Raw genomic sequence first — 72,089 nt, 5'->3', positions numbered from 1 at the left:
TGCCAGTGGAAGCGACAACCGATATAACGACAGTTATAGAAAGGCGACGCATGCTGGCGACGCATGCTGGTGATGCATCCTGACGTCCATATCAAAATACATTAGAAATTCGGACCCGAGGATGGGTTGATGGTTCTTAGCGCTCCCGCTTTGCATCGTGGCTGTGCGCTATACCACAACGGGACATTTGCACTGCATTAGGAGCTTATTGTGGCTCCTTGGCAAAAGAATGACGGCTCGATCCGGACCCTTAAATGCCTATTCTTTCTGTTTTATCATAATATCTATTCTGAGACTTTTGAGCACGCACCAAATTTTGATGCGCTGATCGCACAGTCTGTTCGAGTCATTCTCTTCGATTGAGACTGTAAACATATGTCGTCTTCGTGACTTCCCTTGCTAGAGCTCTCTGAGGATGCGAGCGGTCCTCGCACGTGTCGTCCAAATGGTGAAAATCCCAGACTCGCCTGCGGCACCTCTCTGTATCCGAACAGAAGCGGAGCGATATAACGATCTAATGTCTTGGGCTGCTCCTGACTGAGCTTCCGCAAGGAGTCGTGCTCAGATGTTTCACTATCAAGAGATCATTGAGATTTCTCGTCATTTCGAAAGTGAAACAGGAACCCTGGTCACAAAGGATCTCTCTCGGAAAACCTATTCGTAAAAACATCTCCACGAAACCTTCTGCCACGGTTGCTGAATCTATCTTTGGCAGAGCCACGGTGACGGGATACCGCGTTGCAAAATTGACAAGCGATAGAATACCTCTATTCCGTCTGGCCGACGTGGGCGACAGCGGACAGACAACATCGACAGCGACCCAATCAAATGGTGTGTCGATAAAAGGAATGCGTCTCAACGGAGGCTTCCATACTTTGCCTTTCGGGCCCGTGCTTTGGAAGGTGTCGCACGACCTGACTTGCCTATTAATCTACTCCTGCACTCCTGGTCAGGAGAATTCTAACAAAAATTTTATCTGCGGTCTTCATAAATGCCCTGACGCCCCGCCAACGGGCTATCGCGGGCGACGCTTGAGACCTGCGATCTTTAAAATTTTGAAAGTAATACCTGTCGAACCTCTATGCGGCTGGCGAGATGATAGAGGCAGTTCAGCAAACCCTTTTCGACAGAATCCCAGTAAAAAGTGCTGTGCTTGACACGAAACATCTTTCCGACTTTCACCCGACAATCCTTCAATGACTCATCGTCTCTTTGCTCCACTTCTAGCATTTCCTTTATGAACATCCTGGGACAAACGTTTAAAGCAGTATTTTTCCTCCTTCGTCCAGAAATTTCCTTTCCAGCCAAAGTCACTTTTGGGCCCTCGCCATTTTCACTGGCGACCTCGTCATTGACTATGCCCAGACATAATTTAGCACCGCCCTCCAATTTCTTTCAATTAATGTCTGGATTTGACGGCTCACGGGCCTCCGGTATATTTCCACATATGACATCGTACAATGGTGTCTTCATGCATTTCACCAGGGAGGTACCAGTGAAATAGGGGGAAGCCATATAAACTTCAGCCTCGCGAACTTGTAGACTACTGCCATCAACAAGGAACAATGTGGATCTCATGCCTGTGAGAGCTGTTAGGAACTAGGGTCCTCCGCAGGTCCACAGTATTTCTCCTCGTGTCCCATAAAACACGTACGGGTAGGCGTCCGAGCTCTCCCTCTATAGTTCTTGTAGTAGTAGTGATTATTCAAAAATAAAAAAGCAGTATAAAAATAAAATGAAGGAAAAAATTGTTTTGAGCCCCGGTATCTGCCATCACTAGGGAGGTACCTTAGCGGGGGAGCGGGAATATAGGACACCAGGCAGAATGGAGAAAGGAAATAAAAGAGGTCGGGGGACAGTAAGAAATGATGAGGGTGGGGTAACATACAAAAATACATTATATACACAATAATACATATATACAGGTTCCACACGTGTTCAGTCCATAAAGGAAGAGAAAGCACACGCGCACAAAACTCAGTACACTGCAGCTGGAGTGGGGCTTCCAAGGTGGCACACACTAATCGTTCGGTCACTGCGCGGCACTTCTTGGTGGAGAACAGACGCTTCAAGCCCTTCTCTTCGAAGAATGCAAAGAGGCTCACGAAGGTTCGCTCAAGGGTGCGCGCACTGCCCTGCGGCAACAATAGCGTCTTGAGGGATTCTAGTAGTATGCCCAGCGCTCTGTAGGCCGCGAGCACATCACGATGAGCATCGGCGAACTCTGTACAGCGAAGGAGCAGGTGCTACAGTGTTTGGACTGCAGCGCGTCCATCACGCACATTACTCGTCGCTATTCCGTCACATACCCGTCGTTCCCCGGGCCACACACAGCCAGTGCGCGCGCGTAGGATCATGGCGCGTTGCAATCGCGTAAGTGCGCAGACGCCGGTGATTCTGTCGATGCGCTCACCTACTGCGATGCGTCGGTCGGGGTGCTGCCGTCGGAGATACTCCTGGATGACCGCACGCACGTCCTCCTGCGGAAGGGGTAGATCAGTGGAAGGTAGTTGATGTGCGCCCTTGCGAGGCCGTCAGCTTCCTCGTTGCCGGCGATGCCGCAGTGAACGGGCACCCACTGTGCACTCACGGCTTACCCGTTCGGCGCAAATCGCTCGAGGCGCGAACGAGTGTCGTGCACTAGAGGGATAGCGCGGCCTTTGGACTGCGTGTAGCTGAGTGCGGCGCAGGAGTCGCTCAGCAGAGCACTGCTGGTTGACAGAGGGACGAAAGTGATAGGCAGGTCCAGCCCTTGCCGGATCCCCATCAGCTCCGCAATGATGGAGGAGCCCAGGAAGGGTACGTGTTCCTAACTGTGCATTCGCAGGGAGAGGACGATAGCCGCCCCGTCAAGGGAGCAGCTGTCGCGGACCACTGAGGCGTCGGTGTACACGAGGAGATGGTCCTGGAGCTCCTCGTAAATGACGGCTCTGGCCAGCTGCTCCACAGCACAGAGTTGCGTGCTCCGCTTTCCCACAATGTCGACGATCTCTCGCTGTACCTCCGGGGCAGCAGGCCAGGTCGCGCGGGGGCCACAGGGAAGCGAGCCTTGAGTCAATTTTTCGTATTCGAGCAGCGACGCGCCCATTCGTGAGCGCGGGTGCGAGCGCATACGCTGTACCAGCGAGCCGCCATCCGGTGCGCGATGAAACCGGCCGATGTGGTGCAGTGCCCTGCGCGCTGCTTGGAGCTCAAGCGGCCACGCTCCTGCCTCGGGGAGCGTTGCGGCGCACTGTGAGTTCTTGGGCAGGCCGAGGCACACGAGCAGGGACCTACGGTGTTATAGCTCGAGCTTTTTCGAACACGGATTGCACACGGAGACAAGCGGCAGAGCATAGAAGGTTGCCCCCAAAGCTGCGGCGTTTGTATGGACGCAGCGCGGCTGGCTGGGAGTGCCCTGGACTCGAGCGGGGAGATTGCGCACGGTGGCGGTGATCCTCTTCAGCTGCAAAAGTCTTTGGACGCCCCGGAGCGGAAGGAAAGGTACCGGTAGATGTCCAGGCCAATGTGCCGCACCGATTTACGCCAAAGGATCGGGGTCCCGTCCAGTTACAGAGGCGCAAGGCGTGTCCGCGAGCGCGAAACGCAGGCCATGGCAGCCGATTTGTCCGCGCTCAAGGACAGACTAAGGCCGCCCAAGCTGGCATCGATTGCGGTCAGAGGTCCTTGAAAGCACCCTCGCACGCGGAGCGCCTCGCTCTGTGGTCCCCGGCACCAGGGCTGTGTCCTCTGCATATATGAGCATGTACATATGGCTAGGGCCGCCCGTGGGGAGGCAGGGCAACGCCACCGACATGGCCTCATTAAACAGAAAGGGTAATAGGACAGAGCCCTGCGGCACGCCCAAGTCCCCCGGACGAGGGTCGGAGAGCTTGCCCCCTATTCGTACGCTCTTGGTGCGCCCGCTCAGCAAGCCGCGAACATATCTCAAAACGCTCCCGCTCACACCGGCTTCCTCAAGCACCGCGAGAACTTGTGCGCGGTGAACGTTGCAAAAAGCGCCCGAGACGTAAAATAGGAGCAGCGGCGTAACCTGGCCTGTCACCCTGGCGCGCTGCAGCTCTGTGACAACGTCCGACATTAAATCAGCCGTGCACCGCATCCTACGGAAACCCGTCTGACGCTTGTCAAACAAACCAGCCTCCGCAGCCCGCTAGTTCAGTCGCTGCAATGCCATATGCTCCATGAGTTTACCTGTCGCCGATGTTAATGCCACCTCCCTCTAGGAGAGGCATGTTTTGTGCGTTTGCAGATTTTTTCAGACAAGTCCGACCGCTAATTTATCCTTAGCTAGTTCAAGCAAACCTGCTATTGTGGACGCCATTTTAGGCGCAACACTCTGGCTGAACACAACAGGACGACTGCTTCTGGTTTTCGCGTTTTCATGAGCAGGAACTTGCATCAAGGTCTGCCTTTCGACAATAAAAGCGATAGCTGTGCTTGGCTTATAGAGCGACAATCGGCAGCCTTATGTCCATGTCGCTTCCAAATGAGGCACTCTACTCACTGTCTATTTAATGCAATATATTTTACTCTCGGGATGCCCACCTATAACGATTCTTTGGGCGAAGAAAAGTTTCCTTGCCGCTGTGCCTCTGGGAAATTGTCTCCTGCCCCAGCCATTTTATCCAGCGTCTTGCATACTCTTTCTTGAAGGAAAATCGCCAGACGGCTATGACAGTTCCTCATGAACTGTTCGGCCACCACCAAGTCACATAAATCATTGTACGTTGTTACCGTTCCCGAAATTTCGGCCCATCGGTCAAAAAGGCTGACCAAGCTGGCCCCGTATTGCTTGCCCGTTTGTGATGCGTCTTACTTTCACGAAACGTTTCGCGATATCCCTATGCTATGAACTAAAAATGTTGCAGCAAGGCTAGTTTTGCCTTATCATAACTGAATCCTTTGGACACATTTGACCGAACACACGGAAAGCCTCCAGAGCCGCAGACATACGGAGTGCTGTCGCTCATTTTTCCTGGGACCATCTGTGCCCTTCTGCTATACGCTCAACGCGCTTGAGGTATGCCTGCAAGTCATCCCTGCGATCGCAGAAAGGCGACCTTGTGTGGGCTAACCGTTGCTCGGGGCCCCGGTGCGGATTCTCGATAACCCCCCCCCCCCCCCCCCCCCCCGGTAGAGCCAGTGAGATTAAGACCGCCACGTAGCAGCCGAAATATGTGTTCCCGCCAGCCTGCGAGCTGTTTGTCGACGCAGACAACATGGTCGCGCTGTCAAGTGCCCGCGCCGAGGAGCTGGCCGGGTACACGTTACTTGTACGTGTACGTTGCGTTACGTTTGTTAAAGCGCGCCGGCATGTCTTGTCTCGGCCTCGTTTTAGGATTCCTGCCTCGGGAAATTCTAAACGGTCCTGTCACCCGCACCGCTTTTCGGGGAAACGCTCCCTTTTCTTTTGTTTGTGTGTGTGTGTTCCGACTCCGCGTATTCACCGTGTGGGAAAGGGTGCCGCTTCTGGGTGACGCGCGGGATGCCGGCAACATAGATTGTGCCTGGTCAGTGTCAGTAGCGCGCTTTCTGGACGCCGGCCTTTAGGTTTCTTTTTCCTGAAGTCAACGTGCGGTTTCGGCGGCAGCATGCCATGGTTCCAGACAGGCGCGGAACGATATACACCTCCGCTACGCTCATTGCCTGAACTTGCAGTCATCGGTGGCGCCGAGACGGTTCTTCTTTTGGCCATGTGTTTTCGTTTCTGCTGGCTGACGCCGTTTCGAGGAAAAGAGGGCAAATGACGGTTCTGTTCGTGTGTGTGCGTGTATTCCTGTTTAGATTCGTCAGCGCAGTCCGACTTCCTGGGGAGAAGATGCTGTGTTACGATTGCGTTTCGCTTTTCTTGTTTTGTTCCTTATCTCAGTCACGTGGGTCTGGCTGGAAGCACTGTGGGCCCGCCTAAATACAGGGCCACAGGCGACTGTTACGTCACGAGGGGCCGGCCTAATCAACGATGAGCTGAGGGGTTAAGAAGAGATGTTGGTTGGGGGGTTCTCGCCAGGAGCTTTTGACCGGGAGAGCTCCGGCGGCTCCACTCTGTTGTTGCTCTCCTTTTGTTCTATTCTGTCTTGACTGTATCATCTATGCTAATCTCACATGTACGAAGTTTTTTTTTCCAATGAAAGTCGTTGTCATCATTCTTCGCGCTAATGCCAATTAGAAGACCGGGCCATAACGACAACGAGACGGCGTGATCTCACTACGCAAAAACAAGCGAGAAGGAGAGATCCTAAACTCACCCCCCCACCCCCCCCCCAGCTTCTGCGGGCCTGAATTGGAGCTCCAGTCTACACTCTTCAGCCCCTTCTAGCGACTTTGCATGCTCGTGTTTGGTTTCTGCTTTACGATCTTCAGCCTCTGCTTGTACCTTGGCGTGCTCGCGTTTGGCTGAACGTGCAACGCGTTCCTTCTCTTGTTCAGCGGCAACCCAATAACGCAACTCTTCAGCTCCACCTCTTTGCCTAATTCAATTAAATCCTTCAGCGTGCTCATAGTTTTCTTATTCTCTTAAAAAACCTCAATGCAACTTAAACGAATCCGTCCTGTCACGGACGCCAGTTGTCGCGAATTTGAAACGTTTGTCAAACTACAAGGGGTTGCGTGCAGGCTAGAACTAGACGACAGACAGATCAAACAAAGCAAACGAAGGGGTGCTTTAATTTATTTTATTTTATTTATTTAATACTGCGGAGTCGCTTGATTGATTCCAAGCAGGGGCGAGCACAGATACAAGTAAATACTAAACAAGATATAGACGAACGTCATGGAAAAGCGAACAGATGATGCGAAAAAAGAAGCAAAAAACAGGGCTTTCACATTGAAAAGGCTCTCAAGTTATCAACAAACATTTCTACATTCGGGCTATTCACAACACACTTCGGCAATTCATTCCACTCTGTAATAGATTTGTCAAAAAATGAGTGTTTAACTGTATTAGAGTATGTAAGAAATTCTTCTAGCATTTTTCCTTGTTTATAACGCGAGCCTGCTCGCGCAACTGGAGTAATATAATCATGAGTTTTTATTTTAACCAGATTATGATATATTAGGTAGAGAAATTTTACCTAGCTTCAGTGCGCCTTGTCTGGAGAGATTCTAGGCCAATAGAATTTATGATTGCTGTTACACTATCTGTTCGTTTGTATCTGTTGCAAATGAAACGGGCTGCGATCCTTTGCACTCGTTTCAATAAGGAGATATTTTTGGCTGTAAATGGGTCCCATAAACAACAGCCATATTCCAGACGAGGCCGCAGCAAAGCCATATAGGCTGCAGTTCTACGAGTTTTGTGGCCTTCTGCAGTTTACGCCTCAGACACTATAAAGTCTTCAGAGGTTTCTTGCAAGTAATATCGATGTGGGCATCGCAAATTAGGCGATTAGTTATCTGAACTGCAAGGTATTTTACAGAAGAGGATTCTGGAAGTGGTACGCCAGCTATAAAATATGTATGAGTCAGAACGGTTTTATTTTTACATATTCCGAGTACGAAACATTTATTATAGTTAAGAAACATACCCCATTGCTTGCACCTGTTTGAGATCTTCTGCAGGTTACTGTTAAGCTTAATGTGGTCAGCTGTGGAGATAACTAAAGAGTATAAAGCGCAGTCATCAGAAAATAGTTTACTTCGGAATCAACCACAATAATTATGTCATTTACATAGAATAAAAATAGGATAGGCCCCAGAACTAACCCTTGTGGAACGCCAGATGAAACCTAAAGTGCATCAAAGTACTCATTGCCATCATGAACATATTGAAATCTGTCTTCTAAGTAGGCTCTAATCAGGTCAATAATGTTAGTATTGATTCCGGCAGCGTAAATCTTTCCCATCAGTTTGGTGTGAGGTACCTTAACAAAGGCTTTAGCCAAGTCAAGAAAAACAATGTCGATTTGTTGTTTGTTCTTAACTGCAAAAAAATCATGGCAAGTGGTTATCAGTTGTGAGACGGTAGATAAGCCTCGCCTAAATCTATGTTGCTGATCACACAAGAAATGGCTAGTTTCCAAAAATTGCGTCAAAGCTCGGCAGATCACATGCTCGAACATTTTGCAGCTGGCCGAGACCAAAGATATTGGGCGGTAATTAGATACGCAAGATGGGTCATTGCCTTTAAAAACAGGTACGACACGTGCGGTTTTCCATTCTGATGGTACTGCGCACCGAGACAAACAGGCATTGAAAATAACTTCCAGGTAATGTGATAATCATTGTGTGTAACGCCGGAGAGAAGCTGAAGGGAAGTTATCAGGCCCGCTAGACTTTTTAACGTCAAGCTTCAAAAGAAGGTTCAAAATACCTTCGCGGGCGAAAGTAACATCTGGCATAAAAGAAGTGTAGCCGTCTGGCTCAGAAGGAAAAGTCGAGATTTTATCGGTGTACACTGATTGAAAATACTCTATAAACACACCAGCTATATCTTTTGACTTAAAGGTAAAGAGCCAGTAAGAAATGAAAACTACAAAAAATTGGCGGTGGTTGAACTCTGGTTGAACCCGGAGTGACGCGATAGCTACAGCTGGCCGAGTGGAACTTGTGCAGTTGCACTGGAAACTGTCTTTCGCCGCTCCGTTTCGCTGGGCGTTCCTTTTACATTTTCGTTCCACTTGACACGGCGCATGCGCACAGCTGTTGCAGCTCAGATTCGCCGGCACGCAGCGCCGCCGGCAGCAGCAGCTGATCCGCACTACGTGCTGGTCACGTGACCAACCACGCCGCCACACCGTGGCTCCGCCGCCAGCGTCACGTGCCAACGCCACGCTGAAGGCTGGAAATGCTACCGTAACGTTGCTATCACTACAAAGCGCACACCCAACACGCGCACAACACTGCAGGTATAAGGAAAGAGTTCATCTTATCTTGAGCGTTGTAGGTGAAGCGGGGATGCCTTGCGGACAGGGTGGACGCGGGTGGATAAGCTGTGACGCTGGCGTTACGTCGATAAAAGCGGGGGAAAGAAGCTAGGAGGTAGTAGGAGCGAGGAGCGACACAGAAAGACGCCGGCGCAATCCCGTCAACACCCTAATAACTTCGCAGCAGCCAGAGAAGCGTAGCCAGGAGCCTCCGGCGGCGTCTCGCAACGCCATAGGCATAAATGGCAGTAAAAAGGAATCTGATCTCGTCTTTTTACCGCCGGAACTCTAACTGCCAGTTCCAGGCATTCTTATAAACTTCGAAATATTATCCTCTGCAGCCGATTGCCCTAATCGGATTAAACGTCCCGGCTCCCGCCTTTTTTTGAACTCAATGCAGTAGGTAGCCGCCGTCAACCAACGCGAGGAGTGCCTTTCAGCCAGTCAAGTGGAGGCTTCGGTTTCGCTTGCATTTAGTTTTTAGGTTTCTGCGAATAAACGATTTCAATCAGAGACAATATAGCCGCAAATTAGGCCCATGGTAATAAAAATACACGTGGACTCTGATTTACATATCACTCCGCCGATGGCACAGCGGCAAGCCGCCGCGGTACTGGCTGACGCGTTGGTTGACTCCGCATACCTACAGCGTTCAGTTCAAAAAAAGGCAGAAATTGGACGTTTAATACGACTTAAATAGAGCAATCGGCCGCACAGGACAACAATTCGAAATTTATAAGAATGCGTGGGACGTGTAGATAGAGTTCCCGCGGTAAAAAGACGAGTTCAGATTCCTCTTTAGTGCACCTTTAATGAAGGCGATCCAAGGGGTCGTCTCGGCAGCACCGACCCACCGTCCGTCGGCTGCCACCGCTGCGCTTGAAGGGGATGCCGGAGGCTTGCGTTGGTGATCCATACGAGGTCCAAGGAAGCACGGACCCAACGTTAGACGGCTGCCACCTCCATGTTTGAATGGGAGGGACCCAGGAGGCTTGCTTTGATGATCAAAGGCAGGTCCCCAGCGGCACGGGCCCCACGTACGACCGCTGCCACCTCCACGCTTGCATGACACGACCGCCTCTGCGCTGTCTCCCTTCACACGTCGTTTTCCTCACACGTCAGCTCTCTGCTCCTCATGCTCGCCACGCGCTTCGTCCTCGTCGCCTTGCAAGAACAATTCGCACGTGCACACGCGCGGTGCTGGGCTGGCACGGGCAGCGCTCCGCTGCCGACATACCACTGTCGATGCACCTCACTCAAAAATCCACCGACGATTTCGTGTGCGCCTCACACCATGATATTTTCAAGCATACAGCAATGTTGAAATGACGTAAGGCATCACGTGACCTCTCCGTAAAAACAATAAAGTGCAAAGTTGATGCCTTATTTTTACTTCGGGACGAATGTAGCCATCCTGGCCAGAGCCTGTAAAAACGCATCTCTTCTACAACCAGACCAACATCGTTTCGATTCCCAGGTCTTCAAATAAGGAGCAATGCGGCAAATGTAAGACGTGACCAAACCTTTCCTTTTAAAGTGTGAAATGAACAGCCGATGCCTGTTGTAGGGGGCGTGAACAAGCCATCTCTGCCATAGCAACTGGAAAAGGAAACCTATTCTCGAAACCGGGCGTGATCGTTGCCTTTCTGGGAACTTTAAAGTGACCAGCAATGCTGGGCAGATACAAGGCATCCCGACCTCCACGTGGATAGTGAAATGAAGAGTTGATGCCTGCTGTAATGTCGGAGCAAGAGGTGCTTCTCGAAGCAAGCCACGGTCGTCGCCATTTTGAGAACTTTGGAGGAAGCAGCAATGCTTGCAGATTTAAGGCGTGTCCTGAGCTCTTAGTAGAATGCGATCGGTAGAGTTGACGTCTGTTTTATGTTGTGCATTGGCGATCGACGTAGCTATCCCCGCTGGCGCAAGTAGAAACGCAAGTCTAATCTCAAAGCAGGTGATGGCCGGCGCTTAGGGAAACTTCGTTGTAAGGTGAGAAGAGTAAAGTTGATGGCCGTTGTAGGTGGTTCATTTGTGACTGAAATAGCCATTCATGCTGCAGCTGGCGATAACGCGTCTCCTATCTAAGCTGGTAATGTTCGTCGCCTTTCGGAGACCTTCAAAGTAAGGGGCAACGGTGGACAAAGATAAGACGTGCCCGACCTATTTGTGTGAAGATTGAAAGGTTGCCGATTCCTGCTGAGGTAGCCTGTGGGCAATAGAGCTAGACATCGCTGCTAGAGAAAGTGTGAACGGAAGTCTATTTCGAAGGAGGACAGAATGGTCGCAGTTCTGCGATAAGAGTTAGCTGCAATGGTGGACAGACTAAAGGCGTGATCCGATATCTTCGTGTAAACATTGAGAAGTACATTAGAGGCCTGTTGTAGATGGCTCATTCTCGTTGGACAATAGCCATCTCTGGTGAATCAAGGGGCAGCGCAAGTCTTCTGAAACGAGGCAATGACGGTCGCCATGAGATTATCAAAGTATGCATCAGTGACGGACGGATGTAGATAAGGCGTCAGCCGACCACTTCGTGGGAACAGTGAAGGGATAATGGTTTAGCTGTTTATTGGCCACGGATGTAGCTATCCCTCTGGAGCATATGGAAACACGTCACTTCTCGAATCAGGCCTTCTCGAATCAGACATTCAAATAAGCAGCAATGCTGGAGACGCAAGATGTGCCCGACATCTTCGTGTAAACAGTCAAGCAGAGAAGTCAACGCCTTTGTAACCGGCGTGACGTAGCCATGTCTGACGTAGTACGTGGAAACGGAAGTATCTTCTAGAAAAATCACATGATCGTCGCCATTCTGGGAATTCAAAAGCGGCCAGAAATGCTGGTCAGGCATAAGACATCCCGAGCTCGACTGGTACAATGAAAAATAGAGTAGATCCCTGTTGTCGGTCCCGCATTGGCGTTGATCGTGACGAAGCCTGTCAGGGAAATGGAGAAAAGCATCTCTTCTCAAAGCAGGCCACGGTTTTTGCCATTCGGCGATCTTCAAAGTAACCAGTAATGGTGGACAAACCTAGGATATTGACCCTTTTGTTTGAATACTTAAATGTACAGTCATTTTCTGTTGTAGGTTAAGGGATGTAACCATGCCTTCTCGAGCAAGGAGAAACGCAAGTCCCCTCGCAAAAGCAGACTACGATCGTGGCCATTCTGGGAAGTTCTAAGCAAGCAGCAATCCTCGGCAGAAAACCGGCGTTTTCGAACGGCATTTGGAAAGTGAAGGCTGGCGTTGATAGCTGTTGTACTATGTCGTCCATTGGCGATGTAGCCTTCTCCAGTCGATCAAATTGAAACGCCAGTCTCTTTTCGAAAGAGTTGACGCTCGTAACAAACCATTTGGGTAACTTTATAGTAAGGCCGAGTGTTGTGCTTGTAAGGCGCTTCCCAAGTACCGCAGGTGAAGATTGGAATGTAAGGTCGATGCTTGTTGTAAGTGGTTCGTTGGTAACTGGCATAGCCACTCTTGCTTGAGCTGCTGGAAACACAAGTCTCTTATTGAAGCTAGTCACGATCGTCGCCATTCCGAGGACTCCAAACTAAGCAGCGGTGTTTTACAGAAGTAAGCCATGAGCCGAATTCTTCTGTTAAAGAGTGATATGTAGTCGATGCCCATTCTAGGTCGTGCATTAGCTATGCATGCAGCCATGTCTGCCAGAGCAAGCAGAAACGCGTCTCTGCTCGAAGCAGGCCATGCTCGTCGCCATTTGGGGAAATTTAGAAAAGACAGCAATGCGGCCAGTTGTAACGCGTGTCCTTATCTCTTCGAAGAATTCGAAAAGCAGAGTTGATGCCTGCAGTATGTTGTGCATTTGCTTAGCACGTAGCTATCTCCCCTGGTCAAGCGGAAACACGTCTCATTTCGAAGCAGGTCATGGTCATCGCCATTAGGTTACCTTCGTAGCAAGGAGGAATGTTGGGCTTTTAAGGCGTGTCCGGAGCTGGTCATGTAAACAATGAAGAATAAAGTCGATGCCTGTTGGAAGTGGTTCATTGGAAATGCACATAGACACTCCTGCTTTAGCTGATAGGAACGCAACTCTCTTATCGAAGCAGGTCACGATCATTGCCTTTTCGTGATCTTAAAATTAGGCAGGAAGGATACACAGAGTTCATACATGAGAAGACCTCTTCGTGTAAAAAGCGAAATGTAGTCAGTGCCTGTTAAATTTGTCCATTCTGCGAAAAGAGGTAGCAGCAATGCTGGACAGACGCAAGGTATTACCCGAATTTTTCGTGTCAACAAAGAGAAGTATATTCGACGCATGTTGTAGATGGTCCATTGTCCTTGAACATAGCTATTTCTTCTTGAGCAAATGGAAACGCGTCACTTCTCCGAGGAGACCATTACGGTGGCCATTAGATGAAGGGTACAGTAATGTATGCACGGTCGTAATGCATCACCGGGCCTCTTCGTGCAAACAGTGAAAGGCAAATTTGATGCTTTCATTGCTCACTGGTGACGAACGTAGCCTCCCAAATAGAGCAACTGAAAACGCGTCCCTTCTCAAATCAGGCCACTAACTTTGTGACAGCGGGTCTTGAAATAAGCTTTATGATGGACAGATGGAAGGCGAACCCTTCCTTTTCGTGTTAACAGTGAAAGATAGGAGTCCACGCCTGTTGTAGGCGGCGTGACGTAGCGATCACTGCCAAAACGTGTGGAAACTGAAGTCTCTTCTCGAAACATCACACGATTGTAGCCATTTTGGGAATCTTTAAAGTGACCCGCAATGCTCTGCAGACATAAGGGATCCCGAGCTTTAGTTGGACAGTGAAGAGTAGCCTTTATGATTGTTCTAGGTCGTGCATATGCGATGGTCGCAGCGTTGTCTGCCAGAGCAAGAGGAGACGCGTCTCTTCTAGATGCAGGCCACGACGGCCGCCATTCCGTGATCTTCAAAATAAGCAGTAATGATCGACACACCTAAGACATGACACAGATCTCTGCGTAAATGCTGAAAGGTACAGTCGGCGCCTGTTGTAGGTGGCGTTACGTAGCCATGTCTGCTGGAGCAAGTGGAAACACATCTCTCCTCGAAGCAGGGCGAGATCTCATATCTGGCAACTTTTAAACGTAAGGCGTGACCCAACAATTTTGTATAAACTGGGAAAGTTATAGTTCTTGTTTGTTGTTGGGGGCGTAACATAGCCTTCTCCGCCAGAGCAAGTGTAAATGCAAGTTCCATGGAAAGCAGGCCACGCTCGTGGCCATTCAGGAAGTTTTTAACAAGCAGAAAGGCTGGGCAGTGAGTGGGGATGTTCGAGCTGTTTTGGAAAAGTGAAAGCTAGAGTCTATGGCTGTTGTACATCGTCCATTGGCGATGTAGGCTTCTCTACTCGATCAATTGGAAACGCAAGTCTATGCTGGAAAGAGGCGGCGGACGCCTCTGTGGCAAGAAGCTGAGTTGGGCTTTTATTAAAGCCTTTTCAACATGCAAGCGAACCGCTTGCGAAGCTCGCCGCCGCGGCGCATACACCTTGTCTCCAGCGGCTGGAGCGGCAAGGTTCGGGCAACATGGAAATTTTCGCGGTGGCGATGCGGCAGCACCGCATCTCAAGCAATGACGGCCTGGCGTTGCCACGTGACCAGTAGAGGCGTCGTGCAAGAAAGCATGCGCATAGACCGGTGTTTGTGTTTGTATGCTTTTGTTTAAAAAGTAATTACATAAAGTGTTGTTGAATGCTTAAAACGCAAGTTTTATATTTATTTATATAAACTATGAAAATAAATGACCGTATAATGGTTATATATATATATATATATATATATATATATATATATATATATATATATGTGTATATATATATATATATATATATATATATATATATATATATATATATATATATATATATATATATATATATATATATATATATGCTTTTTGGTGTTTGCAGACGACAAAAACCGGTTGCAAGCGCATATCTTTTGCCAGCAACATTGGTTTTCGCAGCTTTGGGAAACGTGCAGTGGCGACGCATGTGGAACGAAAGCTTGCAAAACGCTGCACAGCGCCGCGCCTCTGTTCGCTCTATTCGCCGAATCGCTTGCATGTGAACCGTCCTTAATGCATGTCACGAAACACTCATTAAAGCAGTGGAGGGTAAAGTTGGTGCTTGTTGTAAGTGATTCTTTGGTAACTGAAGTAGCCACTCCTGTTCGAGCTGGTGGAAGCGGGTCTCATGTCGAAGCTAGTCATGATCATCGCCATTCTGTTCAATGTTGGCAGGAGTGGTGGACAGAGGTAAGGTATACGCCGACCGCTTCCTGCAAAGAATGAAATGTAGACGATGCCTAATAAAGTGGTGTTTTGGCAGTGGACTTAGCCATCTATGTTGGAGCTGGCGGGAGCGCAAATATTCGCGAAGGTTTCAACGAGGGTCGCCATTCTGCCATCAAAGTTAGGAGCCGTTGTGGGCAGACGCAGGGCATGACCCGATCTCTTCGTGTAAGCAATGAAATTAGCTATCGATGCCTATTGTAGGTGGTTCATTCTCCTTGCACATAGCGATCTATGCTGGGGCTAGTGGAAACACAATTATCTTCTCAGAGGAAGGCCACGAGGGTGGCTATGAGATTATTAAACCGTACAGCTATCCATGACCGACGTAAGGCTTCATCCGGCCTGTTCGTGAAAATAGTGAAGGGCAAATCTGTGATGCCTTCATTTTTCATTGGTTACGTACGTAGCCGCCTGGCTGTAAAAACTCCTCTCTTTTCGAATTACGCCACAATGGTTGCGATTCCGAGACCTTCAGATAAGGAGCAATTGTGGTTAGACGTAAGATGTAATCCGACCTTCTCATATAAACATTGAGAAGTAATATCAGCAACGAACGAAACGCGAACAAGGAAACTGAGGTTCCATCAAAAATACATCAGCCTATTAGCCCCTAGAGAAGAATTATAAGCGACGTTGGATAACACTTCTGGACAATAACCTTCGCACATTGGAGGCTAAAACAATATGAGCGAGGTTTTCTTTGCTAAGAGCTTCTTATTTTTTGCTTCCGTGTCAGTTGTCTTTTTGACGTTTCAATTTTTGCTGATAGTATAGTCGATACCTGTTGTAGGTGGTGTGACCTAGCCATTTCTGCCATCGAAAGTGGAAGCGCAAGTCTCTTGTCCAAGCTGGTCACGATCGTTGCCATTCCGAGATCCCCAACGTAAGCAGCAATGTTGGGCAGAGGTAAGGCATGAGCCCGCCTCTTCCTGTAAAACTTGAAATGTAGTCGATACCTGTTAAGGTGGTCTGTTCGCCGTTGGCTTAGCAATCTTTGCTGGAGCTCGTGAAGTGCAAGTCGCTTTCAAAGGTGGCCGGGATGGTCGCCATTCGGCGACCAAAGAGCAGCAGCTCTGGACTGGCATGAGACGTACCCGACCTCTTTGTGTAAACATTGAGAAGTACATTCGATGCCTGCTGTAGGCACCGCATTCCTATTGCATGTTAGCTATCTCTGCTGTTGCAACTGGAAGCGCAGGACTCTTCTCGAAGGAGACCATGACTGTGGGCATGAGATTATCAAAGTAAGCTGCAGTTGCGAACGACGTAAGGCATCACCCCACTACCTCGTGTAAAAAGTGCAGGACAATGTTGAAGCCTTCATCGTTTATTGGTCACGGGCGTAGCCATCCCGGCTAGAGAATGCAGAAACACGTCTCTCGAAACGCTCGTGATTGCGAGGTCTTCAATTAAGCAGCAATGGTCGACAAACATAAGACATGCCCGACCGCTTTGTATAAACAGTAAAAGGTAAGAAGTCAACGCCTTTTGTTCAAACGAAAGTCTCTTCCGGGAAGGCGACACGATCATCGCCATTCTGGTAACTTTAAAGTGACCACAATTCCTGGCAGAAATAAGGGATCCCGATCTCTATGTGGATAGTGAAATGTAGAGTCGATGCGTCTGTTAGATCGCGCATTGCCAAAGGATGCAACCATGTCTGCCTGGGCAAGTGTAAACGCGTCTCTTCTCAAAACAGGCCACGGTCCTCGCCATTTCGAGAAAGCAGCAATGCTAGAAGATGTAAGGATTGTCTCGAGCTCTTCGTATAATATGAATTGTAGATTTGATCCCTGTTGTATGTTGTGCATTGGCGATAGACGTAGCTATCCCCACTGGAGGAAGTGGAAAACTGGAAACGCAAGTCTCTTCTCGAAGCAGGTGACGGTCGTCGCCATTCGGGTAACCTTATAGCTAGCAGGAATGCTGGGCTTGTATTGCTCTTCCCGTAGTCTTGACCTAAGTACTAAAGTTTAAAGTCGATGGCACTGTTTATTGGTGAAGGACGTAGCCACTCCTGTGTTAGCTGGTCGAAACGCGTCTGTTATCGGGGCTGGAAACTATAGTTGCCATTCCAAGATTTTCAAAGTAAGCAGCAGTGATCACAAGTAAGGCGTGAGCCAACCTCTTGATGTAAAGAGGGAAATGTAGTTGGTGCCTTTTAAAGCAGTGTACTAGCAGTGGACGTATATATCGCCGCTGAAGCTGGTGGAAACACGTCTTTTCCCGAAGGAGGCCAGGACGGCCTACTGAAGATTATAAAGGTATGCTGCAATGACTGAGAGACGTAAGCCATAACCTGTCCACTTCGTACAAACGGCGAAGGAAAACGTTGGCGCCTTCACTTCTGATTGGCCATTAAGGTAGACATCCCGGCTAGAGCGCGTGGAAACACGACTCTTCGCGCATCAGGACACGATGGCTGCGATTTCCAGATCTTGAAATGAGCTAAGGTTCTCGCCTGCTGAGCGATGTCAGCGCACATTAAAGATCCCCAGGTAGCCAAAATTATTCCGAAGCCCACCACTACTGCACATCTCTTCATTTACTCTTTCACTCCCTCTTTTATCCCTTCATTTACGGCGCTTTTCAGGTGTTCCACGATATATAAGACAGATACTGCACCATTTCCCCTCCTCAAAACCAAATATTGTTACTATTATTATTGAAATAAGCAGAAATAATGGACAGAGACAAGACAAACGCAACTTCTTCGTAAAAACATTATATCAACTTCTGTTGTAGGCAGTGTGACGTAGCCCTCGCTGCCGTAGGATGTTTAAACGGAAGTGTCTTCTTGCAGGCCACGATCGACGCCTTTCTGAAAAGTGTAGAGAGACCTGCACTGCTGGGTAAAGATACGAAATCCCGAGCTCTAAGTGGACAGTGAATTGTACAGTCGAAGCCTGTTGTAGCTCGTGCATTTTCGATGGACGCCACATGTGTGCCAGAGCAAGGAGAAACATGTCTCTCCTCCCGAAGCACGACATGGTGGTCGCCATTTCGGGAACTTTTGAAAAGGCAACAATGCTGCCAGATGTAACGCGTATCGCGAGCTCTTCGTAGAACACGAAAGGTCAGTTGATGCCTGTTGTATGCTGCGCCAATTCCCAAAAATATGGATCCGAACCTGCACAAAGAGCGACGAGAGGCTAGTACACAGTATGTGCAACAGAACCTAGCCAACAAAGAAAACATTGCGTACACGAATGCGGCTGCATACGGAAGAACTAGACAACAGATATAGAGCGGTTGCAACGGCAATTAATCATGAGCTCAAAGAAATAGCCAGCGCAACTATCAGGGATGGCGCGATTGAGGAGGCCTAAGAGGCTGCCATTGCCGTATTGGCGGCAGAGTTCTACTGTGCTCAATGGTCCCTAATATTTCTAACAGACTCGCAGCAGAGTGCAGGAACTACATGAATGCCATAATAGGGGGGGCAGCGCTCCACATCCTAAAGGCAGCCAAATTACCGCCGAAGGAAAAACAATTGCAACACAATAATGTGGGTACCGGGACACACAGGCATCGCGGGGAATGCCGAGGCGGATAGGAGAGCTCGAGAGCTTACAAACCGAGCCTCCAACCAAACCAGCCTCGAGCAACCTGATGCGGAACCAGTGCCCTTAGGATACTCAGAAATTCTGAATTACTATAAGGGGGTCAGGATTAGATATTCCCCACCTCACAAAAATCTCCACCCGCAGGAAGCGGTCTATTGGAGACGGCTACAAACGGGAACTTTCCCGAATCTAAACATGCTAAGCAAGATCCACCCAAGGCTATATAGCAGCAAATGCCCGTGGTGCGAGGACAAAGCCACAATAATTCATATAACGTATTGTGAAAAGAGGACAAATGCGGCTGCAAAAAACAGAATCCCGAGTGCGGAACAGTGGGATAGGATGCTTTCCAGCGAGGATCCGGCGGTCCAGGCAGGACTGCTCCGGAAAACCTACCCGGCGGCAAGACTAAGTGGGGCCCTGGACTGGGGCTCCAACCCTGCCACAAGAGCCACAGACCACATCAAAAGATGTGAAGAGTGTCTCTACACCGAGACCCACCCATATATTTCTATGGCTAAAGTTATTACTACTACTACTACTGTATGTTGCGCAATGGCTAAGGACGTGGTTATCCCCGGTGAACGAATTGAAAACGCAAGTCGCTTCTCGAAGCATGCGACCGTTATCGCCATTAAGGAAACTAAATAGGAAGAATTAATGTTGCGCTTGTAAGGCTTGCCCCGTGCTCGTCATGTAAACAACGAAGAGTAAAGTAAGTGAATGCCTGCTTTAAGTGGTTCATTGGTGATGGACGTAGCCACTCCTGTTTGAGCTGGTGGAAGCGCAAGTCTCTTATCGAAACTGCTCACGATCGAGGATAAGTAGGAAAAAAGGACAGAGTTAAGGCAGGAGAGAACCTCTTCGCGTAAAGAGAGAAATGTTGTCGATATGTTTTAAAGTGGCCTGCTGGCAGTGGATGTAGAAATCTCTGCTAAAAACCTGGTGGAAGCGCAAGTCTCTTCTCGAAAATGGCCACGACGGTTACTATGCTGCGATCATAGTTATAAGCAATGCTGGACAGACGTCAGGTATTATCCGACTTTTTCGCGCCAACATTGAGAACTACATTCGATGCATGTTGTAGATGGTCATTCTACTTGCACATAAATATCTCTGCTTAAAGAAGTGGAAACGCAAGTCTCTTCTCCAAGGAGGCCATGACGGTGGCCTCGAGATAAAGTGTATAGCAATGCTGGACGGACGTAAGGCATCTCCCGGGCCTCTTCGTGAAAACAGTGAAGGGCAAAGTTAATGGCTTCTTTTGTCATTGGTGACGAACGTAGCCTCCCGGCTATAGCAAGTAAAAGCGCGTCTCTTCTCAAATCATACCACCATGGTTGCGATAGCCAGGTCTTGAAATAAGCAGTAATGATGGGGAGACGGCAGGCGGACCCAACCCCTTGGCGTAAACAGTGATCGATAGAAGTCAACGCCTGTTGTAGGCCTCATGATGTTGTTGCCATATCTGCCACGAAATGTGGAAGCGGAAGTCTGTTTTCGAAACACTACATAATCGTCGCCATTTTTGGAAACATTAAAGCGATCCGCACTGCTCGGAAGACATAAGGGATCCCGAGCTCTATGCTGACCGCGAAGTGCAGAGGGTTTGATCGTTCTAGGTCGTGCGTATGCAATGGTCGCAGTCATGCCTGCTAGAGCAAGGGGAGGCGCATCGCTGCTTGATGCAGGTGACGATTCTGTGATCTTAAAAGTAAGCAGTAATTATTGGCACACATAAAAATGACAGTGACCTCTTTGTTTAAAATCTGAAAGGTACAGTCGTTGCCTGTTGTAGGTGGCGTTACGCAGCCATGTCTGCTGGAGCAAGTTGAAATGCATGTCTCTCCTCGAACCAGACCGCGATCGTCGCCTATCTGAGAACATCTAACAACAGAAATGGTGACCAAATGTATGATGCGATCCGACTCTTTCGTCTCAACTGTGGAAGGTATAATTGTTGCCTGTTTTTTGGGGTGGTAGCCTTCGCTGACAGAGCGAGTGCAAATGCAAATCCCCTGCCAAAGGAAGCAACGATCGTGGTCATTACGGGAAGTGTTGAGCAAGAAGAATTGCTGGGCAGAGATTGGGCATCTTCGAGCTGTTTTGGGAAAGTGAAAGCCAGAGTCTATGGCTGTTTTACATCGTCCATTGCAGATGTAGCCTTCTCTACTCGATCAATTGGAAACGCAAGTATATGCGCGAAAGTGGCGGCTGACGCCGTCATTCCGGTACTTGGTAGGAAGGAGTAAGGTTGCGCATTTGAAGCCTGTTTAACATGGAAGCGAACCGCTCGCGAATTCCGCCGCCGCGGCGCATACACCTCTCTCAACCGGCGGAGGAAGCTCCAGCGGCTCGAGTGGCTCGAGCGGCGGGGTTCGGGCAATTCGGAAATTTTCGCGGTGGCGACGCGGCACCACCACATCTCAACCAATGACAGCCCGGCGTTGCCACGTGGCTAGTAGAGGCCTCGTGCAAGAAAGCATGCGCATAGACTAGTGTTTGTGGGTTTATGCTTTTGTTTAAAAAAGAAATTACATAATGTGTAGTTGAATGCTTAAAACGCAACATTTAAGTTTATTTAAATAAACTATGAAATTAATGAGCATATAATGCTTATATATTATACTTCTTGGTGTTTGCAGAAGAAAAAAACCGTTTTGAGAGCGCATATCTTTTGCCAGCAACATTGGTTATCGCAGCTGTGGGAGAAGCGCAGCGTGACGCATGTGAAACGAAACCTCGCGAAGAGCTTCGCAGCGCCGCGCCGCTGTTCGCTTTATTCGCCGAATTGCATGCTTGTGAACCGCCCTCAAGGCGTGTCTCGAGCACCTCATGAAAAAGTGAAGGGTAAAGTAGATGCCTTTAGTAAGTGGTTCTTTGGTAACTGACGTAGCCAGTCCTGCTGGAGCAGGTGGAAGCGTGTCTCTTATCGATCTCTGCTGGAGCTCGTGAGGCGCAAGTCGCTTTCGAAGGAGGCCGGGATGGTCGCCATTCTGCGATCAAAATTGGCAGCAGTGCTGGACTGGAATGAGTCGTACCCAACCTCTTCGTGTAAACATTCAGAAGTACATTTGATGCCTGTTGTATGCACCGCATTCCTCTTGGATATTAGCTAGCTGTGCTGCCGCAAACGGAAGCGCAGGACTCTTCTTGAAGATGGCTATGGTGGTGGGCATGATATTTTCAAAGCAGTGGCGGATGACGTAAGGCATCATCCCACCACCTCGTGTAAACCGTGCAGGGCAAAGTTGACGCTTTCATCGTTCACTTGCCAAAGGCGTAGCCATCCCGTCTAGAGAAAGTGTAAACACGTCTCTTGAAGCAGGCCACAACGCTCTTCATTGCGAGGTCTTCAAATAAGCAGCAATGGTGGACAGACATAAAATGTACCGGACCGCTTTGTGTAAAGAGTAAACTGTAAGAAGTCAACGCCTGTTGTAGGTGGCGTGGCGTAGCCATTCCTTGCGTAGCTTGTTGAAACGAAAGTTTCTTCTGGAAAGAGGACACGATCGTCGGCATTCTGGTAACTTTAAAGTGACCACAAATGCTGGCAGAAATAAGGGATTGCGATCTCTATGTGGATAGTGAAAGATAGAGTCGAAGTGTGTTCTAGATTGCGCTTTGCCTAAGGACGCAGCCATTTCTGCCAGAGCAAGTGGAAACGCGTCTCTTCTCGAAACACCCCACGGTCTTGACGATTTCGAGAACTTTAGAGAAAGCAGCAATGCTAGCAGATGTAAGGATTGTCTGGAGCTCTTCGTATAATATGAGTTATAGATTTGTTGCCCGTTGTATGTTGTGCATTGGCGATAGACGTAGCTATCCCCGCAGGAGGAAGTGGAAACGCTAGTCTTTTTTTGAAGCAGGCGACGGTCGTCACCGTTCGGGTCACTTTATAGCTAATAGGACTGCTAGGCTTGTATTGCCCTACCCGTGCTGTTGACCTAAGCACAAAATTTAAAGTCGATAACCCGTCTGTTATCGAAGGTGGCAACTATTGTGGCCCTTACGAGAATTTCAATATTAGCAGCAGTGACCGCAGGTAAGGCGTGAGCCAACATCTTGGTGTAAAGGGTGAAATGTAGTCGATGCCTGTTAAAGCGGTGTGCTGGCAGTGGACGTATATATCGCTGCTGTAGCTCGTTGAAGCGCAAGTTTCTTCTCGAAAAAGTCCAGGACGGTCGCCATGAGATTATAAAAGTACGCAGCAATGGCTGGCAGACGTAAGGCATCACTTGCCCACTTCGTGCAATTTGTGAAGGGAGAAGTTGACGCCTTAATTTTTCATTGGCTATGGACGTAGCCATCCCGGCTTGAACGTGTAGAAACACGACTCTTCTCACATCAGGCCAGGATGGCAGCGATTTCGAGACATTGAAATAAGCAGCAATGGTGGACAGAGATAAGACCAACCCAACCTCTTCGTAAAAACATTAAAATGCAGATGTCAACTTCTGTTGTAGGCGGTGTGAGGTAGCCCTCGCTGCCGTAGCATGTTGAAACGGTAATGTCTTGTTGAAGGAGGTCACGATCGTCGCCTTTCTGAGAAGTTTGCAGAGATCAGCAATGCTGGTTAGAGGTAAGAAATCCGGAGCTCGAAGTGAACAGCCAAGGGTAGAGTCAAAGCCTGTTGTAGATCGTGCATTTCCGATGGGCGCCGCCATGTGTTGCAGAGCAAGAAGAAACTTGTGTCTTCTCGCGAAGGATACCATGGTGGTCGCCATTTGGGAAACTTTATAGAAGCCATCAATGCTGCCAAATTTAACGCGTATCCCGAGCTCTTCGTAGAATACGAAAGGTACAGTTGATGTCAGTTGTATTTTGCGCAATGGCGAAGGACGTGGTTATCCACGCTGGACGAATCAGAAACGCGTCTCTTCTCGAAGCATGCGACGGTTATCGCCATTAGGGAAACTGGATAGCAAGAATGAATGTTCTGCTTGTAAGGCGTGACCCGTGCACATCATGTAAACAATGAAGAGTAAAGTAGATGCCTGTTGTAAGTGGTTCATTGGTGATGGACGTAGCCACTGCTGCTTGAACTGGTGGAAGCGCAAGTCCCTTCTCGAAGCTGGTCACGATCGTTACATTTCGAGACATTCAAAGTAAACAGCAATAATGTGCAGATTCAAGGCATCAGATAACCTCTTCGCGTAATGAGAGAAATGTTATCGATGGGTGTTAAAATGTGGTCTGCTGGCAGTGGATGTAGATATCGCTGCTGAAGCTGGTGGAAGCGCAAGGCTTTTCTCGAAGATGGCCACGACGGTCACCATTTTTCGATCAACTTATCAGCAATGATGGAAAGACGCAAGGCATCTCTCGGTCTCTTCATGAAACCTGTGAAGGGCAAAGTTGATGGCTTCTTTGCACATTGGTGACGAACGTAGCCTCCCGGCTAGAGCAAGTAAAAGCGCGTCTCTTCTCGAATCAGGCCACCATAGTTGCGATAGCGAGATCTTAAAATAGCAATAATGGCGCAGGGACGGATGCGGACCCGACCGACCCTTTGGTGTAAACAGTGAAAGATAAAAGTCAACGCCTGTTGTAGGCCTCATGACGTATGTCTGCCCCAACATGTTGAAGCGGAAGTCTGTTCTCGAAACAGCGCATGATGTTCGCCATTTTGGGAAACTTTAAAGCGACCGCAATGCTCGGAAGATATAAAGGATCCCGAGCTCTATGCGGACAGAGAAGTGTAGAGTGCTTGCTTGTTCTAGGCCTTGCGTAACAATGGTCGCAGCAATGTCTGTCTGAGCAAGGAGAGGTGCAGCTCTTCTCTGTGCAGGTGACGATGGTCGCAATACCGTGAAAATTAGAATAAGCAGTTATATTAGGCACACACAGGACATGACAGTGACCTCTTTGTTTAAATGCCGAAAGGTACAGTCGTTGCCTGTGTTAGGTGGCATTGGTAGCCATATCTGCTGGAGGAACTGAAAACGCATGTCTCTCCTCGAAGCAGGCCGCGATCGTCGCCTATCTGGGAACCTTTAACAACAGCAATGGTCAACAAATGTAAGACGTGATCCGATGCTTTCGTATAAACTGTGGAAGGTATAGTAGTTGTTGCCTGTTGTTGGGGGTGTAGCGTAGCCTTTTCTGCAAGAGCAAGTGTAAAAACACGTCCGGTGCCATATTAAGCAATAATCGTGGCCATTGCGGGAAATGTTGAACAAGAAGAATTGCTGGGGCAGAGATTGGGCACGCTCCACCTGTTTTGAGAAAGTGAAAGCTAGAGTCGATGTCTGTTTTACATCGTACATTGGCGATGTAGCCTTCTCTACTCGATCAATTGGAAATGCAAGTCAATGCTCGAAACAAGCGGCTGACGTTGCTATTCAGGTACTTTGTGGCAAGGTATAATGTTGGGCTTTTAAAGACTGTTCAACATGCAAGCGAACCGCTCGTGAATCCCGCCGCCGCGGCGCGTACACACTCTCTCCACCGGCTGGAGCGGCGAGGTTTGGGCAACTTTCGCCGTGGCGACGCAGCAGCACCGCATTTCAGACCGATGGCCTGGCGTTGCCACGCGACCAGTAGAGGTCTCGTGGAAGGAATCAGGCGAATAGACCAGTGTTTGTGTTTGTGTGCTGTTATATAAAAAAATTAACGCAATATTTCTATTTATTTACATAGACTATGAAAATAAATGACCATAAAATGCTTATATATGATGCATCTTAATATTTTCAGACGACAAAAACCGGTTGCAAGCGCTTATCTTTGGCCAGCAACATTGGTTTTCGCAGCTGTGGGAAATGCGCAGTGGCGACGCATGTAAAACGAAAGCTCGAGAAGCTCTGCACATCGCCGCGCCGCTGTTCGGTTTATTCGACGAATCGTTTTGCTTGTGAACCACCCTTATGGCGTGTTTCGAGCACCTCATGACAAAGTGAGGGGTAAAGTAGATGTCTTTTGTAAGTGGTTCTTTGGAAACTGGCGTAGCCAGTCCTGCTTGTGCTGGTGGTGGAAGGGCGTCTTTTGTCGAAGCTAGTGAGGATCATCGCCATTCTGTTCAATGTTGGCAGCAATGGTGGACAGAGGTAAGGCATGCACCGACCACCTCCTGCAAAAGAAAGAAAGGTAGACTATGCCTATTAAATTGATGTGTTGGCAGTGGAGTTGGCCAAATTCGATGCCTTCATTATTCATTGGTTACGTACGTAGCCGCCTGGCTAGAGCATGTCAAATCTCCTCTCTTTTCGAATTACGCCACTATGGTCGCTAATCCGAGACCTTCAGATAAGGAGCAATTGTGGTTAGACGTAAGACGTGACCCGACCTTCTCATAAAAACTTTGAAAGGGAATATCAGCATTGAACGAAACGCGAACAAAAAAACTGAGGTTCCAAGAATATACATCAGGATATTAGCCCCAAGAGAGGAAATATAAACGACGTTTGTTAACACTTCTTGAAAATAGTCTTCGCACCTTGGAGGCTAAAACAATATGAGCAAGGTTTACTTTTCTAAGCGCTTCTTATTTTTTTGCTTCTTTCTCAGTTGTTTTCTTCACTTTTCATTTTTTGCAGATATTCTAGTCGATACCTGTTGTAGGTGGTGTGACCTAGCCATTTCTGCCATCGAAAGTGGAAACGCAACTCTCTTGTCCAAGCTGGTCACGATTGTTGCCTTTCCGAGATCCTCAAATTAAGGAGCAATGCTGGGCAGAGGTAGGCATGAGCCCGCCCCTTCTTGTAAGACGTGAAATGTACTCGATGCCTGTTGGGGGTCTGTTGGTAGTTGGCTTAGCAATCTCTGCTGGAGCTCGTGAAGCCCAAGTTCCTTTCGAAGAGGGCCAAGATGGTCCCCACTCTGCGATCAAAGATGCCAGCAGTGCTAGACTGGCATGAGACGTACCGGACCTCTTCGTGTAAACATAAAGAAGTACATTCGATGCCTGTTGTAGGCACCGCATTCCTCTTGGATATTAGCTAGCTCTGCTGCTGCAACTGGAAGCGCAAGACTCTTCTCAAAGGAGGCCAAGACGGTGGGCATGAGATTATCAAAGTATGCAGCAGTGGCGGACGACGTAAGGCATCACCCCACCACCTCGTGTAAACAGTGCAGAGGAAAGGTGACGCCTTCATCTGTTTATTGGCCACGGTGTTCATCCCGGCTACAGGTTGTGGAAACACATCTCTGGAAGAGAAGCAGGCCACAACGCTCGTGATTGCGAGGTGTGATGATTGCGTGAAGGCGTGATTGCGTGAATGGTGGGCAGACATAAGACGTACCCGACCGCTTTGTGTAAAGAGTAAAAGGTAAGAAATCAACGCCGGTTGTAGGTGGCGTGACGTAGCCATCTCCTACGTAGCTTGTGGAAACGAGTCTCTTTTGTATCGTCCTCGAGCGGGACAAAGAGTATGAACAGCCAGGGTGTCTGGAGAACAAAGAACGTACTTGTTTATTCAGTGCTGATATTTATCGCCGAAGGTGGAAAGGGCTTAGTGCAAACGGAGGGCGAGGGATAAGCACGTGGTAAGGGAGCGTGCAGAGATTGCTTTCGTGCTTTCATCTGATATGATACATCTTCTGGAAAGAGGACACGACCGTCGGCATTCTCGTAACTTTAAAGTTACCACAAATGTTGGCAGAAATAAGGGATTCCGATCTCTCTGTGTATAGTGAAAGGTAGAGTCGATGCGTGTTGTAGATTGCGCATTGCCTATGGACGCAGCCATGTCTGCCAGATCAAGTAGAAACGCGTCTCTTATCGAAACAGGCCCCGGTCGTCGCCGTTTTGAGAACTTTAGAGAAAGAAGCAATGCTAGACGATGTAAGGTTTGTCGCGAGCTCTATGTATATAATAAGAGTTATAGATTTGATACCTGTTGTATGTTGTGCATTGGCGATAGACGTAGCTATGCCCGCTGGAGGATGTGGAAACGGAAGTCTCTTCTCGAAGCAGGCGACGGTCGTCGCCATTTGGACAACTTTATAGCTAGCAGGAATGCTGGGCTTGTATTGCCTTTCCTGTACTCTTGACCTGAGCACTAAAGTTTAAAATCGATAACACTGTTCAATGGTGAAGGACATAGCCACTGCTGTATTATCTGGTCGAAAAGCAAGTCTGTTATCGGGGCTGGCAACTATCATTGCCATTCCGAGAATTTCAAGGTAAGCAGCAGTGATCACTTTGCCATTCCGAGAATTTCAAAAAAGCAGTGATCACAAGTAAGGTGTGAGCCAACCTCTTGATGTAAAGAGTGAAATGTAGTCGGTGCTTGCTAAAGCGGTGTGCAGGTAGTCGACGTATATTTCGCTGCTGAAGCTGGTGGAAACGAAAGTCTCTTCTCGAAGGAGGCCAGGATGGCCGCCATGAGAATATAAAAGTATGCAGCAATGGCTAACAGACTTAATCCATCACCTGTCCACTTCGTACAAACGGTTAAGGAAAAAGTTGACGCCTTCATTGTTGATTGGCTATAGACGTAGCGATTACGGCTAGAGTGTCTGATACGACTCTTCTCGTATCAGAACAGGATGGCTGCGATTTCTAGATTTTGAAATAAGCTAAGGCGCCCTTGTGCTGTGCGATGTCAATGCACATTAAAGATCCCCAGATAGTCGAAATTAATCCGGAGCACTCCATTGCGGCACCTCTCCTTCTTTTGTCTTTCACTCCCTCTTTTATCCCTTCCTTTACGGTGCGGTTCAGGTGTCCAACGACATAGGAGACAGATACTGCGCCATTGCCTTCACCAAAGACCAATTATTATTATTATTATTATTATTATTATTATTATTATTGAAATAGGCAGCAATGGTGGAGAGAGTTAAGACAAACCCAACCTCTTCGTAAAAACATTAAAATGCAGATGTCAACTTCTGTTGTAGGCGGTGTGAGGTAGCCCTCGCTGCCGTAGCATGTTGAAACGGTAATGTCTTGTTGAAGGAGGTCACGATCGTCGCCTTTCTGAGAAGTTTGCAGAGACCAGCAATGCTGGTTAGAGGTAAGAAATCCGGAGCTCGAAGTGAACAGCCAAGGGTAGAGTCAAAGCCTGTTGTAGATCGTGCATTTCCGATGGGCGCCGCCATGTGTTGCAGGGCAAGAAGAAACTTGTGTCTTCTCGCGAAGGATACCATGGTGGTCGCCATTTGGGAAACTTTATAGAAGCCATCAATGCTGCCAAATTTAACGCGTATCCCGAGCTCTTCGTAGAATACGAAAGGTACAGCTGATGTCAGTTGTATTTTGCGCAATGGCGAAGGACGTGGTTATCCACGCTGGACGAATCAGAAACGCGTCTCTTCTCGAAGCATGCGACGGTTATCGCCATTAGGGAAACTGGATAGCAAGAATGAATGTTCTGCTTGTAAGGCGTGACCCGTGCACATCATGTAAACAATGAAGAGTAAAGTAGATGCCTGTTGTAAGTGGTTCATTGGTGATGGACGTAGCCACTGCTGCTTGAACTGGTGGAAGCGCAAGTCCCTTCTCGAAGCTGGTCACGATCGTTACATTTCGAGACATTCAAAGTAAACAGCAATAATGTGCAGATTCAAGGCATCAGATAACCTCTTCGCGTAATGAGAGAAATGTTATCGATGGGTGTTAATGTGGTCTGCTGGCAGTGGATGTAGATATCGCTGCTGAAGCTGGTGGAAGCGCAAGGCTTTTCTCGAAGATGGCCACGATGGTCACCATTTTTCGATCAACTTATCAGCAATGATGGAAAGACGCAAGGCATCTCTCGGGTCTCTTCATGAAACCTGTGAAGGGCAAAGTTGATGGCTTCTTTGCACATTGGTGACGAACGTAGCCTCCCGGCTAGAGCAAGTAAAAGCGCGTCTCTTCTCGAATCAGGCCACCATAGTTGCGATAGCGAGATCTTAAAATAGCAATAATGGCGCAGGGACGGATGCGGACCCGACCGACCCTTTGGTGTAAACAGTGAAAGATAAAAGTCAACGCCTGTTGTAGGCCTCATGACGTATGTCTGCCACAACATGTTGAAGCGGAAGTCTGTTCTCGAAACAGCGCATGATGTTCGCCATTTTGGGAAACTTTAAAGCGACCCGCAATGCTCGGAAGATATAAAGGATCCCGAGCTCTATGCGGACAGAGAAGTGTAGAGTGCTTGCTTGTTCTAGGCCTTGCGTAACAATGGTCGCAGCAATGTCTGTCTGAGCAAGGAGAGGTGCAGCTCTTCTCTGTGCAGGTGACGATGGTCGCAATACCGTGAAAATTAGAATAAGCAGTTATATTAGGCACACACAGGACATGACAGTGACCTCTTTGTTTAAATGCCGAAAGGTACAGTCGTTGCCTGTGTTAGGTGGCGTTTGGTAGCCATATCTGCTGGAGGAACTGAAAACGCATGTCTCTCCTCGAAGCAGGCCGCGATCGTCGCCTATCTGGGAACCTTTAACAACAGCAATGGTCAACAAATGTAAGACGTGATCCGATGCTTTCGTATAAACTGTGGAAGGTATAGTAGTTGTTGCCTGTTGTTGGGGGTGTAGCGTAGCCTTTTCTGCAAGAGCAAGTGTAAAAACACGTCCGGTGCCATATTAAGCAATAATCGTGGCCATTGCGGGAAATGTTGAACAAGAAGAATTGCTGGGCAGAGATTGGGCACGCTCCACCTGTTTTGAGAAAGTGAAAGCTAGAGTCGATGTCTGTTTTACATCGTACATTGGCGATGTAGCCTTCTCTACTCGATCAATTGGAAATGCAAGTCAATGCTCGAAACAAGCGGCTGACGTCGCTATTCAGGTACTTTGTGGCAAGGTATAATGTTGGGCTTTTAAAGACTGTTCAACATGCAAGCGAACCGCTCGTGAATCCCGCCGCCGCGGCGCGTACACACTCTCTCCACCGGCTGGAGCGGCGAGGTTTGGGCAACTTGGAAATTTTCGCCGTGGCGACGCAGCAGCACCGCATTTCAGACCAATGGCCTGGCGTTGCCACGCGACCAGTAGAGGTCTCGTGGAAGGAATCAGGCGAATAGACCAGTGTTTGTGTGCTGTTATTTAAAAAAATTAACGCAATATTTCTATTTATTTACATAGACTATGAAAATAAATGACCATAAAATGCTTATATATGATGCATCTTAATATTTTCAGACGACAAAAACCGGTTGCAAGCGCTTATCTTTGGCCAGCAACATTGGTTTTCGCAGCTGTGGGAAATGCGCAGTGGCGACGCATGTAAAACGAAAGCTCGAGAAGTTCTGCACATCGCCGCGCCGCTGTTCGGTTTATTCGACGAATCGTTTTGCTTGTGAACCACCCTTATGGCGTGTTTCGAGCACCTCATGACAAAGTGAGGGGTAAAGTAGATGTCTTTTGTAAGTGGTTCTTTGGAAACTGGCGTAGCCAGTCCTGCTTGTGCTGGTGGTGGAAGGGCGTCTTTTGTCGAAGCTAGTGAGGATCATCGCCATTCTGTTCAATGTTGGCAGCAATGGTGGACAGAGGTAAGGCATGCACCGACCACCTCCTGCAAAAGAAAGAAAGGTAGACTATGCCTATTAAATTGATGTGTTGGCAGTGGAGTTGGCCAAATTCGATGCCTTCATTATTCATTGGTTACGTACGTAGCCGCCTGGCTAGAGCATGTCAAATCTCCTCTCTTTTCGAATTACGCCACTATGGTCGCTAATCCGAGACCTTCAGATAAGGAGCAATTGTGGTTAGACGTAAGACGTGACCCGACCTTCTCATAAAAACTTTGAAAGGGAATATCAGCATTGAACGAAACGCGAACAAAAAAACTGAGGTTCCAAGAATATACATCAGGATATTAGCCCCAAGAGAGGAAATATAAACGACGTTAGTTAACACTTCTTGAAAATAGTCTTCGCACCTTGGAGGCTAAAACAATATGAGCAAGGTTTACTTTTCTAAGCGCTTCTTATTTTTTTGCTTCTTTCTCAGTTGTTTTCTTCACTTTTCATTTTTTTGCAGATATTCTAGTCGATACCTGTTGTAGGTGGTGTGACCTAGCCATTTCTGCCATCGAAAGTGGAAACGCAACTCTCTTGTCCAAGCTGGTCACGATTGTTGCCTTTCCGAGATCCTCAAATTAAGGAGCAATGCTGGGCAGAGGTAGGCATGAGCCCGCCCCTTCTTGTAAGACGTGAAATGTACTCGATGCCTGTTGGGGGTCTGTTGGTAGTTGGCTTAGCAATCTCTGCTGGAGCTCGTGAAGCCCAAGTTCCTTTCGAAGAGGGCCAAGATGGTCGCCACTCTGCGATCAAAGATGCCAGCAGTGCTAGACTGGCATGAGACGTACCGGACCTCTTCGTGTAAACATAAAGAAGTACATTCGATGCCTGTTGTAGGCACCGCATTCCTCTTGGATATTAGCTAGCTCTGCTGCTGCAACTGGAAGCGCAAGACTCTTCTCAAAGGAGGCCAAGACGGTGGGCATGAGATTATCAAAGTATGCAGCAGTGGCGGACGACGTAAGGCATCACCCCACCACCTCGTGTAAACAGTGCAGAGGAAAGGTGACGCCTTCATCTGTTTATTGGCCACGGTGTTCATCCCGGCTACAGGTTGTGGAAACACATCTCTGGAAGAGAAGCAGGCCACAACGCTCGTGATTGCGAGGTGTGATGATTGCGTGAAGGCGTGATTGCGTGAATGGTGGGCAGACATAAGACGTACCCGACCGCTTTGTGTAAAGAGTAAAAGGTAAGAAATCAATGCCGGTTGTAGGTGGCGTGACGTAGCCATCTCTTACGTAGCTTGTGGAAACGAGTCTCTTTTGTATCGTCCTCGAGCGGGACAAAGAGTATGGACAGCCAGGGTGTCTGGAGAACAAAGAACGTACTTGTTTATTCAGTGCTGATATTTATCGCCGAAGGTGGAAAGGGCTTAGTGCAAACGGAGGGCGAGGGATAAGCACGTGGTAAGGGAGCGTGCAGAGATTGCTTTCGTGCTTTCATCTGATATGATACATCTTCTGGAAAGAGGACACGACCGTCGGCATTCTCGTAACTTTAAAGTTACCACAAATGTTGGCAGAAATAAGGGATTCCGATCTCTCTGTGTATAGTGAAAGGTAGAGTCGATGCGTGTTGTAGATTGCGCATTGCCTATGGACGCAGCCATGTCTGCCAGATCAAGTAGAAACGCGTCTCTTCTCGAAACAGGCCACGGTCGTCGCCGTTTTGAGAACTTTAGAGAAAGAAGCAATGCTAGACGATGTATGGTTTGTCGCGAGCTCTATGTATATAATAAGAGTTATAGATTTGATACCTGTTGTATGTTGTGCATTGGCGATAGACGTAGCTATGCCCGCTGGAGGATGTGGAAACGGAAGTCTCTTCTTGAAGCAGGCGACGGTCGTCGCCATTTGGACAACTTTATAGCTAGCAGGAATGCTGGGCTTGTATTGCCTTTCCTGTACTCTTGACCTGAGCACTAAAGTTTAAAATCGATAACACTGTTCAATGGTGAAGGACATAGCCACTGCTGTATTATCTGGTCGAAAAGCAAGTCTGTTATCGGGGCTGGCAACTATCATTGCCATTCCGAGAATTTCAAGGTAAGCAGCAGTGATCACTTTGCCATTCCGAGAATTTCAAAAAAGCAGTGATTACAAGTAAGGTGTGAGCCAACCTCTTGATGTAAAGAGTGAAATGTAGTCGGTGCTTGCTAAAGCGGTGTGCAGGTAGTCGACGTATATTTCGCTGCTGAAGCTGGTGGAAACGAAAGTCTCTTCTCGAAGGAGGCCAGGATGGCCGCCATGAGAATATAAAAGTATGCAGCAATGGCTAACAGACTTAATCCATCACCTGTCCACTTCGTACAAACGGTTAAGGAAAAAGTTGACGCCTTCATTGTTGATTGGCTATAGACGTAGCGATTACGGCTAGAGTGTCTGATACGACTCTTCTCGTATCAGAACAGGATGGCTGCGATTTCTAGATTTTGAAATAAGCTAAGGCGCCCTTGTGCTGTGCGATGTCAATGCACATTAAAGATCCCCAGATAGTCGAAATTAATCCGGAGCACTCCATTGCGGCACCTCTCCTTTTTTTGTCTTTCACTCCCTCTTTTATCCCTTCCTTTACGGTGCGGTTCAGGTGTCCAACGACATAGGAGACAGATACTGCGCCATTGCCTTCACCAAAGACCAATTATTATTATTATTATTATTATTATTGAAATAGGCAGCAATGGTGGAGAGAGTTAAGACAAACCCAACCTCTTCGTAATAACATTACGTCAATTTTTTTTGTATGCAGTGTCACGTAGCCCTCGCTGGCGTAGCCTGTTTAAACGGAAGTGTCGTCTTGAAGCAGTCCACGGTGTTCGCCTTTCTGGGAAGTTTAGAGGAACAAGTAGTGCTGGGTAGAGATACGAAATCCCGAGCTCTAAGTGGACAGTGAACGGTACAGTCGAAACCCGTTGTAGCTCGTGAATTTTCGATGGGCGCCGCCATGTCTGCCAGAGCAAGGAGAAACTTCTCTTCTCGCAAAGCACGCCATGGTGGTCGGCATTTGGGGAACTTTATAGAAGCCATCAATGCTGCCAGATGTAACGCGTATCAGGAGCTCTTCGTGGAATAAGAAAGGTACAGTTGATGCCTGTTGTATGTTGCGCAATGCCGGACGACGTGGTTATGCCCTTTGGATGAATTGAAAAGCAAGCCTCTTCTAGAATCTTGCGACGGTTATCGCCATTAGGGAAACTGGATAGGAAGATTGAATGTTGCGCTTGTAAGGCGTGTCCCGTGCACGTCATGTAAGACGAGTAAAGGAAGTGAATGCCTGTTGTAAGTGGTTCATTGGTGATGGACGTAGCCACTCCTGCTTGAGCTGGTGGAAGCGCAAGTCCCTTATTGAAACTGGTCACGTTCGATGTCATTCCAAGATCTCCATAGTAAGCAGCAACAATGAACAGAGTTAATGCATGAGAGAACCTCTTCGAGTAAAGAGAGGAATTTTGTCGATGGGTGTTAAAACGCAAGAAAGGTGGTGGAATTTATCAGCAATGCTGGACTGACGTAAGGTTTTGCCCCACTTTTTCGTGTCCATATTGAGAACTACATTCGATGCATGTTGTAGATGGTCATTTTCCTTTAACATAGATATCCCTGCTTGAGGAAGTGGAAAGGCAAGTATCTTCTCCAAAGAGGTCATGACGATGGCAACGAGATAAAGTGTATAGGAATGCAGGACGGAATTAAGGCATCTCCCGGGCCTCTTTGTGAAAGCAGTGAAGGGCAAAGTTAATGGCTTCTTTTGTCATTGGTGACGAACGTAGCCTCTAGAGCAAGCAAAAGCGCGTCTCTTCTAAAATTAGGCCACCATGGTTGCGATAGCGAGGTCTTCAAATAAGCAGTAATGGCAGAGAGACAGATGCAGACCAGACCGACCCCTTGGTGTAAACATTTAAAGATAGAACTCAACGCCTGTTGTAGGCCGCGTGACGTAGCCATGTGTGCCTTTTCGTGTACACAGTCAAAAATAGAAATTAGTCCATTCCTGTTGTAGGTGGCGTGGTATAGCCATGTCTTCCATAAGATTTGGAAGCAGGTGTCTCTTCTGGAATCAGGCTAAAATCATCGCCATTCTTGGAACCTTAAAGCGAGCAGTAATGCTGGGTATAGATAAGAGCTCTTAAGGTGTATGCTGATTGTCAGGGAATGGAGTCCATAGTTTTTTAGATCGTGCATTTGCGATCGACGCAGCCATGTCTGCAGCAGCAAGTGAAAACCTGTCTGCTTTCGATGCAGGTCACTGTGGCCGCCATTCTGTGGTCTTCAAAAAGAGCAACAATGGTGACACACCTAAGACATGGCGCTGACGACTTCGTTTAATTCTCAACGGTACAGTTGTTGGCTTTAGTAGGTAGCATGACGTAGCCGTGTTTTCTAGAGCAAGTGGAAACGAATTTTTTTTTCTCGAAGCTGGCTACGTTTGTCGCCATTTTTAAAACTATAAACAGCGACAATGGTGGACAGACGTGAGGCGGCACCCGACCTTTTCATGTCAACAGTAAAAGGTGCAGTCGATGCCTGTTGTAGGTGGCGTAACGTGGCCATCTCTGCCGGAGCAACTTATAAACTCAAGTTACTTCGGAAAGCAGGCCGCTATCGTGGCCATTCTGGGCACTGTTAAGCTGGCAGATGTGCTGGGCGCTCGTTAGGTGTGTTTCAGGCGTTTTTGGACAGTGCGTAGAGTCCATTCGTGCCCTACATTGTCCATTGGCAATGCTGCCTTATCTACTCAATAACTGGAAACGCAAGTCTCTTCTCAAAGTTGGCGATGTTCGGCGACATTCCGGTAACTTTATAGCAAGCATGAATTTTGATATTTTAATGCGTGTCCCGCGCATCTGATGTAAACAGTGAAGGATGAAGTCGATCCCTGTTCTCAGTTGTTCACTGGTGATGGACGTCGCCATTCCTGCTTGAGGTGGTAGATACGGAAATCTCGTATGGAAGCTGGCCGCGATCATCGCCATTCCGCGATCCTTGAAATAAGCATCAATAGTGGACAGATGTAAGGCCTGAGACGACCTCTTCGTTTAAAGAAGTAATTGTAGTCGTTGACTGAAGTCACGACGGTCGCCATTTTACGATCAAAATTGGCAGCAATCTTGGACAGACGTGAGGCGTTGCCCGACCTCTTCCTAAACATTGAGAAGGAGAGCATTTGATGTTTCTCGTAGATGTTTCATTCTCCTTAATGCCATCTATGCTTGTGCAAATGAAAACACTTCTCGAAGGAGTATACCACGGTGGCGATGAGGTTATCAAATTATACAGCACTGATGGACGGACGTAAGGCTTCACCTGGGCTATTCATGAAAATAGTGAAGGGTATAGTTGATTCCCACCTTGTTCATTGGCGACACACGTGGCCGCCCAGTTAAAGCAGGTAAAAACGCGCCTCGACTCGAATCACGCCACCACGGTTGCGATTCCGGAACCTTCAGAGAAAGTGGAGATGGTGGTGGTGAAAACCTTGTATTGAAGCGAAGGCCTAAAATAAAGAAACTTATGCAGCAGCACTGCGGGTGGCCTTCAGGCTGCCGATTTTGGCGTTCAGGCGCTTCCTAGTTGCGACGCCCTCTGCTCAGGTCACCAGCCGAAGTTGTTGATCCGGCTCGGTGCTGGGCAAAGCAGCCTCCCACTGATGCGGACTGCGGAGCCAAGAGACAGGGGGCAACTGTGCGGGGCAGGAGAATAGGATATGAAGGAGACCGGCGAGTACGTTCTGGGATAGAGCTGGGCAAAACGTGCGGAGTAATTAAGGTGTCGGCTTAAAGGTGGCGCGACCAGCGTTGGTGGTATTTGGAAAGGGTATTGTGCGGAGGGGGAAAGAAAATGAGCCGAGAAATGCTAGTGCAAAAGAATATCATGGTACGTGAGGAGTGCGTCGCGCGCATACATTCGTGGCGGGGGCGGGCTTGCTCGGGCAGTCGATACGCAAGCGATGGATTTAGCCGCCTGGTTGCCAAGATGGGCCGCGTGAGGGGGAAGCCAGTACTCACGCCGGAGCGCGGAGGCTCGCGCTGCTCTGTGGTAGGGGTGGTGTTCAGGATGTATATTTTTAGAGAGGGGATGAACGGTCAGGAGGGAGGAGACGTGGGAAGGGATGGGCAGTGAGGTGGGAAGGGGGATCAGAGGAGACAGCTTAAGGCTTGAGAGAAGCGCGCAACCCGGGCGAGAGCGGGAGAGACAGAGGAGGTGCACCATGCGATGGGCCTCCGTCAGCTCTGTAAGGGAGTTGTGGACGCCCGTGGACAGTAGCCGAGCCATCAAGGTAGATGCGGGATGGGATAGAGCCGACTTATGCTCCAGGGTTATGAGGCTGTTCACTTTGTCCTCCTCGGTGCGAGAAAGGAAGACATACACAAGAGAATAGATGAAGCGGCTTATAACAAAGGCCTGGACCAGTCGGCGGAGGTCGTGGCCTCGCATGCCGTTGTTGCGATTGGCAATGCGGCGTATAAAGCGCATGGTCTGGTTCACAGTGTTTGTAAGCACGTGGTGTGCTTGCCTCCTGTAAACAGGAGGTATCCCGAGGCCTGAATTGGGAACAGTTGGGAATAAGAATAAATGGAGAATACCTAAATAATCTGCGATTCGCTGATGACATTGCCTTGCTGAGTCACTCAGGAGGTGAACTGCAAATCATGATCAATGAGTTAGACAGGTAATGTTCAACGGCCTAGCAAGAGAACAACAGTTCACAATTGGCAGCGAGAGCACGGAAGTTGTGACGGAATACGTCTTGTAAGGGCAGGCAGTGACAGCTGATCTGGATCATGAGAGGGAGATAACTAGAAGGATAAGAATGGGGTGGGGCGCGTATGGCAAGTTCTCGCAAATCATGAATGGCAGTTTACCAATTTCCTTCAAGTGAAAAGTGTACAACAGCTTTATCCTACCGGTACTCACCTACGGGGCAGAAACGTGGAGGCTAACGAAAAGAGTTCAGCTTAAGTTAAGGACAACGCAGCGAGCCATGGAAAGAAAAATGATAGGTGTAACGCTAAGAGACTGGAAGCGGGCAGAGTGGGTGAGGGAACAAACACGGGTTAATGACATCCTAGTCGAAATCAAGAGAAAGAAATGGGCTTGGGCAGGGCATGTAATGCGAAGGCAAGATAACCGCTGGTCCTTAAGGGCAACGGAGTGGATTCCAACAGAAAGTAAGCGTAGCGGGGGGCGGCAGAAGGTTAGGTGGGCGGAAGAGATTAAGAAGTTTGCAGGCAAAGGGTGGATGCAGCTGGCAAAGGATTAGGTTAATTGGAGAGACATGGGAGAAGCCTTTGCCCTGCAGTGGGGGTAGTAGGGCTGATGATGATGATGATGATGATGATGAGTGTGCTTGCCATTAGGCTGAATAGTCCAAAGATGTGGAGCGTAGAGACGAGAGGAGGGGAGAGGGCTACAAGGTAGCCACCCCCCGAGGCAGACCAAGCAAAGGCTCCGACTTGGTCAGGGAGCATCTCAATCCGATAGCCCGGGCGTGAGTCCAACCGCGTCCACACCCGCCTAGAACGTGGTCTCCATATCGGCAAAATTGTCGGTGGTCACCGAGAGGATGATGTCATTGGCGAGAAAGCTTGACACAGAGCTGGGATAGTGCGCAGAGCACGTGCCAGCGGGAAGAGGGTTTTGTTTAAAAGAAGAGGGGACAAGACAGAACCTTGGAGGGCACCCTTGTTGCCAAGGAAGAAAGAAGGAGAAGTGGGGCGTATGAGATTTCGGCTGTGTGGTGGGCGAGAAAAGCTTTCCAGCGCCAGGATAACTTGAGTGTGTTTGGGGTGTGAAGGGTGTAAGATGTCGGAAAGCCGGAGCATGACATCCTGGGTGGAAAGTTCGGGAAAAAAGCCGAACATGGAGCCTGGATACATGTCGTGGTCATCCAGATAAGTCTGAAGACGGGCCAGCATGACGTGCTCGAACAGCTTGCCGAGACAGGAGCTGAGAGAGATAGAGCGAAGGTGCTTAATAATAATGGGCTTTATTGGGGGAAGGAAATGGCGCAGTATCTGTCTCATATATCGCTGGAGATCTGAACCACGCATTAAGGGAAGGGATAAAGGAGGGAGTGAAAGAAGAAAGGAAGAAAGAGGTGCCGTAGTGGAGGGCTCCGGAAGAATTTCGACCACCTGGCGATATTTAACGTGCACTGACATCGCACAGCACACGAACGCCTTAGCGTTTTGCCCCCACAAAAACGCTGCCGCCGCGGCCGGGAAAAAGGTGTTTCAAGGCAAAATAAGTTTACCGGGTTTAAGGATGAAAGACACACGTGCTTGGGTCCACGAGGAAAGAAGAGTGCCAGCTCGCAAATGTATATGATAAAGGTTAGTAACAGCTTCGAGGGAGGTGGTGGCTAGGTTGCGGAGTGCTTTGTTAGTGACGCGCTTTGCCCAAGCAGCCGAGGTGGTGCAGAGTGTGAGTAGCGCAGCAGGAAGCTCGCCCAGACAGTTATCCGCCTCAAGATCGGGGTTCGGGGAGCCATAGTAGGTGGGAAGATTAGTAAGGGGTCGGTGCGGAGGTAGCGGCTCCGAAGGGCCTTCAGGAAGTCATTATCAGTGAGTGGGGAGGAGTGAAGAAGGTGGTAGATATTCTTGCGCTGGGAAGCTTCGGTGTGCGTACGGTCTAGCAGCACCCCGAGAAGCGACGGCGTGTCGCGGAGGCCTAGGTTGCTGGCCATGCGATCGCAGGTCTGGCCTCACTGTTGCCCAAGAAGAGAGGAGCAGTGCTCTTCCGGCGACTGTGTTTCTGGCCTACCAGCGGCAATGGATAGCGTGATAAGCCTCCCAAAGGTGCAGCAGCCGGCTGTCTGCCGTAGTGGAGTGTGGTACTGCAGAGAGTGTGGATGTGACAGTACGGACGTACGCTAGTAGGGTCTCAGGCAAGGCAGCGATTGGTGATAGGCGCAGAAGAGGAAGTAGAGAGACGAATAGAGTGGAAGCGGTCCCAGTCAACTATTTGGATGAGACGAGTAGAAGCACGAGCAAGAGAGGGGATGGGGAAAATAGAGAAGAGGACGAGGTGATCGCAACCGAGAGAGACACCTGCATTAATCAATGTGAGATCGGCAATATTTTTGGCGAGGGCAAGGTCTGGATTGGCGTCCCGTTAGACACTGGATCAAATCCTGTTGGGGCGACCGAAGTCATTAAGGACAGAGAGGCATTCGTTGTGAACGAAAGTCAAAAGTGAGTTTCCTTTGCGGGTGTTTTGGGAGTAGCCCCAGCTGATATGGGGTGTACGGAAGTAGCCCAGAATGGTCAGGGCGTTGCGGCATGCGAAAGAGAGCGCATTGCGGAGGACGAGGAGGAGAGGGGCTGAATGGGCTTGGGGGGGGGGGGCTGTACACATAGAGGGCGAAGAGGCTTGTCTGAGTGCGATGGATGGGAAGGATTTTGAGGAGGAGATGAGAACAGGGCGCAACGTCCAGCTGGTGCAGCACGGCAGTAAGATTGCGGTGCACCAGCGTGTCAACGTTTGGGTGGGCTTCAGAAGGAGGATAGAAGGAACGTAGTCGCACAGCTTCACGGGAGCATGGGCTTTCCAGAGTGCTGGGACCCTGGGGAGAGTGTCAAGCGGATTGTTCTGGAGGTGGAGCTGCAGAGTGCTTCGTCTGCCGCGGAAACCCCGACAGTTTACTGCCAGAGGTGAAGGTGTGGGGGAGGTGTCTAGCCATGATGGATGGCGATGTGCTCGGACGGAGTTGGAAGAAGTTCAGGGGTGGGTGAGGTCAGGAGCGAGAGGTGCGCGAGGGTGGCTTCAGTCGCGCTTTAGCGGGCTTCTAGGGCCGCGATCCTGATGTCTTGGGTGGTGAGGTGGGATTCGATGGCGGCCATGCGGGTGTTGATACTGGCGACGCGCTTCTCAAGCTGCGCGAAGCGAGCCATGATGCGGTTCTCAAACGCCTCCATGAACGAAGCTGTCCGACAATCAGGCGCTCACGCTCGGGCTCATGCTCGGGCGCGACGGCGCCGGAGAAGGGGGACCGGCATTTGTGCGGGGGGCTGCGGGTGGGAGAGGAGGCATGTGTTGAAGCAGCCGAGAGTGTGGTATTGTTCGGCTTCTTAGCTGGCGCCGGCGGAGGCGGCGGTGGCAAAGGTGCGGGAGCTGTGGTAGAAGGAGGAGAAGGAGCAGAGGAGGACAGACGCGCTAGTGCGGCCTGAAGCTGACGCGAGAGCTCCTGAATTTGGAGCTGCTGGGCAGCGATAGCGGTCTCTAAAGCCGTAATTTTGGGGTCTGGCGTTGAAGGCTGCGGTTACCAGCTTACGGTGAAGTGGTGACTGTAGAGTTGGTGGTGGTGCCGGGCGCGGTGGACGCCTCGGACTTCGGCAGAGGCGGGAAGGAGACGGAGCGGTGGCGGCTGGCAGACCGGGCACCACGGGAGGCAGAGCAGCGACGGGGGCAGGAAAGCCGGGACGTCTTGACGATGGGTCCGCTGGGAGGCTCTTGTGAGGGAGGTTGTGGTTTGGAGGTAGCTGGAGGTGACGACGGGACAGTACAGTCGAATCTGAGCCTGCGCGAGCACGAGCCCGTGACGTGGACCCCCTTGCACAGGATACAGCAGAGGACACATGTTGGGGGCTCGACTGCCTTGTGCGGCTGGCCGCAGCGGTGGCAGAGGGCGGACAGAAGTCCGCGCGATGGCCTTGAGCCCAGCAGTTAGTGCAGGGCTTGGCTTTCGGGCGGAACGGGTGTCATCGGTAGATCCCGCAGTTGAAGACGATGGTGAACATGTAAACAGCCTCCTACCAGTTATTGGCATGGCCTTAAGACCAGGAACACTGCTTGGTGCATCTGTATCACAGACAGCTGTCAGTGTTCCAACAGACACCTCTTCCAGCTTGGCAACAAGCTCCTCAGGCGTCGAGGTCACAAGCAAAGTCATGCTTTCATATCTTGTGTTTCTTGAAGCATATATATCACACTTTACAAGGTTTAGGTCTCCTGAAAAGATGTTCACCGGCGATCTCTAGTGCCAGGAAGCATTGCACCTGTCACGTTTTCATCAAAAGCACCAAAGAACTCACTAGTTTTTAAACTCTGGATTTCCCGTGCGCTACCAAAACTCAAAGAACATAACCTGTGAGAAAACTGGCGTCACTTACGAGTGGCCGGCGTAGCGCGGGAAACAAGACCTTAATCATGCATGCACATTGCCATGGGTCGCGTAAACCATTGCCACAAATGCACAACAGAGCGCGCCGGACAACATTACATACATCGCAAACCCGATGTGAAGTACAAACTGGGCTGATCGTTCACCCTTGCAACAATAGCACATATCTTGTCGTGTACACCGTTCGATTGTACGCTGTATGCAGCAGGTTTGTGCACTCAAAAGCACCGACATCTACCACCGCGAGCACCTAACGCTAGGGCGCAATAGGCAAGCTTACCACTTTCGGGATAGAGATTGCCGCAATGGTGTGCGCGGGGTCTCGCAACCTAGGTGCAAATAAGCATGCAGTGAAGAACGTTCACTAATGTTCTTATTTTAGCAGCATGAGTTCACTGAAGAGCAGCAACACTATATATTGACTATATCGAGCAGATGGCATACACTTGGTGATGATGATATGCTGAAACACTGCATGCAGTAGCATGGCGAGCCAACAAGAGTAAAGTTGTATCATACAATAAGTTAGACTACATATTCTACTGATATGATTTCGTCAGCTGTTGTTTAGGGTCCTGCGTGAGCAAAGCATCTAAAAAATTGCCTTTCAGCCGAATCCAACCTCAATCACCTCAGTCCAACATGGCGACTACCACGGCAGCGGTTCGTGGCCTGCAGTGTTTCGGCGGTTCGTGGATGCTTTTAATGGTTTCGAGGATGCTGTATCATCTGCACAGAGCGCTGCCTCATTCCGCGATGCAACGCGTTCTTACAGGTGACAGCAGAGAAGCGTGTTTGATTTTGTTGCATTCAGCGCATTGTCTGTGTAGTACAGCGCCTGCCCTCGGAGCATTATCACAGGGTGCATGCAGCAGCAAACGCATATAGGTATCTGTGTCAAACTGTCGACAGCAGCTCTACTCGGCTTTGGTATAAGTAGCCCACAGCTGTCTGTAGATCACCTGGGCTTAATATATACCGTAATATGGGTTCGAGGGCGACCATACACCATGCTCGTCACACCAACTTTTGAGATTTATAAATTACATATTTGATCAGATTGCCGAAGACAGCCTGGACTTTTCAGAGCTTGGGTAGCACTGGCAACACAGTTAAAAGAGTGAGACGTTGAGCAAGGGCTGCACCAAATTGTAATACTGATTAAAGCAGGCCACTGTGTGCAATCGATACATCTGTGTGCTTGGACACATTGCAAAAACCACTGCCAGCAACGAGAACATTGAACTTCTTTTCTATTGTGAATTATTATCCACCGTATCCACCGTCCTATGCTTTCTGTTCACATAACAGTTCCCGCGTCGCAGATCTATCGGCTGTGCGGCATCGGAAGGGTCACCTAACCGATCAAACACAGCCTCCTCAGGAATACATTCATCTGCTCTTTCACCCGTGGGTGCATCACTAGTTGACAGCATTTGCTTCATCTGTGTAGAACAGTTAAGACACAGATGATAATGATCACTGAGTGGACCTGTACCTGGTGGAAATAATTTTTCGCAAGGAGCAATGTCAGTATCTTGAACGGGATAATTTCTTTGGAACAGAATGCTCAGGTGTTTCTTAACAATAGTACTTGCAGACAACTCTATCTATCGCCACTGCACTGCAAAGGAATGAAACCTATTTTCCAGCGGCAAGAAGCTGAAAAAGGCACTACGCCCACGCAAAACGGCTTCACAGAAAACTTGTAGACAAAACTCGGCCTGCACGTTTCACCGCCATCTGTCTCAAGATTGGTTGCCTGCGAATGGCTTAGTTCGTGCACAATGTTAACGTCTGCACTTCGGAGATTCGAGTGTGCAGTGTGTGACTGTGAAAAATGCTTACACGCAGCACGTTCACTCTGCCGGCAAATTTTGCTAGTTTCGTATGCTGCTGCGACATGAAAATTAGTTTGCTCAAATACTGGCTGTGTGCACTCTTTATCACACATATCGTTACATAGACCTGCACTAAACCTACAAACATAGATAGCGCTCGCCAGAGTTGGCCGGTTATCAGCAGTTGTCGCTCGCATGCAGCAGTAATTCCGACAGGGCCTGGACACTCCCGCGCAAACTTGTTCACCTTTTGTTGTATAATTTTGTAAATGTGAATAGTGCATAAACTCTTCCCTCTCCTTTCTAGCTATTGCTCCCTCTGTACATTTACTTGCTGTCAAATCCCTGTGCGACTAACTTTCACTGCTGCTTGGGTGCTCAGCATATCAGATAGTAATTACCCTGCATTTTTGTATGTTTTTTCAATTAGAAATCACCCCTACTACTAGGCGGTGGGGGGTATCGGCGATATTAGTATCGGGGGTACCGGCGATTGTAGTATGCTATGGCGCACGTTTCATTTATTATCCCAATTAAAAACTGCCTTCCATTTCCACTGTAGGCTATGCAGCGTGTACAACTTTATTTGCGAGCGAATGTAAAGAATATGGCAGCGCACCTGACGCCGTGAGAAGCTCCTCCAATTTGTAGCAACACCTAGCTGGTTGACCATCTAAGGTGTTGTGCGGTTATGTCCGAAATCATAACGCACGTTTATTGAGACGTCTTAAATTGAATTTTGCATATTTGTACCATTTTTTATCTTTAAATGATGAAGTCCATCCCCTAATGTATAAAATAACCAAAGCATTTAAAACATGTTAAATATTTAGGCTGTTTCATGTCTCATTGGATTACCTGACCGTATTTAGACTACGGAATGAAATGGTACAGCCAAAGGAAAATTTTATAACAAGGAATCAGAGTGGTTAGGCCATGAGACAAAAGCGGAAACGAAAGTTCATCCTTAAACACCGAGCAGTGCAAAAACCAAATACATAGAAAGCAACAGGCTTAACCATAGTCGTTATACACTTTGCTTGCTGAGGCAAGTGGAACGAGTCCTTTCTATCTAGTCGCCTTCGCGTCTGAGTCACTTTATCTGGTTGTGTTAAATTGATCCGTATTTCCTGTTTTCAACTTGCTGCTGCACTAACTTAAGCAGCTCTGAAAGCAGCAAGGGCTCCATAAAAACAGGAAAATGTTACCTCGGCAGATATCCTGGAGACAGGGGGCCGTACATCACATGTCTACATCATGACAATCACGGAACCCAGGACACTTCTTATTAAAAGGACTGTGCAATAAATTAATTGAGTACGTAAAGCAGATGAGAGATTGGCATTCGATCACTCGTCACACCAGTGCAAGAATTTTTGAGCTAACATCAATAACAACGAAGATATGCACGATTAAAAATTATGCTCCTCCTCTCCCCGCTCAACTCGTACACGCGGGGCACTAGAAAAAATAAAGAAAAAGGTCTGGGACTGAGCCTCGCCCATTCATACGTCATCCACTAACGTTCCTTTTTCAACTTCTGCTTGTATCTCCTGGCACCCAGCAGCACCAGCGTCCGCGGCGTGATTGCGGCGCGCGTCGTGTTTCATTGCTCGTCGTCTGTTGTGGTTAGCCGTAATGGACCCGGACCTCGAGGCGCGACTGCTCGCTCTTACGGCCGCGATGGGCATCGAGCCGTATGCGTTCACGCCGTACCGGTTGAACGCCAGTGACGACAGTAGCGACTCGGCGAGCCACTGCGAGTGGCTCCGGAACTCCCGACAGAAAGGCGGCAGAGGCAAATTGAAACCATATGCGCGAAGGCCTCGGGGTAGCGTGACGGCACGAGCAGACGATTTTCACGGCTGCTGGATGTGTGCCCGTGACGTCGTGGCTACCGTGGCTTCAGCGAATGACAGCGTGTGGTGGCCTGCTAACGTCATGGGTATAGTGACGTCTATTTTTAAAATTTTATTTTCAAAATCAGTCACTACGAGCACACCAATCGGCCCGCGAAATTTTAAAAAACAAGGTTTTTAACAATTCATAATAAATTGCCGGCTCAGTTCCGAAGACTCAGAATTGGTGTAAATGCTTCTTAGCATCATTTCTCTCAATTGAAAACTTTTACAAGCGACTTTATCTTCGTTGCATAGTCCTTCTTCTTAGCATCATTTCTCTCCATTGAAAACTTTTACAAGCGACTTTATCTTCGTTGCTTAGTCCCTTTAAGGCTTGATATGGTTGCAGGCATTGCCACTGTTCTTACATGCAATTAAAAACTGTCTATGACAATGTGACAGCTGTTACAATTTATGCTGTATTAGTACATTAAGCTTTACAAGGAGGTGGATCCCAAGTCTGCACAACTGTGTCAAAAAGGTCATGAAGTATTGCCTAAAAATGTCCAAGAAGTGTTCAGTCTGACGATGGCACTGCTCTCCTGGCTGCTGCAGTCTGTTATTTTTCTGTTTAGCCTTAGTGAAGCTCGTGCGCAGTAGCCAGCAGGCTATGAAGTACACCTCTCAAACGCAGAATTTTTTTGTTATATTGTAACAGTTGCTACACTGAAAAGGAACTGCAGCGGCTGAACGAGGGCACCAGAGAAGCGGACCGACACTTCAGCGTCGTCTACTTCTAGAGGCTGCGATCTCTTTCTTCTTCTACTTCCAATCCTCGTGTCACTGCCCCCTCTTCAGGAGCATCGCCCCGATGCGGTGTTACCGTCAGACCGAATAGCGGGGAGAAAAAGTGTTCAAGAGGTACACCAAGAGTCTGACATCACGGAATATGACTACATGCAGCCGGAAAGTCTCTCGGGGGGTCGCTCGTAGTACGGCTTCATTCGCACCACATGCACAACGTCGGTGCGCTTGCCGTTGTGCGATGAACGAGCTGGCGAGGCTGGTGCAACTTCGTACGTTACGTCGCTGAGGCGGCGGACAACAAGGTAAGGGCCGAAGTAGCGGCGCAGTAACTTTTCGGACAGCCCGCGACGACGAACGGGCTTCCAAACCCACACATAGTCGCCTGGGTGGTAGGTAACGTATCGGCGTCCAAGGTTGTAGCGGTCAGCATCGATCTGCTGCTGACGGTGAATGCGGTGTCTGGCCAGTTGCCGTGCTTCTTCCGCGCGCTGAACATAGGTGACGACGTCGACAAGTTCACTCTCACTGTTAGGGGGGTCCACGGGTAGCATAGCATCGAGGGGGGTGGTAACCTGTCGACCGAAGACTAATTCGAACGGAGTGAACTGCGTCGTCTCTTGCTGCGCGGTATTATACGCGAATGTTGCGTATGGGAGAATTTCGTCCCATGTCTTGTGCTCGATACCAATATACATGGAAAGCATGTCAGTCAAGGTCCTGTTGAGGCGTTCTACCAAGCCATTTGTCTGGGGGTGGTAGGCTGTCATAGGTCTATGGCTGGTGTGCGTGAGCTTGAGTACAGCCTGAGTGAAGCGGGCCGTAAATGCAGCTCCACGGTCAGTAATGATAGCTGCAGGAGCGCCATGACGCAGGACGATGTTGTGGACGAAGAAGTCGGCGACTGTAGCAGCAGTACCGTTTGCAAGTGACGTGGTCTCAGCGTATGGGGTCAACTAATCGGTCGCGACCGCAATCCACCGGTTTCCTATGGTCGACTTCGGAAATGGGCCGAGGAGGTCTATGCCAATTTGCTGAAAAGGGGTCTTTGGTGGTGTTATGGGCTGCAGAAAGCCGGCTGGCTTCAGAGGAGGAGATTTGCGCCGTTGGCAATCCCGGCATGTTGTTACGTATCTACGCACGGATGGGAGTAAATTGGGCCAGTAATACTTAAGCCGAATCTTTGCCAGTGTGCGACTAACCCCCAAGTGGCCGGCGGATGGTTCATCATGACAAGCGCTTAAGATTTTGGAGTGTAACTGGGATGGCACAACAAGCAGAAACGTCTCTTTGTTGCTGTCAAAGTTGCGCTTGTAGAGGACTCCACGCCGCAGAATGAAGATCTGTAGTCCACGGCGAAACACACGAGGTACATGAGAATTCAAACCCTCCAGATACTTAACGAGTGCGCCAACTCCGAATCTGCTCGTTGAAGCTGCGCCATTCGGGAGATGCTAATGGCACAAAGAACACGGCAATCTTCGGGGATGTCTTGCGTAGCTGGTTCCACGGGCGCTCGTGATAAACAGTCCGCGTCCTGGTGCTGCCGACCCGATTTATAGACGACCGTAACGTCGTACTCCTGTAAATGGAGGCTCCATCTGGCCAACCGGCCAGAAGGGTCTTGAATGCTGGCCAGCCAGCATAGCGAGTGATGATCGCTGAAAACACGAAACGGTCGGCCGTAGATGTAAGGTCGAAACTTACTCAGAGCCCAGATGACGGCAAGGCACTCTTTTTCGGTCGTCGAATAGTTCCGTTCCGATCGAGAAAGTGTGCGGCTCGCATAGGCGATTACTCGCTCGGCGCCGTCCTGCCACTGTACGAGGATCGCTCCGAGGCCGACGTTGCTGGCGTCAGTGTGGACATCAGTCTCTGCATTCTCGTCAAAATGAGCTAGTATTGGTGGACTTTGAAGGCGGCAGCGGAGTTCCTCGAAGGCTGCGTCTTGGGCACTTCCCCATACGAAGGGTGTGTCATCTCGAGTCAAGGCAGTCAATGGCTCCGCTAGGCGAGAAAAATCTTTAACAAAGCGGCGGTAATACGAACAGAGCCCCAAAAACCGTCGGAGGGCCTTCTTGTCCGTTGGGCGTGATAAACTGGAGACGGCAGAAGTCTTGTCGGGGTCTGGAAGAACACCTTGTGCGCTGACATGTCCTAAGAAACGGAGCTCCTCGAAGGCGAAATGGCATTTCTCTGGCTTGATCGTTAGTTGCGCAGACTGAAGAGCTTGAAGGACAACGCGCAATCGCTGCAAGTGTTGTTCGAAGCTAGACGAAAAGATGACCACGTCGTCCAGGTACACAAGGCACGTCTGCCACTTCAAACCAGCTAAAACAGTGTCCATCATGCGTTGAAATGTGGCCGGAGCGGAGCAAAGTCCAAACGGAAGCACCTTAAATTCGTACAGACCGTCGGGTGTCACGAAACCCGTTTTTTCGCGGCCTCGCTCGTCCACCTCGATCTGCCAATATCCGCTTTTCAGATCTAAGGAAGAGACGAACCTGGCGTCCCGGAGTCGGTCAAGGGCATCATCGATCCTCGGGAGTGGGTATACGTCCTTTTTGGTAACGTTATTCAGTTTCCTGTAATCAAGACAGAATCGCAACGTGTTGTCTTTCTTTTTCACCAGAACCACCGGCGACGCCCACGAACTTGTTGACGGCTGTATAACGTCGTCTGCAAGCATTTCATCGACTTGCGTCCTAATAGCTTCGCGATCTTTAGGCGAAACGCGGTATGGACGCTGACAAACTGGTGGCGTGGCCGAATCGGTGACAATGCGATGCTTGGCCACCGGCGTACGTCCGACCTTGGAGCTCGCCGCGAAGCAATCTTTAAAATCAAGTAGCAGTGACGACAGAAGGTTCTTCTGATGAGGTGACAACTCCGGGTTGATTTTAACCTTCTGAAGGGCGCTACTTGGTGCGGCGTCGTCGTGAAGATTCACCTGTACGGGGCACAGATTCGGCAACCTATCCACGTCGTCGAGGAAGGCGACGGCCGTTCCCTTGGCGAGGTGCTGAATTTCGTTCGTGAAATTCGTCAGAAAAACTATCGCACAGCCGTCATTCAGTTCAACAAGACCGCGCGCGATAGCCACACCCTTTTCGAGCAACAGCGAAGGGTGACTGTCCGCAATACCTTCGTAGTCGTGAAACGAGTCGTTCCTCACTAACACCAGCACACTGGACCGTGGTGGCAGCATTACGTCGTCTTCGACTATACGCAGAGCGTTGACTCCTGGGCCTTCTGTGTTACTGTGCGCCACGGCTTGCTTCGTCGAAAATGTGACTCGCGCCTCGTGCAGATCGATCACAACACCGTTTGCCTGTAGGAAGTCGAGGCCCAGGATCAAATCTCTCGAACACTCGTTCAACACGACGAATTCACCCACCGAGACGAAACCGCGGATGCCGACTCGGTCTGTGCACCTTCCGGCCGGGCTAATGAGGTGACCTCCAGCCGTGCGAATGCTAGGGCCCAACCATGATGTCAAAACTTTGCTCAATTCCTGGGCGAGGGTGTGGCTCATCACGGAATAGTCAGCCCCAGTATCAAGTAAAGCGATGGTGTCAGTTCCGTCAATCGTCACATGCAAATCAGAAGTAGCGCGTCGGATGTTGTCGCTACCCTGCCCCGGTGAGGAATCAGCGTATCGGTATATCGGCGGCGGAGGATCTTCAGTTTTCCCGACAGCAGCGGCCTTGCCTCCGGAGACCGCTAGAATTAGTTTTCCCGGCGTGGACTGGGAGAACGCCGCTCAGGGTAGCCGGCGTCTCGGCGAGGGCTTGGGGAACGGTAACGCAGCGGAGATGACGACCTAGGATCGTAGCGACCGTATGTCCCAGGCCTCTGACAGGCCGACAGATGAGCTTCAATTACGAATGGTCGTTCGCCATTCCGGGGGCAAGGGTCGTCGGGCGCGAAACCACGCAGACCCACTCGGCGGTACAGGCAGGCCCTGTAAAGATGTCCCGCCTCACCACAGTGGTAGCAAAGGGGCCGCCGGTCCGGTGCACGCCACACTTCACACTTCCGTGGCCGCTGATAAGCTGGTCGAGCAGGCACACGGGAAAGACCAGACTGCTGCGCTGCGTGAGTCGCGGTATTCACGTCGTAGCCTGGCGTTGGGGCCCGGCAGAGGACAGATGCATAGGTTGGTCTGACCTCAGTCTGTCTTGGGTTCTCAGGCAGTTGTTGCTGCTGTGCTGCTAGGCGCACCTCGTCCCGGACGACTTCAGACAGCGATGTAACAGACGGCGCGCTGGGAGGCAGCTGGAAGGCTTGTAATTCCTCCCTGACGATCGACCTGATTAGGTCCCGTAAAACGGCCGCATCACTCCCTAGAGGCATCGAAGAAACAGCGGGCCCAAGCGTGCTTACATCCCGATTGTATTGCCGAGCTCGTTGCAGGAGCGTCGTCTCCATGGTAGTCGCTTCCGTGAGGAATTCGGCAACAGTACGCGGTGGACTGCGCACAAGACCGGCGAAAAGTTCCTCCTTGACCCCGCGCATGAGGTGGCGAAGCTTCGTCTCCTCCGCCATGGATGGGTCAGCACGCTTGAAGAGGAGCGTCATGTCCTCTACACACATGCGGACCCTTTCGTTAGTCCGCTGGTTACGGGAGCGAAGCGCAGCTTCAGCTTTCTCCCGGCGGTCTGCGTTGGGGAATGTAGCTATGAGATTTTGGCGAAATGTCTCCCAGGTGGACAGGTTGCTCTCGTGGTTCTCGTACCATGTCCTAGCGGAATCCTCGAGCGCAAAATACACATTATGGAGCTTACGGTCGTCGCTCCAACCGTTGTAGCGGGCGACCCGCTCGAAGGTATCCAGCCAGTCTTCCGCATCTTCGTACACGTCGCCGTGAAAAGATGGCGGTGTTCGCGGCGTGTGGTAGAGGATGGGCGCCGGGAACCTACTGTCTGTGGCCATTTCCGGTGGGACCGTCGGTCGAGGCTGCGTCTTCCTCGTCGGGTTGTCAAGAGGCCCGAACTCAGGTGTCTCACCGCGGAGGCGGCGGCTTGGGCGCTGATGGACCGGTGTGAGTGCCGTCTTTATCTCGTAGACGTACCCAGGTCGGGAAGCGTGCCCAGCACCTCCACCAGATGTGTAACAGTTGTTACACTGCAAATGAACTGCAGCGGCTGAACGAGGACACGAGAGAAACGGACCTACACTTCAGCGTCGTCTACTTCTAGAGGCTGCGATCTCTTTCTTCTTCTACTTCCAATCCTCGTGTCAATATAATTGGCTATAATTGGCTTTTGGGGAAAGGAAATGGCGCAGTATCTGTCTCATATATCTTTGGATACCTGAACCGTGCCGTAAGGGAATGGATAAAGATGGGAGTGAGAAAAGGAAAAAATAAAGAAAGAGGTGCCATAGTGGAGGGCTCCGGAGTAATTTCGACCAGCTGGGGATCTTTAACGTGCACTGACATCGCAAGCAAACAGGCACCTTAACGTTTTGCCTCTTAAAAATGCAGCCGCCGCGGTCGGGTTCGAACCCGGGAACTCCTGATCAGTAGCTGAGCGCCCTAACCATGAGCCACTGCGGCAGGTGGAGATGAGATTTTTTTGGTTAACCTTGATTTCACAAAACGAGTTTAGTATACTATTATTGCTTCTGTACTAATTTAAAGCGTGCAACCTCTAAATGCTCGGAAGAGTAATACAAGAGCTACCATAAAGTGTGGAAGCATCTATCATTAAAACATTTCTGCATGCATTCATTTCACATGCCATGCATGGGACGGCTGTACACAGCAGTACACTACATCATAGCAGTAACCAAAACCCACACTAAAGTATATGAACGTACAGGGGCACCATGACCTAGCGGTCTAATGCGGAAGGAATAAGAACGTGTTCACAAGAACATTACCAAGAAAAAGCATTCAAGAAATAACCCCCTGGTGTGTGTCCACTTATACACCGAGAACATGAGCTGTATCTGACATATAGGCTGGCACTCTACCTTTCAGCATGCCACAGATGCCAAGAGGAAATGATAAGCCACTCATAATCAATAATGCTAGTGTCTGGGCAAATTGTTTTATGGCATCTTTGAAACATTTCCGCACAGAATATTTTTATTGGATTGTTTAGCTTCTTTACCATGCATGTACAGAAAAAGCAAATCGTTATGCCTATGTATAGGCGCTGAATATTGTGACCAAGTCCTTAAATGAGGACGTCGCGGGTGTGTGAGCGCATAGACATGAACGTTGCAGGAGATCTTTTAGGCATGCAAAAAAAAAACGACGTCTTGATTGACCTGAGAATAACTGAAACTTGCGTCAGCGGTTCTTGCAAATTAAAAGCCTTGAGCCAGTTCATGTTACGATGCATATTTGAAAAACATTATTGATTCAGATACCAAAAGGCATAGGTACACTCGCAATACAGAGCATGGCTCATGCATAGGGCCAGGCGTCATTGGATGCCTGGCTTGTATGTATGTGCCTTACCTTTCGTCCTGTCTTCTTTTGTTCGCCATTATTTCTTTTACATCGTGTGACGTTCAACTTCCATTACGTCAGATTCTCGGTAGCGCCTTCTTATTTTCCTCTTTTTTTCTTTTCTTAGTTCTCAGCGATTAACAATCCACAATCACATTACCTTATCACGATTGTAGATTGCAGTCATAATTATCGATTACCAATCATGAATCATTTTCTAGGTGACACCTCGCAAACACAGGTCACTAAGTCATACAAACCACAGCGCGTTCTGTGGGAGCCCCTCAAACATGCCTGAACCAACGATCCTTCATGGCATATGCGAAATAAAGAACACACAAAAATACCGTTCCTGGCATGTGCGTTGCCTACTGTTGGGATTCAGGTAGCGTGAGTGGACCGGAGAAGAGACGAGGACGATCGGAGGAAGAAAACTTGGAAAACTTTATACAAATACCATTTACATAATGTATAAGTAAGGGCAACTGAGAGTGCCTCTCAGTAAAGGGAGCTTCTTAGCAGTCGTCAGTCTCTCCCAGCAAAGGGTATCTCTCAAGAGAGGGGCTCTCCTCTGGTACCAAATCAGCAGCTTTTTAAAAAATCTTCGTATTCCCCAGATCCATAGCTGGGGAATACAGTTCGAAGAATGATGTCCAATCACACGATGGCTCTGAAGGTACCACACACGGCAGGGTGGTCCTGATGTTCTCTCGCAGCTCGGTCGAGGGACAGGGAACAGCACCCGGTCACGTTGTCGTCCACGCGGCCTCCAGGTGGGCGCGCACATGGCTCCGGACAGCGCCCATGTGGAACCGGAAGCCGCCAGCCTGACACAGGCATGCGGGCTGTCTCCCAGCAGGGGTTGAAAGATCTTGTACTGATGACCGGAACGCGGAGCCTCTGTCGAAGGCGTGGCACTCGGGCAATTGTTTAACCCCAGCGTGACTGAAGAGGACAACACTGATCTTGTACTTCGTCGTCTGATGACCTGTTCGAACACGTGGGGATGCTATTATCGTCGCTGCACCCAATAGCCTGTTCGAACACGTGGGGACGGTATTATCGTCGCTGCTTCCGACATTCCTGCAGCCATGTTTCTTCCAGGGGGCTCATTCACCTTCTCGGTTGTTTTCAGGGAATCCTCCCCCATGTCCAAATTCGCCGAACTCAACCGCAGGAAGGGAGCGCGAGCACAACACTACCCACCTGGCACGGTTTGGGGCTGGCTGGGTTCGAACGAAAATGCCCGCTTTTTCTTTTCCTGTTTTATGATTACAGGAAATGTGACATTTTTTTTCGACGGGCGGTGCCGGGATTTCAGCAAAACGAGCTCATTACGCTTTGGCGTAATACCTGCGACGGTCCAATAAACCTCTCCCGGCATGCATCATCTCCCGGCATCAGAGCTCGTGTTTCTTGTTCGACGGAAAAAAGATGCCGGGTACCGATGCGGCTGTAATCGGGAAAATGGCGGCGGCGCGTAGCAATCGGCATCTCTATCGGGAAGAAGAAATGGCGTGTGGGAGCGAACGCTCCAAGCAAAACCGGTTCAGAAGCGAAAGTGTACGTTTTTGCTTGTGGGCCTGGCAATAGTTAGGCTATGTGGGCCTGGCGTGAGGTAGCCCATATGGGTCCCCACTGTACTGCCACCTTAGCGCCCCCCCCCCCTCCCCGCCCTGCAGGTCCCCTCTGAGAAACCCATTATTGACCAACTGTGTCCGACAAGCGACCGAGGAAAGCCCCTTAATCGCGCTTTTATGCATGCAGACTATAGGGGTCCCCTGCTTATCCTATGTAGCAAGCCCTTGTGGGTCCCGCGCGATGCCGAGTTGCAAATTCCGCACACATCTCACGTCGGGCCCCGGTACGACCGGGTACTCGGAGCGCAGCAGGCTCTCCCAGCCCTACATGGTCTTGAGGTGCTCTAGGCCTCGCGGTGGACGATCCGCCGGGCAATGAGAGAGTAGAGGAGAGCAAAAGGGCGAGGTCCAGAATCCAGATTACAGATTGAAGTGAGGGAAAGCGAGTGCTGGTGAGAAAACGTGAGAAGGGGGAGTGGGTTTGTAATTTTTATCACAGGGTTGCTATTCGGTTGCGGAGGATTTCCGCGGTAGGGAGTAAAGCTGACGCAAGGACAAAGGCTCTGCAATATGTCTGCAGCTCGCCATCATCAGCCTGACTACGCGTACTGCAGGACAAAGGCTCCACCTATGTATCTCCAATTATCCCTGCTCTTAAGAGCTGCGACCAACGTATGGAGAGCGAAAGCGCGAGGTTCAGAACCCAGAGTACAGGATGAAGTGAGGAAAAGCGGGTGCTGGTGAGAAAGCATGGTAGGAGAGAAATTCATATCAGTGATATGAATATCGATTATCTACGCCCCACTCTAATAATGGTCGCAAATTATCTGGACATTTTATGAATATGAAGACTAGAGACTAAAATTCACAGCCCGACACGTGAGGAATAATAATCTGCGAAGTTGGTCGCGTCTTGCATCGTCCACATAAACGTGCGCTCTCAAAACCTGTCGGTGTGGTCTCTTGTAGTTTAGGTGAGGCCTGCAGACCACTATTTCTTTTGCTGCTCGTTAACGGATGGTTCCAGCCACCCTGCCTCTACGTGCAGCCAGCAAAATGTATCAGTGCTTGATTATAAGCGTCCTAATGAAATAATAGCAAAGCATGATTGAGATTATTAGACAGTGTTTCCTCTGCGGACTGATATGACAGTTTCGTCGAGATTTTTTGTTCACACAAAGCCGAATCTTCACGCATGGTGATAGTTAAGCAAAGAAATTTAGACAAGACGTTCCCCAAACAGTTCTGCACTATGACTGCAATTTAAACGTGAACAAACCGTGTGAATGCCATGATCTGCCTGGCCAAGCGCAACCACTTAAGGTCTAAGTTTAACGACGCACATTTTAACATCAAGAGAACATGGTCGTTGGAAAATGATCTGAAAGGTGTGAGCACTGCTATTTATAATGGCACATATTTTATTTCGCAGTTTCTTAAACATTGACAGAACATTTCGAATGACTTCAACAACCTGTTTTTTCTGGTCTCTAGTCTCTGGTGCATCTCGAACAACTGTCCTATGCCTCCCAGTGCGATGGAATCTGCTTTCCTTCCTGGTATTACCGGAAGTGATTTAAGGTGTATTCTTTTCAACCTTAACCGTAGCAAATCTCCTGGTCATGCCGGCTACACGGTTTCTGAATTGGGCAGAAATTTTCAATCGAACAAAGCTGTCCTACTAGTTATTCTTAACAGTATCATTTCCAGGGAACGAATATTGACTTCAATGAACACTACTAAGGTTATACATTTGTATAAGGGTGGCTCCAGAAACGTTGTAATTACCGACCTACCTCTATTCTAGCTTGCATTGGCCAAATTTTCGAAAAGCGTCTACTAACTACCATGAGGAATTTTTTGAGTACTCAGTGTTCTATCACCTTGTCAGTAAGGCTTCCTCGCTGGAAAAGGAACAGCAGCCTTAATTTTCTGACGTGCTAAATTAAGCTTTTGATAAGAATCAAGTCCTATGATTTTTCTTTTCCTCTCTTTTTTGAAGTAAGTAATGCTTTTGATAGCATCTGCCGCGTTTTTTCGCTTGATAAACTTTCTGCACTGTGATTTCGAGGTTCATTTTTATAATTACTAACTTGTTACAAGATAGGCGCCAATATGTGTCAATTTCAAGATTACATAGCAACTTAACGGCAGTTACAGCTGGAGTCCTGCAAGGTTTTTATATTGTCATTTTTTATACAATCTGTTTATTACTGACGTTGCTAACAATGTGCCTGTCTTATTGTTTCAATATGCTGACGACCTAGTAATTGTTTCACGCTGATGCAATTGCAGCATTACAAATGGCAGCTATTAAAGCCATGGAGAGGTTTAAGCCGAAAATTATCACTGATAATACTTCTAATACTCAAGTTATAAGTTTTCAAAACCGATCAAAACAATTTCAGTTGAGTCACCCTGTTTATTTGCGTACTTCCTCGCGTTATTATTGTAATGGTGTGCCAGTAACATATACGCCATCAGTCAAATATTTTGGCCTGATCTTCGACAGTGATCTCTGTTGGAATTCACAGCTTAGTTTTGTTTGCCAGTGACCTCGTGCTGTATCGTGTGTGCCTTATAATATTAGATATTTTATGCCTTTTTCTGTCCGTAAATGTATTATACATGCTCTGGACTATAATGTGTTTAATATGGAATCACTGTTTATGGTCACTGCATGGTTCGTTGACAGCACAGGATTAATTCACTTCGGCGTTCACTTCCAAAGAATATTGCCTAGGACCTGTTAATCGGTTATGACATTAATATCTTTAGTAGACTAAAGCTTCCAATCTTTAACGCTTTGTTAACTGAAACCATTAGGTTAAACCATTTCGTTTACTATTAGTTCGCCATTCAATATGTTCCCGAGTGTGATTTAGGTGCAAAATACCGTTACTGCATTCGTCGCTCCTCAAGTCAGTATGGGAATCGCACACGTCAATACTATATACCTGCCTGTTTCAATAGTTTGCCTCCTAGTGTATTCGGCACGAAATCTAAATATAGCGTGAAAAAAAAAATTGCGATGTCTCTGTGCTGCTTCCTGGCCAATAATTATTTCATCTAATTTTATTGTATTATTCCAAATCACTCTCGCCTCCCTTGATGTTGTATTATGTATATTTCTATATTTGTCTCTGTGTATTAAGTTTTTTGTGAAGTTCGTTGTAACATCTCTATTTCCCTTTGTTTTGTCAATGTTCGATATCTACCAGGCACTGCCACTGAAGCCGTTTGAGGCTGTGGTAGGCCGATTTCTGCTGTCTGAAAGTCGACACGTCTTTCTGTCTGTCCGTCCGTCCGTCCGTCCGTCCATCCATCCATCCATCCATCCATCCATCCATCCATCCATCCATCCATCCATCCATCCATCCATCCGTCCATCCATCCATCCATCCATCCATCCATCCATCCATCCATCCATCCATCCATCCATCCATCCATCCATCTATCCATCCATCCATCCACCCAACCATTTATCCACCCACCCAACCATTTATCCATCCACCCGTCCGTCCGTCCGTCCGTCTGTCCATCCATCCATCCATCCATCCATCCATCCATCCATCCATCCATCCATCCATCCATCCATCCATCCATCCATCCATCCATCCATCCATCCATCGATCCATCGATCCATCCGTCCATCCGTCCGTCCGTCCGTCCGTCCGTCCGTCCACCGTGACGTCACACAGTAGCGGTAGAACAAGCGCGCGCGTCCACCGCTCCTTCATCAGACGTTGCAGTCGAGTGAGTGAGACGCATGGCTCCGAAGCGGCCCAGTGATTCGGCGCCAAGCGGTTCGTGGAAGCGGCAGCGGACGCCGGATCCCCCAACGCAAGGAACGGATGCGCATTGGACGACTGAACATGTAACCAGATGCGAGAGCAAGAGCGGGCAGTACGGAAACGTAAACAGCGACTGTTTAAATCGCCGGGTACCAGAGAGAGGGAAGCAGAACGTAAGCGGCAGCAGCGACAGGAGATATTGCCGAACACCGAACCGAGTGATTTGGAGCGAAGACGGCAGCAGCGACTGGTCATGTCATCGAACAACAAAGCCAGGGAAGCGGAGCCCAGATGGCAGCAGCCCCAGAGCAAAACTTCGTAGCAATCGATGAATGTGATATGGCATACACAAAGAAGTAACATGTTAGTGCAATGAATGTATGAACGCGACTGTGAATAAAGACACATATAATGTATAGAGAGTCCCTCGTTTACTACAAGCACATTTGGGTAATTCAATGGGATATCGGCGAGCACTGTGGACATTCCACTACGGCGCCATGTACTACAACATGGTATATGCAGTGGGTTTACCACAAGGCTTTCGCCAAGCACACTTCAGAATTTCCAAAGTGCCTTCGGTAATTTTTTAGCGGTATTTACTTGTGGAGCAGAGACGTGGAGGCTAACGAAAAATGTTCAACTGACTTCAAGAATACGGCAGGGTGCTGTAGTAAAAAAAAATTATGGGTGTAACGTTAAGACACCGGAAGCGAGTAGATTAAGTAGAGGAGCATACGCGTATTAGTAATATCCTAATTGAAATCAAGAGTAAGATGTGGATTAGGGTAGCGAATTTAATGAGAAGACAAGATAACCACTTGTTCTTAAGCGTAACGCAAAGGATTCAAGAAAAGTCAAGCGTACCAGGAGGCGGCAGAAAGTTATGTGGGCCGACGAGATTTAACAAGTTTGCGAGGGTGTATGGGTGGGTGGGTAGTTGGATTAGACGGACGGAGGGACGGGTGGAAGGGTGGATATATGGATTGATGATTGGATGGGTGGGTGGGTGGATGGAAGGATGGATGGATCTATAGATGGATGGATAGACGGGTTTGTGGGTGGATGGTTGGATGGTTGGATGGATGGATGGGCAGTAGCCGCCATGCTCAGCTTTTCCCCATTTACTTTCGTTTAACCGTGCTGCAAGTTACTAAATTTCGCCATTTTCTTTAACTTCGTCTTCCTACACTTTTAACCTTGTCACCTCTGTGCTTTTTAGCCACCAATCTTCCAATCGCTTTTTGCTAATTTCAACTGCAGATTTATTTACATGACTATTGTTATCTCTAAACCCTAGGGCCTCAGGAAGAGTGACTGTGCCTGCATCGACATCAGGATGGATACCATCACGTTTTATTATGTGGCGTTCTATTGTTTCCACAGATTTACCAGCCACAGCACATGTGTCTTCTTCGTTAGATTTCTTTTTATACCTGCGCGTCCTAAAACAACCTGACCTAGCTTCAAAGATTAGGACACTGCCTCTTGAGTTATAAAACACTTCCTTCCTTATCTGCTGTTTAAAGTATCGATATAGTTCTGCACTATGCTTCTGTGCCATTGAATTTATCCAATGCGTACCTTCCGCGTTTTAACCTGTCGTTTAATTCTGTTTTTCTCGCCTTCGTGTCTGGCATACTTACTGGTCAGCTTTCTAGTTCGTTTCCGCCACTGTGTGTCATCGCTCTTTATGTACAGGTATTTAAATACCTTAGCTGCCCAACTGTTATCGTCCAATTTCCTCAGTCGTTCCTCGTATAGCAAGCATTTTACTTTGAGCTTCCCGTGCTGCGAACGATGCCCAGCCCATATTCACTTGTACTGCCTCGTTTGGGGTTTTCCCGTGGGCACCTAATGCTAATCTTCAGAGAATTCTCTGATTTACTTCTCACTTCAATTTAACTTCTGCACTTTCACTCCCTCCTTTATCCCTTCCCTTACGGCGCGGTTCAGGTGTCCAACGATATATGAGACAGATACTGCGCCATTTCCTTTCCACCAAATACCAATTATTATTACTTAAGCACAGAACCGCATTACCGTATGTAAGCCCTGGCGCCGTTATCTCTTTCCAAATAGCTCTCAGTGCTTCATACCTGTTGTGCCCCTACAATTTCCTATGTTTCATTATCCCAGAATCTCTCCGCCCTTTTGCTATGAGAGTGTTCGTGCTTTTTCGTGTACATCTCCCTTCCTTTACCCATACCCTGAGGTATTTGTATTCGGCCACTCGGGGTATTTCATGGCCTTGTATTGTAAGCTCCTGATTATTAGTATCATTGAAAATCATCACACCGGACTTAGCTGCACTAAAACTCAAAACTTAGACTGTCTTCTTCGTCTCCACAGCAATTAGCCAAAGTTTGCAAATCTTCCTGTCTATATGTTAACAGTACAATATCGTCCGCATACATTAAACCCGGTAGTCGTTGCTCAACAACTTTCCGCCTAAACTGTACGGCACATTATAACTTAGATTGCTTCCTTGTACTCTTCTTTCAATAGTTGCGGTGATAGAGGACAACCTTGCCTTAATACTTTGTGTACCTCGACAGTTGTCGTACTCTTAGTTCCTTCCCATGTTATTTCGACTGTGTTTTCTCGATATACTTTCGGTAAAAAATCAATTACCCCATGACCGATACCTTCATCTTTTAATGTTCCACAAGAGTACCCTCTTCACTTTGTTGTATGCACCGCTTATGTCCATGAATGCTAAATGCAGAGGTCTGTTTTCCGCCTTAGCTATTTCTATGCGCTGGGTAATCACGAGCAGGCTATCATTTAAGCGCCTACCACTTCTGAACCCGTTCTGAAGTTCTCCGAGTATTCTATTACTTTCTACCCATGACTCCGTTTTTAATTTCACCGCCTGCATCGCCAGCCTATATATAACTGATTTTATCGTAATCGATTGAAAGGATTTTATGTTTGTCTTATCGCCTTTCCCTTTATAAATCAAATTCATTTCACTCTGTTTCCAGCTGTACGGAATTTTCTTATTTGTTATGACTACTTACAATGTTTTTAATCAGCGTTTCCTGGTCTCTTGGGCCAAGTTAATTAATTGCTTAATTTGATTGGAATTTCTCCTATCCCTGCGGATGTGTATTTTGGAGTATTTGCTTCCGCCTTTTTCCAGTTAAGAATAGTGAGTTCCAAGCTATTTTCTATTGTTCTTTCCTGTGTTGCTCCCTCATTTGGGGCGATTACCCTATCGTCTTTCCTGAATGACTCAGCAATAATAATGCAGTGTAGTTAACAGCACCATCTCTCTCTAAACATTTTCCCTCGGCGTCGTGAATGTGTTCCTGCTTTCTATGATTCGCTTTACCTAGCCAGCTTATATAATTCCAGAATTTTCTTGACCTCACTTTACTTGCATTGCGAAATTCCGCCAGCCAGCGATCAGACGACTGCTTCATTTTAGCCTGGACGAGGGCCTACCCTTGTTGTTTCTTTTTTCTATAAGATTCCCATTTTTGGCCGATTTCCTCTTCAGATAACAGCGCCCTCTTTGCTTCTCTCTGTTCCCGTGATGCCAACCGTCGCAGTTCGATGGCCTCCCTAATTTCCTTATTCCACCAACTTCGTGGCTTCCTCTTTCCTCTCAAGTAATTTACTCCTTTTAATTCTTTTATTTTTGTACTAATGAGTAGTTCAAACTGATGATAAGCCTACTTTTCCATGGGATGTGTCTCTATTGCTTCCTCTATGCCGGCCGCTATTTGGACCATTTGTTCGTCATTTAGTTTTGCGTACACTTTTTGACTTCCCTTCGTTTCTCTTTTGAGCAGGGCTCCCAACTGCCGACTAATTCGGTTGCCATGCACAGCTGCGCACCCCCCCCCCCCCCCCCCCCCCCCCGGCGCGCCAGTTGCTAACGAGGGCAGGAGGTTGCGCCGGTGCGCGGAGGAGTGGCCACAGTTGGCACGTGTCCATTGTACGGAGGAACGCGACCGCGAGCATGACCCATTAAAGGATTTCGCCTTAAAATACAGCTGTTCTATAGTTTTCTCTTGAGGGATATTGGTAGACTGCCATTCATGATGTGAGAGAACCGGCGATATGCGCTCCACCCTATTGTTATTCTTCCGGTTATTTCACTCTCATAATCCCTCTACAATTAAAAGTGTGAATATAAGAGGGAGAGGGTTTATAGGCGGGAAATACAGAGAGGTTGGCTGGAAAAATAGATATCTGGTGAGCTACTCCGCACTGAGGAAGGGGAAGAGGAGAAAAAAGGGGGTCACGAAGGGGGAATATGATAAAGGGAGAAGGTGGATAAAAAAATAAACAAGGCAAATTTTCTAACATTACAAACGCGAGTCAAGGCCCATGTCAAATGTCCCAGGAAGTCGAAAACGCGTCGCCTCTGTTTCTTCCTTCTTTCATTCTCTGCTACCTCTTTTCCCTCAGGCTTGGCTGTGGTATCAAGCCAGATTACGAGACAGCTACTGCGCCATTGCACTCAAAATCAAATCTCTTCCCACTTCCGGTATAGTTTGTCTACCTTAGGCTTCTTCACGTTCACATACTGCTGTGTGCGCCGAACGGATTCCGAAAGTAAGTCAGCAAACGGAATATTCACAGCTGTCGCTTGGAAACACGGTGACTGCCGCTCGAAACCTTATCCTCTCTCGGTGGCTCTTAGCTTGGCAAGAAGAATAAGTAACACCGAAATTTGGACAACTTGGTTGAAGTTCATATTTGAAAGCAGCGCAAACAACAGACGGGGAAAGCACAGGACGAAACGACGGCACAGGCGCTGAAATAACAACTGGGGTTTATTTCGGAAAAACACAAATAAATACATCACCGGAGCCATTAAAGACACTGCTCTCATAGAGCCAAGTCACACGGTAAATTTTATTTTTCATTTTCCCAAGTACCACGTGTCACACGCCAAGAAAAAACTGAATAAGAGACCTGGATAATTCCATGGCAGAACTCAAAAATCAAACTCACAATCAGCCAAGGCGATGGAAGCCTGGCTAATGCAGGGGATGATGACGATGATGATGATGATGATAATAATAATAATATTAATATTAATAATAACAATATAATTGGTTTTGGGGAAGGAAATGGCGCAATATATTTCTCATATATCGTTGGACACCTGAACCGCGCTGTAAGGGAAGGAATAAAGGAGGGAGTGAAATAAGAAAATAAGAAAGGTGCCGTGGTGGATCAGGGGATCGGGCAATTTCTTACATTAAAGGCTTCCATAATTTCACGGACCACCTGATTGCCATGCATAAACAAGATCTTCGTTTTAGAAAACATGGCGAACATGTGTTCTTTTCCTTTCTCTTGTCACCCCTTTCCTTATACTTGCGTAACGGGCAACGTTCAGACAAACTGTTGGCACGATTTTTTAGGGTATTCTGGAATTACCCTAGCCTCACATTAAGACACCTCCCCGTTTGTCCTACATAAACAGCTCCGCAGGACATTGGAATCTGATAACGCCCATGTTACAAGAAACAAACGGGGAAGAGTTTCGCACTGTACACCTTTGTCTCTTCTTAGTGGTGATACCTTGCAATCTTTGCTACCTGTGAGCAAATATTCATCATCTTAACGGGACCGGAAAACACCAGTGGTACGCCATATCGCCGACCGACCTTGTTAAGGCCATGTGCCATTTTGTACACATATGGCACGACTCCAAACTTCAGAGTTTCTCGGTCCTTTTTTCTGGCTTCCCCGCCCGCCTTAACCCACCTGACCAACTTGTCGCACGTGGTCGATATGGCGTGTTTCGGATCTCGCTGGGCTCGAGCCTCTTCAGCTGCGCTGATGCACTCTGCTGCAAGATGTGGGATCACCATTTACTTAAAGCTGCCTTGATACAGTAAGTGGCATACCATTCTTTATCGGTTTTGAATACCCCCGAGGCGGAATTCAGTAAACCTTTAGAGGAGCGAGGAGATTACGTCCAGCAAGTTTGGCCCGGCCGGCCAGTGAGGGACAGATCCAGAAATTGCAGCTTTACATTTTTAGGTGTTTCTGTGGTAAACTTCAACCCACATCTGCATTTCTCAAGAACCTACATTATTTTGGGGATGCTACCATCAAGATCAGAGACCGTCGTCTTCATCGGTGGGATGGAGGTCCCGAACGAGCACAGGGACAACATGCTCAACCTGGGTCCGAAGTTTGGCTTTCAGCGGGTGCTTCAGCCTGCGTAAAAGCTAGCCGCGCCAAACCGGTATCCAGTTTCGCTCGCAACGACGTCCGAGCAAGGTGTATTGAAGAATGCGTTGCTGTCTTGGAGAGGACAAAAAGACGACAAAGGAAGGTAGGGGGTTCGCATCCTCTCGTTAATTTCCTCGTCTCCAAGAACTTGCAGGTGGTGTGCGCAGACAAGGAGGGTCGGTTTGTGGTGCTTGAAGGCGCTTTCGGACAAAAGGCTGATGCGGCCATTCAGAGCAAAAGCAATGTATGTGTTCAGGGGCAGTGGTATGAAAAGAGAAGCCTTTGACTTACTCCAAAAGCATAACCTGACGGAGCCAAAACACTCAAGCAAGGTGTTCTTTTTCGAACGATTGTTTCCGAACGCCATACCTGGCAATTGATGATGGCTTTGTGCCTTCAGAAAACCTCTCGTCATTGGAAGTGCAAGACCCTTTCACTGTCGGTAACTCAGACGCGGTCGTCGACCTTCTGAAGTCCAGATATACTGGGAACCGCGGCATGTTTAGTGTGGACGTTCAAGAATTCTATTACTCCGCGCTTCCTGCTGACCTAATCAAAAGCGTTTTATGGTGTATCACTAGGGACAACGATGAAGTGGTCTTTGTTGGCAGCTGTGGCGTATCCGTACAAGCCTTTTTAAAAATTTTGTGTTTTTGTTTGTCCTCAACGGTAATCAGTTGGAAGGGTAGCTTCTTATATATTGTCACGTAGTGGTGACGGCAGTCGAAGTAGCGATGAAGACGGACAAAAGGTCTTCTAAAAGAAAACTGTTTCTTGGGCTGACTTGAACCCAAAATGGACTGAATCACTCGGCGGCGGCGAAGCGACAAGCGTGCTCGGGCGGTCGTCGAACAGAATTCCCGCCGCTGTCGGCCGTGCTCAATGTAAAGCTGACAGCGAACTTTCGAGATAAAGCGTGTAAAGCTGCTAGAATATTCCGGAAAAACGTAAAATCAGCGCTGTGAGGCTGCGATCAATAGATATAAATCTAGTCGCGTCTTGCGTCGCAAACAAAGCGATAAACTTGGGTGGCGGCGGATTTTATGAATGAACAAACACTGCAAATGTTCATGGCAATATAGGTCTTGTTGGGTTTTATGGCACATAGGCGGCTAAGGCCATCATGCGCCAAACGCAAGGTATAGAAAATTGTCTTGTGCCGGATTTTATCTCACAGAAATGAAGTGGTGATGTAAAGGGCCTAAAATGTTATTTCTCATCATCGAGTGAAGGTAAAAGGCAGAATTTTTCGAAATGGCCAGTGGTAAAAGCTTTAAAAAGGTCAGGGAACCTCAGCGGCCATCCTTTGCAGAGGAAGGATGTCGAGGCCCCCAACCAATTAAATACACACCTCAGCAACTTCTCAGGTATGAGAAAGTGGCTGAGGTGTATCGCATAAAGGTGAGGCATTTAAACTTCCTTAAGAAAACCAACCTCTCGTGAAAAGTTATAAACATAAGAAATGTCAACAATTGCATTATCGCTCAAGAGTAGTGCTGGGTGAAATGGAATGCATTGATTATAAAATTGACTAAAATACTTTTTCCTTAGTTTTTCTAGGCTTGAACACGCGAATAAAATATGGCTTAGTGTTAGCTCATCTCCGCATCTTTCACAAACGGGTTTGTCTTCTTTTGTAAGTAAGTATACCCAAGCAGCACAAGTGATTGGCCCAACATTGGAACCGTATTGGCAAAGGCCGGCCCCACAAAGGGCCAGGATGGGACCATCCTGTTGCAATATTGGGCCGATGACCTGTGCTGCTTGGGTAGTTGTGTGTCAGGTGTGTGTGTCCTATGCGAAGACGGCATAATATTACTTCAGTGAAACGTTCCTGGTGTCTGCATGACTTCCATTCCCTCAAGAGTGGCTTTATGAAGTGTAGTTTGTTGTTGAGTTCATTGTCCCACTTTTTCTGTCATTTGTTCTTTAATCTGTTATGTATCAACTTCATGAAGTCTTTAAAAGGTATGTGCACATTTTTTATTTCAACATTTTGAGCTCGTACGGCTGCTGCATCTGCTCTCCCGTTACCCTCTATGCCGACGTGGCTCGGGACCCAGCAGAATCTTATGTCTTTGTGTTGTGAAATTTTCTATTTTGTGTATGATGCTGCCCACTAAGGGTTCAATTGCATTTATTGACTGCAGCGCTGTGAGTAGGCTCAGAGAATCGGTGTATATTATACTGCTTTTGATGTTCTCATGTATTATTTTGTCCACAGCCATACAGACTGCATAGCATTCCGCAGTAAAATTTGGTAATCTTACTATTTGGTAATCTTACATAATTTGGTAATCTTACTATTTTTTGCCATTTCCCCTGTACTACGGCACTTCCAGCATGCATCGCTGTCTTAGAGCCATCTGTGTAAAACTCCATGTAGCTTGATTATTTCTCTTTCAAAGCCAAGTATTCTTGTAGTAGGTGTTTATGTGGTCTTTGCTTTTTACAAAACTGTGTAAGCGTGAAGTCACATGCAGTGTGAGGGCAGTGCCATGGTGGCAATGAATCGTGTCGGGGCAATTTTAGGTAGAGCATCTAGTATTTCCAGTTCATGACACGCGTCTTCAAAGCGTAATAGCAAAGGTCTGATTGATTGTGGTTTATTATTGAACAGTCTTCTATATGTGCACTTGGTAACTATATTGTAACAAAGGTGTTTTGGTACGGATCTTATTTTTAGTACATACGCACAGGTAAGCATTGCTCTTCTGTTTGCAAGAGATTGTTCATTTGTTTCTACATATAGACTGTTATTGGGGATGTGCTGTATGCACCAGTTGATAAACGGAGACCCAGGTTTTGTATAGGATCCAGTCTTTTTAGGTATGATGGTCTTGCTGACCCATACACAATGCATCCATAGTCCAAAGTGGACCGTACTAAGGAGCGGTAGATCTGTAAAAGGCACAACCTATCTGACCCCCAATGTTTGCGTGAGAGTATCTTCAGTATATTTAGCGATCGGGAAGCTTTCTTTTTGAGGGTGCTTATGTGAGGAAGGAATGTGAGCTTTCTATCAAAAGTTATGCCTAGGAATTTATGCTCTTGTTTTACTTGTAGAACTGTTTCATTCATGTGCAGTGTGGGATCAATCTGCACCACCCTTTTCAGTGAGAAAAAGACGGCAACTGTCTTTTGTGGAGAGAACTTAAATCCATTTCGGTCTGCCCAAGTCGCTAGTTTGTTCAATGTAAGCTGTATCTGTCTTTCGCATGTTGATAAACTGGAAGAGGTGCATGAAATTTGAAATATACGGAATACATGATGGTCTTTGGAATTATTCGCGATATTGAGTTCATTTTTACAATAAAGAGTGTGGTACTTAGAATACACCTATGCGGTACGCCGTTTACTTGGATGAGTTTTTTCGAAAGCCTGCAGCCTAGACGTACACGAAAGGAACGGTCAGAAGGGAAGTCTTTCAGACAGTTTAGCATCCTGCCACGGATACCTAGATCCGCGAGGTCACAAAGAATCCCAAACCTCCAGGTGATATCATAAGCTTTTTCCAAGTAAAAAAATATTGCCAGGCAACGATGTTTGTGTATGAATGCTTCACGACCTGTGTTTTCAAGGCGGACGAGATGGTCGATTGTACAGCACGCTTTTATAAATCCACATTGGTGTATATCAAGACGTTTTCGCGATTCTAGAATGAACAATAACCTAATATTTAACACACTTTCAAAACATTTAGCAAGACAGCTCGTAAGTGCAATTGGCCTGTAACTTCCAGCCGAGGTTGGCGGTTTTCCTGATTTCAGGAATGGCAAAACCACGGCGTTTTTCCACGCCTCTGGCATTTTTCCAGACTGCCATATTTTACTGAAAAATTCCAGAAGAGCTTGTTCAGCATCTTCAGAGAGGTGTGCAAGCAGTTCATCATGAATTTCATCTGGGCCTGATGCTGTCTGTTTGCCGGCCGAAAGTACTGTACGAATTTCTTCTAGTGTAATTAATTTATTGTAATGTTCATTAGCACTGCCACAGGTCGGCAGTCGTTGTTTTTCAGTTGTGTTCTTGTATTTTAAAAATGATTGTGTGTAGTGTGAGGAGCTCGAAACTGCGGCCAACTGTTCCCCTAGTTTGTCGGCCTGTTCGCTAATGCTTGTTTGTCTATCCGGAGATGTTAGGAAAGGAATTGTGAAGGGAGAAAAGCTGCCATTAAGTTTGCGGACTTGTTCCCACATTTGTTTTGATGTAACTGAACTATTTATTGACGATACCTAGTTTTGCCACGAAGTTTTTTCAGCATTGCGACGGATATGTCGTGCTTTTGCTCTCGCCTTTTAAAATTTATGAAGTTGTCGTGTGTGGGGTATCTTCGGAAAGTTCTCCAGGCTTTGTATTGATTCTTTTTTGCTTCTCTGCAATCTTGGTTATACCAAACCTTGTGGTTTCGGCGTACTACTCCTGTCGACTGCGGAATAGCTAGACGTGCAGCCGAAATTATACATGTTGTAAAAATTTCATTTATTTTGTCAATGCTAAGATCATCTGAAAATATTTTCTCTAGACAGGCCTCTTCTTTAAATAGTGGCCAGTCTCCTAAGTTCAGTTTCCAACGGCGTGGTTTAGTTGGAATTATTGGTGGTGGTGATGAAAAGTTAATTATCACTGGAAAGTGATCATTTCCGTACGGGTTATCAAGAATATCCCACTTAAAATCGGTAAAAATGGATGGAGAGCTAAAAGACAAGTCGATGCAACTCATTTTATCTGAGGATGAAGAGTAATATGTGGGTTTGCTTGTATTGAGCAAGCAGACGTTATTGCACAGAACAAAATCTCCTAAAACCCGACCTCTAGTGTCTGTCGGTTCACTTCCCCAAAATGGGGAGTGCGCATTAAAATCTCCGACTACCAGATATAGCTCTGGTAACTGATTAAAAAGTGCTTCTAGGTCATGGAGTGTTACTGTGAAGTGTGGTTGAAGATACACTGTGCATATGGTAATTGTTTTAAAGCTAATGACAGTGACTGCAACGGCTTCATAATTCGTCGGGAGCTTGATTTCATGCGTTGCAACACCGCTCTGAACTACGACAGCAACGCATCCAGAGTGCCTATTCGCCTGATAACCGTCATGGCGAAAGTCTTTATACTTTTTAAAAATATTTTTGTGTAAAGGACCCAAATTGGTCTCCTGAAGGCACAGTGCCACAGGAGACAGAGAATGTAAGAGATCTGTAGCATCACCATAGTTTTTTTAAAATTCCGCGGCAGTTGCAGTGGATAAGAAATGCCGTTATAAATTTTTAAGGGGATGTATTCTGAACCTCAGGTCCCTCCGTTTTGAGGGCCTGTAATCATGATTTTTTCTTTTTTTTTGGTCAAGGGAGCCCCACCGTCGTTGCGGCCGAGGCGAGCCCTGAGTTGTATCCATCGCCTCAGTGGACGCGCTGGAGTTCCGCGGGGAACACACGGGCAGGGGGGTGGTGGACTTCTCCCGAACGGAGGAAGCCTTGCGGGCTGCCGACTTGGTGGCCGGCGGGCCCGTTTGCGGGGGTGACATAGCAGCTTTCGCTGCATCCGCCAGGGGCGCGGATGGCCCTGCCTCAACCTCACTTAGTGTGAGCTGGGCAGGTGCCGAAGACCGCTGTGGTGCGCCGCACCCGCGCACCACATCGGCGAAGTTTGTGTGAGGATTGATTGAGAAAGTGCCATGCGACATCGCATAACGCCTTCCTGCCTCTTTAAATGTGATATTATCTTTTGTCGTTATTGTAATTATTTCTTTTTCTTTCTTCCAGGCAGCACAAGACCTTGAATAATTCGTGGTCGCCTTCGCAGTTTGCACAGCATGGCGCGGCATCGCAGTCGTCTGATTTGTGGTCATTTGAGGCACATTTAGCACAGGTGCTGTGGCCGCGGCAGCTTTGTGAGCCGTGACCGAACTTCTGGCATTTGAAACAGCGTCTAGGGTTTGGTATATATGGGCGAACGGAGATTTTTGCATAGCCTACCTCGATTGAGTCGGGCAGGGTACAAGAGGCAAACGTCAGGACAAGGTGTTTTGTTGGAATTTCTTTGTTGTCTTTGCGGATTGTAATTCTATGGACGTTGGTTACATTTTGCGGGGAAAGTCCTTCAAGCATCTCTTCCTCTGTTAGGTGCAAAAAGTCATTGTCTGAGATGACACCACGTACTGTGTTCAATGATCTGTGTGGTGTGACAGAGACAGGAATATCGCCAAAAGTTTCAATGTGTGCAAGTTTTGATATTCGAGTAATGTCGAGCAGTTCGAGCAGGAGGTCACCACTAGCCAACTTTGTGACTTTGTACTGAGGGCCCAAGGAATCTGTAAGAACTCTTGAAACAAGGAACGGGGATATTTGTCTGGCTGGCTTTTCTGTTTATTTACTGTGGACGATGTGGTACTTAGGGAAAGCTGTCTTCTTTTTTTGAAAAACCGGGACGTGACATCGGTCCGCCCCCTTTTCAGAGGGCGACCATTAGTAAGCAGTGAGGAAGCCTTAAAAAATTTTGTTCTTCGGCCATGGTGCCAGCCACCAATCATGGAGCCCAACAAGGGGACGGGACAGGAACTTTAAAACAAGCCCTGCCTACGCCAGCTGTACACCACTGCTATAACCAAATATGACGCAACTCAGGGTGGTTGGCCACACAAGGTTAACCCTCGCCGCCTATGAAAGTGAAAAACCCAGAAGGGAGGAGGAGACAGGAAAGTTCTAAGAAAGATGACAGGGAAGTAAAAGACGGAGGGGAGGACAGGAAAAGGCGACTGCCGATTTTCCCCGGTCGGGTCAGGCCGGGGGTGCCGTCTACAGGAAGCTGGGGCAAAAGTGGTGTGTTGCTTCCGCCGAGGGGCCTTAAAGGTCCAAACGCTCAGCATCGGCTCAACCACCAGGATCCCCTTTTCCAAGGACACAGCGATGCCACACACGGCGAAGTGCGGGTGCTCGGGTCCGTGCAGATGCACTGTTCACCGTCATCCCCCTGCGGGGATGTCCCTGCGGATGCCCGGGAACCCGTGGTGTCGCCACGCACCAACGCCTGCAAGCTGCAGACGCTCCCCTGCGGGGATCATGACAATATATATATATATATATATATATATATATATATATATATATATATTGTCACCGATAAACGGTCAAAGCACTCAAAGCCAGGTTTAATTATACGTGCTACGCGTCCAGAACAGCAGGGACCTCGAGCGAGGAAGACGAAAACCTCTAGCCCCTCGAGAGCGCAAGACATGGCAAGTCCCAT

Source organism: Amblyomma americanum, chromosome 3 (genome assembly GCF_052857255.1).
Source record: "Amblyomma americanum isolate KBUSLIRL-KWMA chromosome 3, ASM5285725v1, whole genome shotgun sequence".
NCBI lineage: Eukaryota > Metazoa > Arthropoda > Arachnida > Ixodida > Ixodidae > Amblyomma > Amblyomma americanum.
Note: the sequence above shows the minus strand (reverse complement) of the source record.